The sequence below is a fragment of the Euphorbia lathyris genome, chromosome 2, assembly GCF_963576675.1.
Source record: "Euphorbia lathyris chromosome 2, ddEupLath1.1, whole genome shotgun sequence".
NCBI classification, from domain to species: Eukaryota; Viridiplantae; Streptophyta; class Magnoliopsida; order Malpighiales; family Euphorbiaceae; genus Euphorbia; species Euphorbia lathyris.
In genome coordinates, this window is record NC_088911.1 from 135333119 (window position 1) to 135405207 (window position 72089).

A 72089-nucleotide genomic window follows, 5' to 3' on the forward strand; every position below is an offset into this window, starting at 1 on the left:
TTTAGAAATAATATAAAATTATTCATAAAATCGATCATTATTTAAAATTCGTTTGTTTCATCTGTTTGTTGTTATTGATAGGTTGAAGATATTAATAGAGTTTTTTTTTTATTTATTAAAAGTTGTTGTTTCAAATTTTACCAAATAATTGTATCTCCTGTTTAGAATTAATAAATAATTTTTTTTAACTAGTACCTTATATTATTTTAATAGTTGTGATTATTCTCGAATAGATTACTCCAAACCCAAGCTGTGATTAAAAGAAAAGAAGCTGAAAATTGACTTAAAAACTATTAATAACCGTTTAAAAAAGAATTTTTTCTCTCCGTGTGGAGTGTGTATGTCTTCTCTTTTGAGATGTTAAACCTAATTGCCCAAACCAGTTCCAAATTCTTGCAATTTCGATCGTTCCGTTAGTTGTAGACATCGATATTAAAGATTAGCTGCTCTTCTGATCTTGTGGCATCTGTAATCTCCTTCAACTTTCTTGAATCGCCGCTTTTCCTGGCCCGGCTTATCAAATCCTCGGCGATTCGTTCCCGGTGAGTGGTCGGTTGATTCTTTGGATGATCGACTACTTGGCAATAATCGTCGATTGTCTTTCTTGAATATTGGTTCAGGATTCAGTGTTTTAGTATTGTACTGTATCTTGATATTTGATTCTATATCGTTACTTTTCTTTGGATCTTTACATCAAGGGTTTATTGGTTTGGTGGTTTCTTTGGTTCAGCTGTATCTGCTTTGTCTCTCTTTCTTTAATATGGAAAAGAATAAAGGTCTTGCTGAGGAGTATGCTCTGCTTTGTCTTAACAATGAGGAAGATGGTTTAGAGATCAGTGAGGAGGCACTACAGACCCAAGAACAACAGAAAGTTTTCTTCATTGTAGGGCAATTTCTAACTATCAAAGCGACACATTTTGAGGCCATGAAGACTACTTTAGCGGCTATTTGGCAACCGGTTAAGGGGGTAACTATCTCTGAAACAGATATGGAAGGAAGGTATCTCTTTCAATTCTTTCATGAACTTGATATGCTCCGTGTTCTTAACGATGGTCCGTGGACTTTTAATCAGAATCTTCTGATAATTAAGCAATTAGGGCTTTCTGAACAGCCAATGCTTCCGACCTTGACAGATTTAATTATCTGGATCCAAATTTCTGATTTACCCATTGGTTTTCAAACTGAAGCTGTGTGTAAAGCTATTGGCAATCAGGTGGGAAATTTTGTGGAAGTTGACCCAAAGAATTTCACTGGTTTGAGAAGAAGCTATCTTAGGGTCAAAATTACAATTGATGTCAAGAAGCCTCTGAAGATTGGGCAAAAGCTTAAAAGGAGTGGGGGTGATTGGTTATGGGTAAACATCAGGTATGAAAGGCTTCCCCAGTTTTGTTTCTTCTGTGGTATCATCGGACATGCAGATAAGTTTTGTCCTATTTTATTTGATTGTCCAAAGATTACTGCTGAAAGAAAATATGGAAGCTGGCTCAGGGCAACTACTCGAAAAGTTGGCATTCAACGGGGTAAGGAGTGGCTCCGTGATCCTGTGGCGGAAAAGGATACTATTAAGTTTGAGAACCTAGTCAGTAATGAATTAGCAGATGTTACACCCAGCAAGATGGACTCTGTTTCTACTGGAGTAATATCTGGGAGGCAAATTTTAGGTGGTAAGGTAAGTTTGGGGCCTGGAAAACAGATATCACAGGAAGGAATAAGCCAGACAGTTGACATGGGTGGAGCAACGAAGCCAGTTCAAATTGTTGAGGACATCCTTATTATAGACCCAAAGCGACAACGTGTCTATGAGGAACCGATGATAACTGAACAAAGTTTTCCCGATCATCTAAAAATCGGAGGAGGGGCGAGACCTGGTAGTCAGGTCCGCCTAGGATTATGAGTCTCATTAGTTGGAACTGTCGGGGATTGGGCAACCCCCGTACAGTTAATGTCCTAAGGGACTTGGTTCGTGTCCACAAGCCTTTGATTATTTTTCTTATGGAAACTATGATCAAAGAGGTAAAGGTTCTATCAGTATGTAAGAGGTTGGGGTTTGAAAATCAGTTCATTATGGATGGAAAAGGACATGGTGGTGGGCTGGTTTTAATGTGGCGCAATTGTGTTAACATTTCTATATCTTCAGCTTCTTTAAATTTCATTGATGCTCATGTGTCCATTGTTAATCTCCCGTCTTGGAGGTTAACAGGGTTTTATGGCTATCCGGAAAGGAGTCGAAGGAGAGAATCATGGCAGTTATTGCGTTCTCTGTACAACTCGGATAAGAAAGCTTGGTGCTGTGTTGGTGACTTTAATGATATTGTTAGTTCTGCTGAAAAAAGAGGACGCTTAGTTCGAGCGTATTGGCTGATTGATGGTTTTCAATCAACTTTGGAAGATTGTGAGTTAAGTACAATGTTAATGAAAGGCCATCCTTTTACCTGGGAATATGGTAGGGGAACTATGCGTTGGATTGAGGAACGCTTGGATCGGGTGCTTGTGAATGCTGAGTGGAAACTGGAATTTGGAAACTCCATTCTTATTAGTCAGCCAACGGCTTGTTCTGATTATTCAATGTTAGTTTTACAGTTAAGAGCTTGGGTTCGTGCACCACGTTTAAGGAGGTTCAAATTTGAAAATCAGTGGATTCGGGAAGGGAACTGTCACTCAGTAATTCAAAATGCGTGGGAGGCTTGTGCAGGGAGGTCTATCTCTGAAAAAATCAAGGAATGTTCGTTTGCACTTCAGAATTGGAGTAAGATGCTTGATAATAATTTCAAACGACGGGTCTCTGATCTTCGCCTTCAAATGGAGAGTTATAAGCTTCGGGCTGATCGTTTTGGCATTGATTTGTTTAACAAGGTTAGCGCTGAATATGTGAAGACGCTACAACAGCAGGAGGATTTCTGGAAACAATGTGCTAAATTACACTGGTTGCAAGATGGTGATGCTAATACACGTTATTTCCATTCTTATGCTACCTCGAGAAGGAAAAATAATGCGATCAATGAGTTAAAGGACAACAATGGAATTAAACATGGATGGGGTAATGGCCTTGAAGAGATTCTTATTGAGCATTTTCAAGGAATTTTCACAAGTTCTGGGAGTGAGGCCACTGAAATTGTTAATGCTGTTCAACAAAGTATTACTGCTGATCAGATTACCTTTTTATCTGAGGACTTCAATGCTGATGAGGTTAGAGCTGCGTGCTTTTCAATGCATCCGGATAAAAGCCCGGGACCTGATGGCTTCAATCCGGCTTTTTTTCAGCGGTTTTGGGGAATTATTGGTTCTGATATTGTGGATTGTTGTCTTACAATTCTTTTGAAATCACAGCTTCCTCCTTCATTAAATGAAACTCTTATCATTCTTATTCCAAAAAAGCAGAATGCTGATCGAGTAACGGATCTTCGACCTATTGCTTTGTGCAATGTTCTATTCAAAATTGTTTCTAAAATGCTTGCAACTCGGATCAAAAAGGTTCTCCCATCTGTTATTTCAATTAATCAAAGTGCTTTTATTCAGGAAAGATCAATATCTGACAATGTGATCGTGGCTTATGAGGTAATCCATCATCTGAAAAATAAAAGACAAGGTAAACAAGGTATGGCTGCCCTTAAATTGGACATGAGTAAGGCTTATGATAGAGTGGAATGGCAATTTCTCTGGTCAATGTTGATTAAAATGGGGTTTCCTGCTAAGTGGATTGTGTGGTTAAAATTGTGTGTTGAATCTGTAACTTACAAAATCAGCCAGGAGGGTAGGGAATTAGGCCCTATTATTCCAACGAGGGGGCTCAGACAGGGTGATCCGTTGAGTCCGTTTTTATTCTTGGTTTGTGCTGAGGGTTTGTCAACATTACTGAAGATGAAGGAACGGGCAAAGCTTATCCATGGGTGTCAGGTTGCAAGATCTGCGCCTTCTGTCTCTCACTTGTTTTTTCCAGACGATAGCTATCTATTTTTCATGGCCTCACCGACTGAATCTGAAGTAATTTGACAGTGTCTACAGATCTATGAACGGGCTTCAGGTCAGTGTATTAATTTTGAGAAATCTGTCATTCTATTCAGTGCAAATACCAAATATGTAGATAGGGAGGCTTCTAGCTCTTTATTGGGTGTTAAGGAAACTCATGATCTGGGCTTCTATTTGGGTGCACCGGCGGCTGTTGGGCGGAGTAAAATGCAGACTTTTGGTTTCCTTAGGGAGAGAATTCGATCCAGAATAAACAATTGGAAAGAAAAATTTCTTTCAAAAGCTGGCAAAGAGGTTCTTATAAAGTCAATATTACAATCAATTCCCACTTATATAATGAGCATATTTCTATTACCTTTGCAATTTTGTGAGGAAATTCAGAGATTGCTAAATCGATTCTGGTGGCGATCTGATTTTGATGCTGGTAAAGGAATTCATTGGATGAGCTATGATAGGCTGTGCACTCCAAAGAGTATGGGAGGACTGGGCTTTCGACGACTCCGTGAGTTTAATTTAGCTTTATTGGCAAAGCAGGCATGGCATCTTGTTCAGCAGCCTCAATCCTTGGTTGCACGAGTTCTAAAGGCTAAATATTTTCCATCTTCTGAGTTTATGAAATCTGAAATTGGCCACAATCCGTCCTTTGTTTGGCGGAGTATCTTTGCTAGTAAACCGCTGATTTTACAAGGGTTGCGGAAAAAAGTGGGAAACGGTTGTTTAACTCAGATTTGGGATGTCGCTTGGTTACCTGATGCACAAAATCCTTATATTTCCAGCCCACATGATATTGATTTCTCCACGGCTAAGGTGTGTGACCTGATGTTAGTAGATGGAAAATGGAATAGGCAGATGATTAGTAGGTTGTTTAATCAAAGGGACCAGAAATTAATTTTCTCTATCCCAAGATGCGGTTCTGATGTTGATGATTGCTGGATGTGGGGTCTTGATAAATCGGGTCGGTACTCGGTTAAATCTAGGTATCGTGCACTAAATAGAATTCGGCCCACTATTTTGAACACAAATGAGAGAGTCTGGAAGTCTTTATGGAAGTTGCAAGTTGCTCCAAAATTGAAGAATCTGTTATGGAGGTTAGTTTCGGGGTGTTTACCGGTCATGTGTAATTTACAAGCTCGACATAGTGACTTATCCCCGCTCTGCCCCCTTTGCGATGCTTATAACGAAGATGAGGATCATGCTTTTATCCAGTGTTTGGAAGTCAGACAAACTTGGGAAATTTTCTTTGGCGATGATAGGATGAATTTTGCCCCTGGGATCATTGAATGGGTCGGTTGTATGGTTGTTAGTGGTGATCTGCAACAGGTTTGTAAAGCTTTTTCTCTCATTTGGTGTATATGGAAAAATAGGAATTGTCAGGTCTGGGATAAGAATTGTGTTTCTCCTTGTGTTTTAATTGAAACCGCTGCTAAGGATGCTTCTGAGTGGACGTTAGCAAAGAAACTGCGTCATTCTTGTGTAACGTCGGCGGCTGTGTGGTCGAACAGATGGGCTCGACCTGATGAAGGTAAATTGGCTTGTAATTGTGATGCTGGTGTTTTTAAAGAGGAGGGATATTGCTCCTATGGTTTTTTGATTCGTGACCATAATGGTATATGTTCTTTTGCAAAACATGGAGGGTTGGATGGTTTTTTTGAGCCTGCTGTTGCTGAGGCGTTGGCTGTGAAGGAGGCATTGTCCTGGTTAAAAGGGAGGAATTTTAGTGATATCGAGATTCGAACCGACTGCTTGGTTGTGGCTAATGCTATAAATCAGAAAACTCAATACTGTTCATACTTTTATGATATTATAGGTGATTGTTTAGTTTTAATTCACGAGATGGTTAATGTCTCTGTCTCATTTGTAAAACGTTCAGCGAATTGTGCGGCTCATAGCTTAGCTAGAGCGGTCAATTCTCCGTCTGTTCGTAGTGAGTGGTTGGTCGCTCCTCCTTTTTTGTATTCTTTTATTCATGCTGATATCAGCCAATAAAAAACCTCTTATTTCAAAAAAAAAAAACCAAAGAGAATGATCTGAAATACGTGGATAAATGATTTAATATTTATATAGTTTTATAGATAGTCTTTTAGTCAGCTTTATTTAATTAAAAGCGACTAAACAAACAGAATGAAAAATAGGCAACCATCCTTCCAAAAACAAAAAAGCAACCAAATATTATATCATATGTCATATATCTATTTGATATTATTGAAAAAAAAATAAAAATATTAGGTTTAATATATCAAGAAGGTAATCTAAATTTAGTATCTAAATTTATATGATATCTCGTTAGTTTCTTCAAATTGTTTAAATTAACATATACTAAAACAGTGGTGAAGCTTTTAGCCTAGTGGTTGAGAGCTTACCTATGCCTTGGGAGGTCATGGGTTCGAATCACATCCGGGTTTAGTGGGAATTTTTCTTTCTTCTACCTACTGTTTACTGTTACGATATACATTTCAATTTGTAAAATTCCTCATTTATAAAATAATCCTAAAATACATACTCCCTTATTTATATATAAAAAAAGATCTCCATTTTTTATTTTTTGATCTTAATGGAGGGGACGAAACCCTGTAGCACAAAAAAAAACAAGGTAAGTGATACTAGTCATCCTAAGAAGACAAGTAATCTCCATTTTTTATTATATCATAGGATTGTGCATTATTTGGTTAAAAGAAAACCAAGTCAATTCGGTTTTCTGGTTTTTTTACACTTAGGTTTGACATCGGTTTATAATTTTAGATGTATTTCCATATTTGAATCGGTTTGGAAAAAAATATGAAAAAATCAAATCGAAAACCATATAAAACCGAAAAACCGAACCGAAAAATACTAGGCTGGTCCCATATATTTCCAAGGAGTAAAATAATACAGGATTACTCTAAAAAAAATTCCACAGTAGACTACTAATTAATAATAGAGTTCCAAAAAAACAAAACCTTAAAAATTTCCGTATATAAATAGCACACTTCACTTCACATGCCAATACAAAACACACAATCATGGCTACCAAAACCAAAAACACCCAAATATTTCCACTCCTTCTCTTCTTCTTCTTTTTCTTCTTGGCTACCATTTCAGAAGCTCGGCCGCCATTCGCCTGCGACCCGAGAAACGGAGTGACGAGAAATCTGAGATTCTGCCGAGTGAACTTGCCAATCCATGTCCGAGCCAGGGACTTAATCGGACGGCTGACATTGCAGGAGAAAATAAGATTGCTTGTTAATAATGCAATCTCAGTGCCTAGGCTTGGGATTCAAGGCTATGAATGGTGGTCTGAAGCTCTTCATGGTGTTTCTAATGTGGGCCCTGGTGTTAAGTTTGGTGGGGCCTTTCCTGGGGCCACTAGCTTCCCTCAAGTCATCACTACCGCTGCTTCTTTTAATCAATCTCTTTGGGAACAAATCGGACGGGTCAGTTTTTTTCTTTCTTTTATTTATATTTTAATTAAAAATTAGGCCGGAACCCCTTTACCGGATTCTGAAAAATTTCTATAACAACCGGAACCATTATTGGTTTCATCCATTCAGATGATATCACATTCCAACCGCTGATGTGAGGGATCATTACTGGTTTCATTCATTGTAGAATTTCTCTTTATTTTGAGTTTGAGATTTCAAATTTATTTTTTAAATTCTAAAATTTTATATAAATAATTAATTATATAATTTTAATATATTAATGATTATATTGTGACATGTCATTTTAAATTGTTTAATAACATGATGAGTCAAACATTAGATAGAATCTACTCTAATGAAAAGAGATTTCCACTTTTAATATTCCGTTAAGAAATCAATTTGTAATATAAAATTTAAGCTGATAAGTAAACTCGAGATTTACTTCAACATATAATTTCTCATAAATTTTTACTTGCAAATAAGCTTTGAGCTTCCAGAGTGTATAAGATGAATTAAATGATTAGAATTTGAATTTTTTTGACAATTTAAGTGTCTAATTGATTTCATTTTTTAATTTTGTTTTCTTTGTCGTCCAATTATAAAAGAAAAAAAATGTTTGATAAAAATTAAAAATAATTGTTTTTAATAGAAAAATCAACTAACAATAACAATTTAATTATGCGGGTTTTAAAAGAATTTAATATTATATTATATATAATTATTTAGGTGCATATCTGGTGGAGTGGGTTTGAAAAATTAAGAGAGGAATTTACTATAAATTGGAAAAAAACAGGGAAATAAATAAAAAAAGGTAAAAAAAAAGCTTTTGAATGGAGTAAAGTATGGGTGGGAAAGCTGGTAGTTCCATACCTAGGCGTGCGCCACCATAGCTCCACCGTGGACCACCTACCATATAACATATATTCCATATTTTCTATTAGTCCTATTTCACCATTGTTGTAGGTTTCTTTTTAGTTGGTACACATAGGCCCCACCCTATAAAATATGTAGTGTGTGAGAGGAGGTTTATGTTTTTGGAGTTTATACATATATTGTCGGAATGGTTATATATGCGGTTATATCAAATAAACAATTAAATATATTCTCATAATTTTCAAAAACACAAAAAATACTTCCACATCATCTCCGTCTTACCTTCTACTCCACTTATGTCAAATAAACAATCAAATATGTCATTGTAATTGTTAACGATAAACAAATATACCATTATTTAAACGGTGAGTTTATTTAGCATAATAAATGTATATTTGTTTATCGTTAATAATTACAATAGTATATTTGACTGTTTGTTTAATATATTAGCATTCGTGCCAAAATATATAAACACAATAGCATATATGTGTATTAACTCTTGTTTTTATGATAAAATGACATGTGTCTTAAAATGTATGTGGAGTCGTTGTGAAGACTGTATACTCGTAATAAAATTTTGAGAGTGAGGGGTGTATAGGATTTGTTGCATTACTAGAATCCATCGACTAAACGAGAATATAAAAGTACGACAATAGCACTCTCAAATACTTTTTCCTAGCTCCGCTAATATTCATATATATTAAGTTTTCGTTTTATGTAAATCAAGATCATTATAAAACTTATCGATATATCATTGTTAGAATCTTTTTATAAATTTCATTTATGTAAAATTTTTTAACAAAAAAGAAATGATTTTTTATATGGGAAAAAATAAAATTTCACTTTTAGCTTAATTTATAAAATCTAGTTATTTCTTTTGTAATAATTGATACTAATATATCCTATAAAAAAAAAATTTATACTAATATATATAAATTATAAGTAGGCTAATTTGCAATTGGGTTCAATATTAGTTTTTTAACGGAAAGATTTTGGTTAGACATGTGAAGTTGACGTCTGATTTCACTTTTGGAAGTATATATTTAATGTTTTGAGGGAATTATATATTTAATTAAAAAATCGAAATTCGTATATTGCGTCAAAATATAATTATCCATTAAGCTGGGTAAATTACATCTATAGTCACTGAATGTTATTCATTTTTACAATATAATCACTAACTTCATCGCATAACATAAGAACGGCTAAACTTACGGTTTCTAACATTATGACTAATAAACTTTAATTAACGTTTCAAAATAACTTTTAACGATTTCAAAATGGAAATGTTCAAGAATTAAAATTGTTTATAACGACATTTATCATGAAACCATTTTTTTATTTTAAAAAATCACAAGTTCTTAGGCTTTCCATCTCTAAAAGTCTACTTTATCTCTCTTAATCAAACAATACTAAATGACCTCCAGTTGAAAATTTTGAAGAATTAAAGTTGTTTTAAATATCGTTAATTCTTAAATTTTTTATTTTAATTTTAGGTCGTCAATGGTTATTTTGAGGCGTTAGTTGACCATAATATTAAAAACCGTAAAAGTTAAGTGATTTTTATATTACATCATGAAATTTAGAGGGTATATCGTAAAAATGAATAAAGTTCAATAGCCATGTGTGTAATTTACCCATTAAACTATATTTGTATGGTAAATGTAATTAATTAATTTTTTTTGGCAAAAAGCATCATGAGGCCCCTGATCTTTCATTGTTTGGTGCATTAGCCCTCGATCTTTTATTTAGACACATTGAGCCCCTGATCTTTCATCATTTGGTGCATTAAGTCCTCGATCTTTCATTTAGACACATTGAGCCATTGATCTTTCATATATGGGTGTATTAGGCCCTTTCGTAAATCAATTAATATATAGGTTTATTAAGGGCATGTTTGGTTAGGTTTATATAACTGCAGCGTTTCACATTTTCTCTGGACACTGCAACATTTTGGAGCTTTTCACGAAAAGCTCTTTTCATGAACAGTTGTTTGTAGTTACTTGTTATTGATAAAATTACACTTCTTATTTCCACAAAATGTGCTTCAATTTTAACATTATTTTTATTTTTAGAACATAATTATCGAAAAACAAAGTTTTATTGTGTTCAATAAATTTTTTATTTTTTATTTAAATTATTTTATTAATTTGTATGATATATTTTTTATTTTAGAATTTGTTATTTTTAGAACATCATTTGTTGTCACACCAAACATGCCCTTAATAAACCTATATATTAATTGATTTATGGAAGGACCTAATACACCCATATATGAAAGATTAAGGGCTCAATGTGTCTAAATGAAAGATCGAGGGCTTAATGCACCAAATGGTGAAAGATCAGGGGCTCAATGTGTCTAAATAAAAGATCGAGGGTTTAATGCACCAAACAATGAAAGATCAGGGGCCTCAAAATGCTTTTTGCCATTTTTTTTATCAGAAGTAATAATTAATTAACTGCAACCACCTTGTTGTACATAAAGTTGTTAATCTGAATTGACATTATGATGCTAACATTGAATTAGAATATTAGTTTTGTACGTTTCCTAGCAACACTAACTAATTAATCAATTATCCCTCCTACCTTATTTAATTTTTTATTTTAAGGTTTCCTTTTTTTTTTTTCCTATATAGATTACTAGATCTATTCATGGGCCATCCCGTCCAGACTCGCATTCAATGAATTGAGTTTAGACATACAAAAATAACATTAAGCTATTTCAGTCTAGACTTGTTAGAGTTAGAGCTCGTTTTTTACCTGTTTAGTTTTGTTGTTTGATGTTGGAGAAGCAGAAATTATCTATTATCGGGAAATTATCCCTAACTAAACACTTAAAACTCTCATTTTTAATACGAAAAGACAAACACGAGGAGAAAATTAAGGAAACAAACACTCTTTTCTATGTTGGACTTTTGAATTTATAAAAATTTGATGGAATTGTCCTACCTATTAAAAGGGTGACTTCTTTGGTCCAGGTTCGGAATTCGATTTTCACCGAGCCCAATTCAATTGTTAACGGGTCAAACTGGACTTTAGCTGAGTCTTTTTATACATAAGTTGATGAGATCCAAGTTACCTCGATCCATAAATAAGGTGTAGGGATCCTCTAGAGTTAAAAAGCCTCTAGAGTTGGTGGAGTTGTAATCTCAACCATTAATTGCAAAACTAATGGATGAGATTTAATTGATAAATTTTAATATGTAATTAGTCATTTATTGATCAATCAAATCTCATCCATTCATTTTGCAATTAATGGTTGAGATGATTACAACTCCACCAACTCTAGAGGATTTCAACTTAGATCCCTAGGCATAAATAAGTCTACACATACTAATTACTAATTAACAATCTTAAATCTTTAATTAATATAATCAATTAAGATTGGTTTGAGTGGTTAAAGATCTCAAGTCTCGAATTCAAGACCTAGCGTGCACAAAAAACTTTAATTGATAGAGAATGGATCTAAAAAGTGTCTGACCAGTCTTAAACCGAGTAATATGGCAAAACTATCCTAAAAAATCTTTAATTAAAATATATGTTTTGTTTATTTATTTATTTATTAATGAATGATTCTCCCTACCTTATCTTAATTATGAGAGGTATATTTTAGAATTTTTATACATAGTTTGTGTATGAAAATTGGACTAATGTTGATGTCATTTTCTCAAAAATATTTGGTGGAGATTTCGAAACTCATCTACTCTTACAAATTTATTTTTATTTATATTTTTTCTTTTTTCTGCTTGGAGTTTTCTGATTTTATTGTTTCTTTATGGAAGATAGTGAAATGAAAATTATTAATTTAAATGAGAAAAGATCAAAAAATAATGCTTTCTCAAATTTTCTATCTAATCACGTCAAGTTACATTTATGGAATTATAATTTTCTAATTAATTTTGGGATTATGAAATTTTTACATAGATTAATTACTATACTTTGTTCTAGAAAGTTGTGTTAATTAGCATTGGTAATCTATCACAATATGGATGGATTAACTACCAAAAATTAATAATTCAACCTACTCTATATATAATATTAGGGGAAAAGTAAAAACGGGAGATATTAAGGGTAAATTCGTCTTTTCGATAATTTAATTAATATTTTACTGATTACGGTGAAAATCCTTAAAACAACATTATAGGCCTGTTTGTTTCGGCTGTTTCTATTTGCTATTTGTTGTTGCTGATATGTAGTAGATATTAGTTGTTGCATGATCAAACAAATACATAGTTTTATTCATTTTAAGTACTGGAATATGTTGTTTTTCAGTGTAAAATAGATAACAGTGTAAAATAGATAACGTATTCTACACACTGATAAAACAGTATTGAATTTTGTTGAAATGATGAATTTTTTGATTCCCGATTGATGAACATGAAGGAAAATGGAACTGTAGGATTTTGTGACTCGTCATTAACATGTTATAAACTTAATATATTACGTCAACAAAAATCAATAATTCAAGTACTGACATCAGTAGAAATAAAAATTCGTCTTATCACTAAAAACTAATATCCTTAATATAATTCGTTTTTTGTGAGCAGGTAGTGTCTGATGAAGCAAGAGCAATGTATAATGGAGGAGTGGCAGGATTGACATATTGGAGTCCAAATGTTAACATATTTCGTGATCCCCGTTGGGGAAGAGGCCAAGAAACTCCCGGTGAAGACCCTGTTGTGGCCGGAAGATACGCCGCCAGCTATGTTAAAGGACTTCAAAGTATCACCGGAGGTAACAAATTGAAGGTTGCTGCTTGTTGCAAACATTACACAGCTTATGATCTTGATAATTGGAATGGCGTGGACCGTTACCACTTTAATGCTAAGGTAAGAAATTTCTAGATAAATTTACTTCAACCTCGTCATAATAATTACATAATAATTAAGTTGGTATGTAAGATCTAAAAATAACTAATTACTAAATAAACAAATACTGATTAAAAAAAATATTTATTTCAACCTCGTCATAAATTTTACTGTTGATAAACCTAAAATTTTCAGTTGATTTAATTTTCTAAGTAAACAAACACCTAAAAATTAGAAAAATAATTTTGTGCATAAAATTTTTCAGTATACAAACGGGGCCTTTGTGTCTAATCATTAGATATAGCTATAGTATACATGCATAGTAGAAAAGAATAAAAAGTTAGAATTATTTGGTAATGATAATGATGTATTAGGAATTTGATTAGTGACTCTGACTATACAACTTCCTTTAATTAGTTTAAGAAAAAGAAAGTATAGATATGAAATTCTTTAATTAGTTTAAGAAAAAGAAAGTATAGATATGAAATTGCATGCCCAAACTATATACTAAAAATTATTATTATTATTATTATTATTTTGTGATTGCCTTCACGCAACAAATACAATGACATGTCTAAATAATTATATACTATCATTATTATCATTATTGAGCAATGCAATTTGGGCACCCTTTGTTGATTATTACCATTTTCATTATCAGTCATCAAATGGGTCTGTACCACTATAATTAGGACACCTAATAGTGAGATCAAAACTATAAAAAACGCTCTGTGCTAATCGGGCGGACATGGTTTTGAGGAACTAGTTGAAGCGGACATTGTTAGTGGGAACTAATTGAAGATTAATCACGAATTAATTACATTTTTAATTTTTATTTATTAATGAAAAATTATTATACAAATATAATTAAAAATGTAATATATAGTTGAAAAACAATTCACTAACATCATGCGATAATGTTTAAAAGTGAATTATGATAAAATAAAAATATATATTTTTTCTAATCGGCCTCTAGGAAACCCTATGCAGCTTCTATGTGGGCCCTAGGTGTCCGAAAATGGCTAGAGGGTAAAAAGAATGCTCAAGAGGTCTAAGTAGGGAAAATTAAAACGGATTCTTAATTTTGAGCAGTTAGGCGGATTTAGGTGATTCAGACAGTGTTTTTATTGACCACTGATTGAGATTAACTAGTAATGTTTCAAATGTTTTAAAACAAATATAAGGCAAATACTTTTTATTAATTCCAAATTTGATGTTTTGATTATTTATAATGTGTATAAATAAGAGGGGATTTTATAGATATCCGCTTGGGTTCATGTCTAATGGGCCGGATTTAAATTAGGCCCTACTATTTTTAGAGGTTAGAAAATTTGTGTTTTATATATAAATGTCATAAAAATAATAATTATATCAAACGAGTCATTTTAAGCAAATTATTTCTGTAAATCGTATTCTCGTATACAGGTAAGCAAACAAGACTTAGAGGATACATATGATGTGCCATTCAAGGCTTGTGTGGTGGACGGAAATGTTGCTAGTGTTATGTGTTCTTACAATCAAGTCAACGGAAAACCAACTTGTGCTGACTCTAATCTTTTAAAAAACACAATCAGAGGTCAATGGCATCTTAATGGGTAAGTTTCATCTTACTAATATGAATCTGAACCTACCGAATTAAAACTCCAATTAATTATTTTAATTGGTGTATTGTATACATACATATATGGCAGATATATTGTTTCAGATTGTGACTCCGTTGGGGTTTTATTTGATAATCAACACTACACTTCAACACCAGAAGAGGCTGCTGCTGCCACCATCAAAGCAGGTAAAAAAAAAAATACTTAGAACTATAGTGTTATTAATATTATAATTTTTAATACTTCATCTTTAGCAAAAAGAAAATTTGAATTATGCATTACTGTAACATTAAAATTCAAATTAACAAAATTTTGGTATTAAATAAAAAATGAAGCTCTTTGGGGATTATTCTCAATTTGGTAATGACTAGAAAATGATTTATTGAAAGGGGTTGTTTTTAACTGGTTGGTTAAAATAGACTCATTACAGTGCCTAAGGTGCCATTATGAAACAATTGCGGCAATAGGACCGTCGTAATGGGTCTTGCAACTCTTTGGAACCCACAACATCCATTTTAGTAGTCCAATCATAATAATGGTTCCATTACAGTGCCTTAAAAACATTTTCTCAAAAATTATTTCCAAACCATTACTAAATTGGTTATAATTCCCGCAAAGAACCCCATTTTGATGTTGTTAAATAACTAATGAAATAATAATCTAAACAAGTTTGAGTACATCATTAACTTTTTTTTTTATTAGTATCATCCTAAATTATAGTTAAATATCTATTTTATCCTCGTATAATTCTTCCTTTACATTTTACTTTTAAATTTTGTTTCTTTAATATATCCATATAAAGTATTTATTCATAATTTATTTTGATATAAATAAAAAAAAGTGAATTATATAGTCAAACTTACACTCAGATCATCATTTTTTATTACATTTTTAACTATTTTTTTGTTAATTAAACTTAATGTTACAATGATATAAAGTTGAAGGATTTTTAGGTTAAAAAAATGAAATTAAAAAATTATAATATTACCAATTAAGACTGGTTTAAATGGTTAAGGACCTCAAATCACTTAAGCTAGATTTGGAGTTCGAGTCTCAGCATACGTAGAAGCTTTTATTGGAAGAATATTCATCTAAAAGGTGTCTGGCGATTCTCGAATCGAGAAACCGGACAAACGATAAAACAACTATAATGTTAATAACGGTATATTTTAAAAATTATGAGTGTAATTTAGCCTATGTATTTATATATTTCCAAATAAAACTAAATAGACCACTAACCCCAATTTATTTTTGTGTAATAATGCAGGCTTAGATTTGGATTGTGGGCCATTTTTGGCAATCCACACAGAGAATGCAATAAGGAAAAAGCTACTAGTTGAAGAAGATGTAAACAACGCCTTAGTTAATACGATAACAGTTCAAATGAGATTAGGCATGTTTGATGGTGAGCCCTCGGCCCATCCTTATGGAAACTTGGGCCCAAGGGATGTTTGCACTCCGGCCCATCAGCAATTGGCCCTCGAGGCAGCCCGTCAAGGTATTGTTCTCCTCGAAAACCGCGGTCGAGCCCTTCCTTTATCCAGAACCCGTCACCGTGTTGTTGCAGTCATCGGGCCCAACTCTGATGTTACCGAAACCATGATTGGAAATTATGCTGGTACGTTTGGTTACACCTAGCTCTGCTTTTTCAATATTGTTAGAAAATAGTGATTTTGGGCCTGTTTGGTTTAATTTAACAGTTTTTGTTTGTTTGTTGTTAATTGTTTGTTCTTTGACGGGGTAGTTGATAGATCTTTACTGATTTTCCTTCTAAAATTAGCTATTAGCAGTTGTTTTTCAATCCTAACTAACTAGATATGTTCATAGGCTCGGGCACCCATCTAATCCATATCTAATGATCAGGCTGTACAAAAGAAAATATTAAGCTTGATTACTTAAACTCACCTATTTTAGTGTGGATTTTGTTAAATACTATAAATACTTATATTTATTGGTAAGTATAAATTTTAATTTTTATATTAAAATATATATTTATTTTTATTAAGGTGAACTTATGCACACAATTTCAAACCCTAACTTAACCTTTCCGGATCTGCCTAAATTTATAGTGGGTTGTAAGGTTGTAATCAAGTCGAGTTGAGACGAGTTTTGGCCTGTTTATGCTCGGCTCATTAAAAAATTAATGAGCTCAAACTGAAGTTAAACATCATATTCATGAGCTGTTCACAAGCTTATTCAAGAACAACTCATTAATTATTTTTATTTGAAATTTTTTCAATACAAAACTATGTTATTTTATATCTCTCTTTATAGAAAAACTATTATTAAAGAAAATCGAACCAAGCTTGTTAACGAACGTGTTCATTAACATTATAATCGAACTTGTCCATAACCGAGCCTACTCGAGAACTTTCAAACCGAGTTTCGCCATGTTCAACCTTGGCTTGTTTGTAAATCGAGTCAAACACGATTGACTTTTTATTGAGTTGAAAGCCAAGTCGCTCATGAGCGGCTTGGCTTAGTTCATTTATAGCTCTAGTGGGTTGGGCTTAGACTGAGCATTTTTAGATATAAATCCGTTAAATCCGGCCAACCCGATCCACAAACATATCTCATTCTAAACTAACACTTTATAACAATAAAAATGAGCTACAAAAACGAGAATCAAATTGACACTTACCACCAGTAAAATGATTTCGAATATAACTAAATATTCAGAATAAGAATAAATACCGAAATGATTCTCTATATTCAAAACATAAAAGTTCACCGTATTTATACACAAAGCTAACCCTTCGCTCCTTCTAACTAATTTTCCCGCAAAGCACATTAACATCACGTGTCATTTTACAACTTAAACTACTACATCTTAGTTTCACACACTTTCACTTACTTTCACACACTTTCACACACTTTCACTTACTTTCAAACATCGTTTCGATGCAGGAATTGCATGCGGATACACAACTCCTCTACAAGGAATAAGCAGATATGCAAAAACAAGTCATCATCCAGGGTGTTCAAATGTGGGTTGTGATCTGAACAACCAATTTGGGACAGCAGAAATAGCAGCAAGGAATGCTGATGCAACTGTCCTAATAATGGGACTTGATCAATCAATAGAGGCAGAATTTAGGGACAGAGTAGGGCTATTTTTACCTGGACATCAACAAGAACTTGTTACAAGGGTAGCTAGGGCATCTAGAGGTCCTACAATATTGGTCTTAATGAGTGGTGGTCCTATTGATGTTTCATTTGCTCAAAATGATCCTCGTATTGGTGCTATTTTGTGGGTTGGGTATCCTGGTCAAGCTGGTGGTGCTGCTATTGCTGATGTTCTTTTTGGAACTACTAATCCAGGTAAAAAGAATTTAGATTTTGATTAAATGATTGATGTTTTTGTTAGTTAAGGTTGGTTTGAGTGGAAAGGATCGGGTTTAGGGGGTCAAGTTCGGTCGGTTTTTGAGTTTGATTAGCTCCTGAAGTTGGCATGTAGAGCCAGTTTAGCCTCAATGGAAGTTTAGGTATCAACTCATTTCCGAAATTGGCAAAACTTGATAAATTAGTCTAAATTTGACCCATTGTAGATATTAAAACCTATTGGTTTTGAGCAAATTTGTCAATTTTTGTCAATTCGGAGCTGAATTGATACCTACACTTTGTTTTGAGTTAGATTAACCTTCCTGCCAACTTCTGGGACCATTTTGACCTCAAATGAACTTTTAGGTATCAACTCAACTCTCAAGTTGTTAAATTTAGACAAAGTAGCCTAAAATTTACAAATTTTAGATATTAAAATTGATTTAATTTAAGTTAATTTGTCAAAATTTATCAAATTGAGGGTAGAATTGATAACTAAATTTCGATTTAAATTAAACTAATCCTGACTAGCAACTTTAGAAATCATTTCGCCATTAATTCGAAAGATTTCAAAGGTAATTGTGTCGCGTTCACAATGAGTTTTTCTGCACAAAATCGTCGGAGTGACTCAAGTATCAAGTTTAATGATTTCATTAAAAGAAATGAAGTCCACTTAGTATATCTTTATCCCCTTGTAGTTATCTAAAAAAGCTAAATGTCTCCCATACTTTGAAAACGTCTTATTTATCTCTTGAACTCGTTTAATTTGATCTATTAAATCTCTCAACTTTCTTAAGTAACCTTTTTGCCCCTAAAATTTCTTACAATAATATATTGACCTTTTGAACTTGGTTAAAGTGTACGAAAATCAACTTGTTCAAAATCTCCCCTTACTCAACCACGTTGATCTTAGGATGTGAATAGATCACTTTCATCAAGTTCAGGAGGTAAATACGATGTTTTTAAAGAATAAAATGACATTTGATTTTTCTAAACAATTACATAGAGCTAAAGATGTATTAGAACAATGAAGTTCAAGACTAAACCCCAAAAATTGGTATTTTAAGGAAATTATTCTCAACCTGATAATAATTAAGAAATAATTTCTTTGATGGACTTGTTTTTCATCCCGAAGTTAAAAACAACCCATTATGGTGGTGGATCCGCTGTAATAGTCCAAGAGTTGCTTTTGAATTTCGGACCATTACAGCGGGTCACCACCATAATAGTCACATTATGGCAGATGCATCGCTGTAATCGTCTCATTACGGCACCTTAAGCGCAATACAGTTTCAGAATTAAAAACACTCACTCTAAAGAAATTATTTCTCAACCATTGTCAGATAATGAATAATTCCGTTTAAGAACTCTTTTTGGAGATTTAACCTGAAATCCAATAATCTTCATAAAACCGACTCCAAACTTCAATAACGGTCGGTACATTCTAACCAAATTTCAAACCTAACTTTATGTTTTATTTTCCCAGGTGGAAAGCTACCAATGACATGGTATCCAGAAAGCTACCTAGCCAAGGTACCAATGACAGAAATGGGCCTAAGACCCGACCCATCAAAAGACTACCCAGGTAGAACCTACAGATTCTACAAAGGTGATGTAATTTACCAATTTGGCCATGGTTTATCCTACACCACCTTCACCCACTCCCTATCTCTCCCACCTAAATCACTCTCTCTCTCCAATTTCTACACCCTAAAACACACAAATTCCACTTCTACCCTTTCAACAAAATCAATTAGGGTTTCCCACACAAATTGCCATTCAAATTCCATGTCTCTCCCTATTCACATTGATGTGAAAAACACTGGCTCCTTTGATGGTACTCATACCCTTTTGGTCTTTTCTAGCCCACCTCCAGGGGCAAAATGGTCAACAAATAAACAATTAATTGGGTTTGAGAAAATTCATTTGGTTGCTGGGTCTAAACAAAGGGTGAAAGTTGATGTTAATGTTTGTAAACATTTAAGTGTGGTGGATCAATTTGGAATTAGAAGAATTCCATTTGGTGATCATGATATTTATTTTGGTGATCTTAAACATTCTATTTCACTTCAATCCAATTTAGAGGAGATTAAGGTTTAATTAGTTAATTAATTGGACACTTTTTTTTATTTTAATTTTGTAGAAATTGAAGCATAAAAAATAATTGTGATATACAATTGCATACTTAGAGAAAAAATGATTGATAAATCTAAGGGTTGTTTAGATTATATGTAATACAAAAAAGGGTATTCACTTAATTCAAAAAAGGGGAAATTGAGTGAATGAAATTTGTATTTTTTTTTTTTTTTGCAAATGTAATTGTGTATTATGATTGTAACTTTTGTATGTTCTTATAAATAAATTAATAAAAGAAAGAAAGAATAGGGCTTGAATTATTTTCAGTGTTCATTTTATTTAATGTTTCTTTTTAGTTCTTTTGAGTTTTTTTTTTTCGCTCCAAACAATAGAATATGAATATTTAGTTAAAATTAAAAAACAACTGTTGATAGCCATTTCAAACGTAAAATCAATTAACTTTTATCGGAGTACCAATAATAGCAAATAGTAAACAATGAATATTACTACAATAGTAAATAGTAAATATAAACCGTTAAACCAAACAGATTTATAAGTGTTTTAATTAGAAGGGAAAACAATTTATGATAATTATTTTGAAGGAAAAAGCAACTAATATCTATTAATAAACGATTAACATCATGAGACAATAATAGTTGAACTGAAAAAATTGCAACTCATAAAAGTTCGTGAATAGATTTTCCAAATTGCTCGAGAACAAATAAATGAGCTACTCGAGACAAATAGTTTTTTTTAATGAACCGATTTCGAACATGATTTTGAGCTCATCCATTTTTTACTGAATGGAGCATGAGCAGTTAAAAACTCGACTCGATTAGAACCATGTGAAAAAGTTTACTTTTATATCAAGTAAACATCAAGCCGAACCGAACCGAGCTTTGGTCTGCTCAAACTCGACTTACTATAAATTTAACGAGCTTGAGCTCGAGCTCGAGCCGAGTTTTGGCTTGGTCAAGCTCGGCTCAGCTTATTAGAAAATAAACGAGCTTGAGCCGAACTTCGAGCTTGTTTCGAGCCCAAAATTCTCTTTAAATTTGGTTCATTAAGAAAATTATTTAACCATGAATTATTTGTGAGTAAATCGTTAATTATATTTCTCAAATTTGCTCGCAACTAGCTATTTAATTGTACATATAAACAAGCTCATAAGTAAAGTTCGTGAATAAATAAACAAGATGCTTACAAATAGTTCGTCTATTACTCATTTATTATGTTAGTGATCTAATAGCAAATGAAATATCATTAAGTTTAGATATTTATAAAAAAACTAACACAAAACTATATAATTTTCTACAAAACTAAAATTTGTTCGTAAATATTTTAATCGACCCTGCTCGCGAGCTTTCAAACCGAGCTTTGGTTTGCTCAAACTCAGCTTGTTTAGGAACCGAACTAATAAATCGTGCTCACAAGCAGATTTTTACAAATCGAACCGTGCTTTTATCGAGTCACTCATGAGTGGCTTAGCTCATTTACAGTCCTAGACATAATGTTAATAAATACAAGTTGAGTTGCCAATAATGTAATTTACCATTTTATCCTTCAACAAAACGCTAAATTTTACGTCGTTTTCATTATATTCCGTCATTTGAATGAAAAAGTCGTTTACTCTTCCGATTTCCTGCAACTCAACCTTCTCCTCTGTTGAAATTCATTAGCATAAACATTCTCAGTAACAGGTTCCTGCATTCCGCAGGTGAACATAATGAGAGGCCTTGCTATAGCTTCTTCTACTTCTAGGGCAACATCATCAGCACTCAAGCATCTTCCCCGATCACCGGATTCCTTCAATCCGACGTCGTTTCTTCCAGAGCCAGAATCTGAACGGAATCATTTCACCAACGCTGAACCTTCTGTAAGAGGTAACACTCCCTATTCACTCCATTCTCGGCCCAATTCAGTTTCAATCTCAAACACTCCCAAATCAGTTGATCATCCTTACTTTTCCCGTATTCTCTCGAGAAAATTTGACTGGTTTTTGTTGCTGAACCATGAGCTGAAGGCAAATAGGGTAATTTTAAATTCCCAATTTGTAATTAGTATACTGCAAAATCAAGAAAATCCTTTGAACTCCTTGAAATTTTATATCTGGGTCTCGAATATTGACCCCTTATTCACAAAGAATCAATCCGTTAAGGGTGTTTTAGCGAATTGCCTTTTCAGGAAAGGGCCTGTTGTGTTGTCTGTTGAATTGCTTAAAGATATTAAGGGTTCTGGTTATAGAGTAGATGAGGATTTGCTTTGTGTTTTGATTGGTAGTTGGGGAAGATTGGGATTAGCTAGGTATTGTGATGAAATTTTTGGGCAGATTTCGTTTTTGGGTATGAATCCAAGTACTAGATTGTATAATGCAGTGATTGATGCGTTAGTTAAATCTAATTCTCTTGATTTAGCTTATTTGAAGTTCCAACAAATGCCGGCGGATAACTGTAAGCCGGATAGGTTTACTTATAATATACTTATTCATGGAGTTTGTAAGACTGGTTTAGTCGATGAGGCACTCCGGTTAGTCAAGCAGATGGAGGGTTTCGGTTATTCGCCTAACGTGTTCACGTATACCATCTTAATTGATGGGTTTTTCAATGCAAATAGGGTTGATGAAGCTTTTAGGATTTTAGAGACAATGAAGACTCAGAAGGTGAGTCCTAACGAAGCTACAATTCGATCGTTCATCCATGGGGTATTTAGATGTGTGGAATCAAGTAAAGCATTTGAGCTAGCGACAGATTTCATCGAAAGGCAGCCTGTATTCCGGAAATTATCTTTCGATACTTTACTCTATTGTTTGTCTGATAAAAATATGGCTAGGGAGTCTGGTTTGTTACTGAGGAAGCTTGGGAGACTCGGTTACTCACCGGACAATTCGACATTTAACATGACCATGAATTGTTTGATCAATAGTTTTGATCTAAACGAGACATGTAGTATATTAGACATATTTGCTGGCCAAGGCATCAAGTTGAGCCTCTGCAATTATCTCGCTCTAATCGAGGCTTTATTCAAGGCGGGAAGAACTATAGAGGGTGACCGGTATTTCAATCAGATGGTCAAGGACGGACATCTATCAAATGTCTTTTCGTATAACATGGTCATAGATTGTTTATGCAAAGTCGGTATGATTGATAAAGCAGAAAGTTTTTTCGAAGAGATGCATCGTAAAGGCATCAAACCTAGCCTGGTTACTTTCAATACCCTTATTAGTGGACATTGCAAGCGGGGAGAAGTAAGCAAATCGCGGGAACTACTGATAATGCTTTTGGAACATGGATTGAGACCGGATATCTTCACTTTCAGTACAATAATCGACGGTCTTTGTCGAGCAAAACAGGTCGAGGATGCTTTCGGTTGTTTCACTGAAATGGTTGAGTGGGGTGTCTCTCCCAATACCTTTACATACAATATATTGATCCGTTGTCTGTGTGTCATAGGGGATGTTTCGAGATCGATGAAACTGTTAAGGAAGATGCAAATGGATGGTATAAGTCCGGATACTTTCTCGTTCAATGCTCTCATCCAAAGTTTTTGTAGGGTAGGGAAGGTGGAGAATGCAGAAAAGCTTTTCGTTTCGATGTTATCTTTGGGTTTGAGTCCTGATAATTATACTTATAGTGCTTTTATCAAGTTATTTTGTGAGTCAGATAGATTTAGTGAAGCTAAGAAGATGTTTTTCTCAATGGAAGCAAATGGTTGTGCACCGGATTCCTTTATATGCAATTTGATTTTCGGCACTCTGGTTAAACAAGGTCAACATGAAGACGCCCGAGAAGTTGCGAAATTGTGCAGTGAGAAAGGCATTTTGTTAGATTCTGTTGGTACATTAGAAGACACTGCTAATTTTGGTTCATAAGTTCCAGCTTCATGTTAGCCGACCCCGAATCATTTCAGGACTAAGGCTTTGTTGTTGTTGTTGCTGCTGCCTGGCATAGCCACAAAACATCATACTGGTTAATGGATTGCATTAACAAACTACTATTGTCCCGGATGTTCTTATCACGTCTCTAGAGAGAACAAAGATTAAACCTTTTCCTGCTGGGTTATGCACTTTCAGTTGTTAGACTTGGATTGAAGAAAGAAACGGAGAGCTTGTCGTGTTCAGTTGCTGTTGTTTACTGTTTGTTGTTGCTATTAGCTGGTTGCGGCTAGATTTAGCCGATTTTCCTTCCAAAATAGCTATCAACAGCTGTTACTCGACCCTAACCAAACATCTTACATCTACTGTTTGGAGTAAACAGCAAAAAATAACTACAAAAAGAACTAAACGGCACGAACTCTTGAAGAATGACCTTTGGGGCTTGGAAGCATAAAGAATTGAAAGTTTTCTTGCTGAGTATTTCTGCTTTTCAGCTCAAATGGTGAGCAGTAACATGCCACCTTGCCAGACCAGTTTTGTTTCAACTTAGGCAGTGAAGCAGATTTGCATCAGAAGGTGTTTCGACAGATCCAGGATTTACTGACAAGGGAAGGAGGTGTTTGGGGTGCTCCCTAGTAATACGATGGATGCTCAATTGATATTTTTTGGTGTTTTTGCAGAAAAAGTTTAAGAGCTTTGTACACAGCTTCTATAGAGAGTTTTCCGGTGATCAGTAGGTGCTCAAACCACCCCTAGCCCCCTTGGATCCATAACTGTCGACATCCAACCGGACTGTATCTCTCTCCATTTTTGCTTAAAAAGTTTACATGTTTTCGTGTACCGCAATGTACATTTCCATCTTTGTGATTCAAGGAAAACATATAGTTGCATCTAATGGAAGTTTTTGGGGTAGAATAACATTGCTTCTAGACAATTCAGAGGCTGTACTGTTGAATTACTTAGGATAGTTTATAGTTTTTGTCACATTTACAACTCAGTTTCTTTTAATAAAAGTGTCCTCTGTATCCTGATTTGCAGACATTGTTTGAACCTGCTGATGTCATGCCTTGTATTATGATCAATTGTTAACCCAATATTACATTTCTTTGACTGCATTTTTTGTTGAGAAAGATTGTGCTGCCATTTGGAGAAAAATTACTGTTGTCACTTTTTGGTTTATAATGAACTTGCTTGTAAGTTTGGATTACTTAGGCTGCCAACTAAACACTAATTTCCTCTGCAATAGGAAATTGACAAGTAGGGTTGCTCATGAGCTGAGTTTGGTTATAGGTTCATGAGCAAATGAGCTGAGTTTGAGCACGGCGAAACTCGATTCAAAATCGTATGAGCAGGCTCGGCTATAGGTTCATGAACAAGCTCAATTACAATGTTTATGAACATGCTCGTGAACAAGTTTGGTTCGATTATTTTTTAATAATAGTAATGTTATAAAGGGGGAAATGTAAAACTTTGTAGTTTTTTTTGTGTGAAACTTTAATTTTATAGGTTTTAAACTACGTAGAATGAGATGTTCACGAGTAAAGTTCATGAACAAAACAAAATTAATAAGTTGCTCGTGCGTAAAGCTCATGAGCAAGTAAACGAGCAGCTCACAAGTAGAATGTTGAGCTTGAGCTCAAGCTCGTCCACTTTGTGCCAACCCGAGCATGAACAGGTCAAAGTTCAGTTTGGCTCGGGTCCTATTGACAAGTAAATGTGTTCACGGGCTTAGTATCCACCCGATCTGCGTTTATTAGGAGAAAATGACATTTATCTCGGGTTGGCTAGGTTCGTCTAGCCCGTCTATTTCTAGTCGGACTTGTGCAATAAAAATTATCACCAACGTTTAAGAAGTTCTGGCTACAGAGAGAGTTTCAATTATTTACAATTAGAGTTGCATTGTGTTACCGATGGAAACAGTTTCCTATTTTCAATATGTACAGAAACGTGTCGGACTAGTTTTTAGGAGTTTCCGTTTTCAAAACAAAGAGAAAGCCCCGAAATGCCACTGAAGAATTTCTGAGCAACATAGCTAAACCCAGCTGAGCTGTCTAAATTAATAGCGGATCAAGCCGGGTTTAAATTGAATATTTTTAAGTGTAAGCCTATTAACCTGGCTCAACCTATCTTATGAAGAGGTCAAAAAGAGTAGTAAAAGTAACTTTATTTCTTTCTACGTTTGATTTGTAGCAGATAGAAATAAATTCTTGTGAAGATAAAAGTTGTTGGCTTGCACTTCAACTGCTCTTTCTTTTTTAAATTGCCCAAAAATTAGAACAAAGCTCTCTTGATTTATTTTTTCCTAACAAATTCACCAAACTGCTTTCTTTACTTGTTCTGATCAATTTTATACTGTAAAATATTCAAAAGTATTGTTTAGAACATTCTGTTGTGCCATATAAAATTAGGCTTCTCTTATATCAGTTGTATTCTCTACAATGGCATTTCCTCTCACCATTAAACTATTGCTTTTACCTTTAGTTTTTGTCTACATCTCTATTCCAGGGAATGCGTATGAGGAAGAGGTGCCTCGGGTAGGCACCGGTCTTGCAGGTACGATACAACTGTCAATTTCTGAAACGACAATACAATCTGTTTGACATGATTATACTTTTGTTGTATTTATATTGTGTATAATCATGTGGAAAATATAAGATGAGATAACGCGATAACTCATTTTGACACTCCTGCTTGTAGGATATGATCCTTTTACGGGAAGTGTTGCAGGCGATGAGCCTAATGTTGGCACGGGCATTGTAGGTGGTGGCACATTTGGGGACGATCCGGCTCAAATTGTTGCCAAAGCGTTGCTATGTTTCAATGATAAACAAGTAAGTCACAGATTTCTGTTATGCAAGGATCATTTTAGAACTCTAGAAACATGAATAAAAGAGTGAGAAAATGCGAAAATTTGGTCACCGAACATGTTAGAGACGGACATCCAATGCTTAATTCAGTCTACTGAGTAATATGTAAAGAGTTACTCATATCAATGGTGCATACCTGGGATATGAAGCCGGAGCGAACCTAGCTGGGAGGCTGAAGCCCCTCCAGTCTTCGGCACGACTCATGAGGGATGATCAGCCCCCTAGCAGGCTTCCCAATCTTTGCATCCCCAGCAGAAAATAAAGGTGTCCAGTCCTTATGGGTTGAACACCTTTAGTTTTTATTTAACGTCCAACACCAAAACGACGGTGTTTTGGCGCTCTCCTAGCACATCAAAATGAGGCCAAAAAAATTTAGCGTGTTGAGTAGACCTGTTTATGTGTCAGGATGAGCTGGGTCTCACTGTTTCTATCTAAAAACATTTAGCCCATGTCCAATCCGAACCCGCTATCAATTTAAGTGAGCTCTGGTTGGACCAGGTTAGGCTTGAAAATCAAATCTCAAGCCCAAATAGGCCCATCTCCTTATATATTAGTAAGTCGAATTGGGTCAGACTGTCCTATTTTTATAAATCTCACACCTAATATAAAAATAGATTGACCTAGATCCGGCCGGGTCTAATATTGTGTTTTTCTTCTCTAAACCTGGCCTCATTAGGCACGGGCTGAGTGAATATCTGGACCTGTGAACAAGTCTAGTGTTGGCGAACTTAGAAAACAAAGCTGAAAGATCAAATTATATGCAAAGTTGTTTGTCGTAATCGCGTCCTTTAACTAATGATGTTAATTTTATGTAAAAAATGACAGATTTACAGCAGCTGTGAAGAATCCTATAGATTAACAGAAGCTGGAAATCTGAATGTGCCAAGTGAATATGTTGATCAATACTGCAATGGAGCTTGTCTTTCAGAGACTCATTTGGTACTAAACTGTTTAGAAAATGTTATGAAACATTTCTTGTTCTACAATAAGGCCACTGTTCATGATATTAAAGACACAATCAAGGCGGGTTGTAGCTATGGCCCCGAAAGAGGTAAAGTTCTTTATTATTTTCCATTTAACTATTAGAAATAAAACGGAAATATTATAAATCTTAAATTCGTAATGAGAAAGTCATCGCTATTTAACTTTGATTTTGCCCATGGTTAGTGTCAGGGGTCAGAGTTTTCGCGCGAGCGGCACCCCTGCATTCTGACACTCCCAAGGATCAGTTTTTTTCGCGCCTGGTGCTTATTGGTTTTTGCCCTTCCATGGGCTCATCAGGAGAGCTGAGAGTAGCTGTAGAACCAGTTTAGTGCCTAGATGCACGCTCTAAGGCGGCATCTAAATAGCACGTACTCTTAATAGTAGTCGTTCTGTATCCCAGATTCAAGCTCAACCACCAAGCATCCGCCTTGTCTACGTGTCACGACATTTGATCTGTGACATTTTCCCCCACTCAATTAATGCAACGACCTTGTGCATGACTTCTTCGTTAGTCCAGATCAGTGCATGATTCCCTACCTACTTGTGCCCGTCCCTATCTCCCTATCTATTTTTCTAGAGCACCCGCTTGTAGACTTCCTTCTTTGGATACACCATCGTGGTGAAGAGTGCTCGACGAATTTTTCACTGCAAGTCACTGCCTACTCATGCTTGTCTCAATCTGTTCTAGAGCCCCACTTGCGCGATCCATATCCTCGGATTTAAACGCTACTACGACAAGAGAGTTTGGAGTATGCATGCAGCTAGCACAATATCGGTTTTGATACCATTTGTCATAGAAGCAACACCCGTGCGACACCCCAACATTTCAACACTACCGAGGTTCATCATTTTCCGTCTCCGATGCTTACTGGTTTTCACCCTCCCATGAGCTAACCAGGGAAGCGAGAACAACTCCTGAACCAGTTTAATGCTTAGATGCACACCTTAAAACGGCACCTAAATAACACGTACTCTTAATTATAGTTGTCCCACATCCCACATTCAAGCTTAACCAGCAAGCATCCACCTTGTCTGCTTGTCAAAATATTTGGTCCGTGACATTAGTGCCGGGTGGCACCCCATTTCCCCCTCTGACTCTACCTATGCCATGATCTATTCGAAGCAAACATATGTATCAGATGTCACGTGGATGACTTGTCATAAAAAAATTCACCCTGTGGAAAATAAAAGAAAAAAAAAAATCTGCTTGGAAATTTTTTTATGAGCTATCCACGTGATGTTTTATTAGTTTCTAGACAAATGGATCATGAATGAAGTTAAAGTTAAATGGTGATACCGGTGACTTTGTTAAGAATTTAAAGATTTATGATTTTTTTTGTTTCATTACTATAATTGGAGGACTATAAATATAATTAATTTGCTTAAATTTTTTAAAATCTAGTAATTCCTTGAATGTAACAAATTCCAATTTTGATGTGATTTAGGTAATTTTGATGTCGCCGAGCACATTCAAGCTGAAGAAAACAGTGGATACAAGACCGTCATGCAGATTCTTACTGTGATGGCCATCGGAATCATTGCAAATGCTTTAATTTTTCATTGATTCTTAATGTATTATGCTTTAAATTAAGATAATTATGTTCGGAATTTAGTCATAGTTAAACTTTTAAATTAATAATGAACTTGATTTTTATTTTTATTTTCATATTTCTTTACTGTTACAGTTAGTTATAATTAGTAGTATTTTGTAAAATTATGATGAACTTTCATTATTGGCGTGTAAACTATTTAATATTAATATTTTTAAATTAATTAACTGACAAATTATAAAAATAAAAAAATATACAAATTAATAAAAATGACCACAATAACTAAAACAAATTTGAAAATAATAATTTATTAAATTGAACCAAATCTAATAATATTATCTCTATAATATAGATAGAAAAAATATTTAAAAAAATGAAAATAGATTTTCATGAAAATTTTAAAAATTGAGTTTTTTTTTAAACGCTCCAAAATTGAGGTTAAAAACTGATATTTTATAAATCCAATCAAATATTATATTTATTTGCCATTTTGAGTTAGAAGTACAATCCAACCTACTAATGTTTCTTATTATATATACATATATGAAAATTTATATTAAGATATTATATTATACATAACTTTTTCTATAATGTAATTTAGAAATGAAAATATATAGGGTAATTTATAAAACTAGATCTTAAGAGAAGTTTCATTTATATTTTTAGATTTATTTCAATAGATGTTTTTTTTTGAATGAAACTAGATGGGGCGAATCAGAGCCGTAAATCCCAACTAGGTTGGTACCTACCGCAAACTGAAACACCCGAGCCTGCTTTATTAAAAATAGAAGAATAAAAAGTTGTATACAATGAAAATAAACCACAACAAACACTAATTGAACCTGTAAACAGTTCTGCTATTCAAGTTTTCGCTAATAAATTCCAGGCAGGAGGCAGGCGGCCGATCCCACCAAACGGCTTCCAAGCTCAGGCGACCCAAACTGGCTAAACAATCCGCAACCTTATTTCCTTCTCTGTAAATGTGCGTAATTAGGACCTGTATTTCATTCATTTGAACCAAGCAATCCTCGCAATCCCATCTTAACTCCCATGGAACCTGTTTCGAACGGGTTCGCATCATTCCTACCACGAAAGCAGAGTCGCTTTCCAGCCACAACCGATTCCAGCCCTTCTCGTGAGCATATTCAATTGCTATCATTGCTGCTTTAAGCTCCGCGAGGTGAGCTAATGGCAGAGTCACCGGCGACGCGAAAGCACCCACCATCCGGCCCGTGTGATTGCGGAAGATACCACCGTAACCCGCAGAACCATTCATTACCGACGCGTCAGTATTACATTTAATCCATCCTTCCGTCGGGCGTTGCCATATAACTGGGATTATTTTCGGCGCTTTGGAGCGACGCGGGGTAATCGCCAAGTTGGAGAGAATCTGTTGCTCTACCATAGAGTTCCAAATATAACCTTTGCTTAAACTATCTGTCTGATACACTTGCTTCCATAGGTAACGTAAAGCAATGAAGATGGAGGGGGTGATTTCATCATGAACGCATTCATTTCTCATCCTCCAAATCACCCAAATAACATGAACCACTGCACTCTGCCACAGTGCGGAAATTTGAGGACTGAACCTCATATCTAAGGCCTGAATTAATCTTTCCTGTAAAGCTCCCGTCGGCGGCATTCTCCTCCCAAAAAAATTCCCGATCGCCTCCCACAACGAGTCCGCAAAACCACAACTCACAAAAATGTGATCGGCACTTTCCGAGTATACCTTGCAAAAATAACATTGTGAGGTTAAGACGATCCCTCGTTTCTGTAGTTCTTCATGAGTCGGAAGCCGATGATGAAAGGCCCGCCAAGTTACCAACGAGTGAGAGGGGGGAATATAAGGCCTCCATATTCGACTAATTATGTGCTTTCTCGGAGGAGACGATAGCCATTGATAAAAAAACTTGACCGAGAATGTCCCGTCCGCGGACGGCTTCCAGATGCAAACATCCGGCCCCTGCCTTAGAAAACGAGTTTTCTTGATTGCTTCTCTGATCTCCGGAGGGAGCGGTGGTATCTCAATCCAGTCAAAATGATTACGGAACTGCTGAACTGAATCATGCCTCTTCAAACGATCTGCGGTTTGTAAACCAATACTATCTGCCACAGTGGGAGATATCCAATCCGAGTTCCAGAAGTTCAGTTCCGAGTTCTCCCCAATCAGCCATTGACAGTTACTGCGTAGCTTCGCGTAAGCCAGTCTGATCGAACACCAAATAGAAGAACAAGTTATTGGCCTAACCATATCCGCTTTATTAATGAATCTCGATCTTAATAGCTTGAATCATAATGATGAGTCCGCTAACAGGCCCTAAGCAAGCTTGCCATTTAGAGCCATGTTCATAGTCTCTAGATTTTTCATTCCCAGCTCTCCTTTTGATAATAATTTCGTACAGAGCTCCCAAGGAGGTGTCACCAGCTTCCGAGTAGCAGTTGAACCCGACCAGATGAAGTTTTTCATCTTACGAGTGAGGTCTTTCAAAAGGGCACGTGGCCATCTGTAAGCGATGAAAGAGTGAATAAGGGAGCTGGTAATTACCGTCTTTACCAAGGTCATTCTACCCGCCATAGAGAGAGTCGTACCCTTCCAACGCGCAAACGCATCCGAGGCTTTGTCTGCTAGCCTTTTAAGGTGCTTTGATCTCGGAGCTCCCCAGAATAGCGGTATCCCCAGATAGTTGAAAGGTAGTTGGCCCAGCCGAATACCAGTACTCTCCGCCAGCTTCACACTTCTACGATGTGTGATGTGCTTTCCCACAAACAACTCAGATTTACTCCAATTCACCCGCTGACCTGATAAGCAGCCATAATTGTCGAACACAGTGGTTATACTCTTGACATTTGCCAGTGTAGCTCTGCAGAATAATAGAATATCATCTGCATACAGGAGATGGGTAGGCAAATGGTGAGTTGGCGAATAGGTGATGGGCATGATTTTCCCATCCTCCTGCAGCTTAGTCAATGAACGACTCAGGTAGTCTTCAGCAATACTGAATAGCAGCGGAGATAGCGGGTCTCCTTGTCTAACTCCATGTGAGCACCTAAAATACCCCGAGATTCCAACCGGTGTCATAATAGAGATGCGCGCTGAGGACAGGATATTCAGTATCCAATCACGAAATTGGATTGAGAAACCAAAAGACTCAAGAACCTCCAGTAAGAAATTCCAGTCCATTGTATCAAAAGCTTTTGTCATATCTATTTTCATGCTCATATTACCTCCGTAGCACTTTTTCTGAAGAGAGTTCACCCCTTCTGACGCAACTGCTATACATTGGTGGATGCTACGGCCTTTAATGAATCCGAATTGATTAGGAGAGACAATTTCCCTGGCTACCAAAGACAGTCTATCAGCAAGGATTTTGGATATGATTTTGAATACAAAATTACTCATTATAATCGGTCTGTATTGCTCAATTTTATCTGCCCCCTCCACTTTTGGAATTAGAGCCATAATGCTTGAGTTCAATCCCGTGGATATCTGACCCGAATGAAAGAAGCTCAGTACTGCTCTACTGACGTCGTCACCTACCACATCCCAGAATGTTTGGAAGAAAATGCCCGTGAAGCCGTCTGGCCCCGGAGCACTTGTAGGGCTCATACCCATCACCACATCTTTAATCTCAATCAAATTTGGGACTCGGGTCAGCGCGCTGTTCATCTCCTCTGTCACCAAATTCGGAATTATTCTGTGTATCTCTGATAGGTCCGCCGGAACTGTGGTGGGGTTTATGAATAGGTTCTCATAGTAAGAAGTTATATGATTCGCCATCTCCGTCTCTTTCGTGCAGAGAATATCGTCTATGATCAAAGCCTTAATTCCCGCTATTGATTTTCTCTGGTTTGCCATTCGGTGAAAGAAGTTGGAATTCCTATCACCAAGAGCCAACCAGTTCACCCTACTTTTCTCTTTCAGAAACATCTCCTTCTTATTCAAATGCGCTTCCAGATTAGCGTGAGACTGCAATTCCTGCTCATGCCGCTCTTTGGTAATACCATTCAGCGAGATATCCAACTGAATCCCTGCCAACATTGATTCACTTGCTGCAATATTCTTGTCCAAATGACCAAATACATCTTTATTCCACGTTCTTAACACTGACCGCAGCCCTTTGAGCTTGTAGCCGAGTGTCTGCGTAGCCCCTAAGTCCGGATGTGTGCCTGACCAGTACTGCCAAATTACCTCCTTAAGATCACGGTGCGGGATCCACATCGACTGAAAACGAAACCTGCCTCCTACTGCGTTATTCTGATTAAATCGCACCAACAGCGGATGATGATCTGATTTGTGTCTGCTTAGAACCAAATAACTAAGTGACCAGCATTCCTCAAACTCCCCGGATACCAGAGCTCTGTCAAGCCTACTCTCGATCCTAGCCTGCGCTTGTCTACCATTAGTCCAAGTGTAGAAAGGTCCCGTTGTCTGTATCTCTCTCCACTCTCCCGTATCATAAAAATTCCGAAACTCTCTGCACGGACGAGTGGACGGCGGGTTACCAGTTTTTTCATGTGCCCCAAGAATGGCATTGAAATCTCCAACAATCAGCCAGCTGCCTGGATTAGCCAATTGAATCTGATTGATCTCCTCATATAAAGCTACTCTTTTGTTCGCCCATATACTTCCGTAAACGAAACATAAAAATTGCATTCTATTCTTGATTAAACAGGTGATAAGAATGAATTGCTCATGGAAGGAATGAATAGATACAGGATATGTGACCGTTACTGCCTTGAATAACCATAGCGTTTTCCTCTCTCGCAGGTTAGCCCCAATGAAAACCATACCCAAGCTATCCCAAAATCTCTGGTTTATCGCTTCTATCTCAATCATGGGTTCCGCTAAGCATAAGAAATCCGGTTTATGTGTCTTACATAAATTAAATAAATAGCTTTGGGTACCTGTATTCGAGATACCTCTGCAGTTCCAAAAAATCACAGTCATTTAAAACGAACTGGAATTTTACTGACCCTCTTCAAGCGGGATTTTTGGCTCGGTGTTGGACTCGTGCGAGTACCCCCCTTCTTCTTTGAGGTCACTGTTTCCCAATTTTCTGATTCCGTTTCATCTGCCCAACTGGTATGTTTCTCACTGGCGGATTGCTCAGTCGTGTCCGGGTCACTGATATGCTGGTTTCCAGGCGAAAGCCTTCTCTCAAGATCTTTCTCTTCATCGTGCTGATCGGGGCTACTGCCGGATTCATCCTCAGTATTCTTCGGAATGTTAATTCCTTTGTTTTCGCCTACTTCCGCTTCCATAACCACTATGTCTGCGTTAATTCCTTCCTGTTCCATATCAGTATTTTCTTCAATCTCCGCATTTATGTTTGCAGCTTCCCCATTCTTTTCCACTTGTTTTAACGGGCTTGTCAGATCCTGTATTAGTCTGGCCGTAATGGTCTTTACAGGCACCCAAGCTTTATTCAACTCGACCTCAATATTACCCGCGACCTGTTTCAACTTCTGAGGATCAGTATGCTTCCTAACCTGCGCTGCCTGGGGTTTAGTATTCCTTTTGCATTCATAGGCCAAATGCCCTATGTTTGAGCAGATCTTACAGAAACTTGGGAGCTTCTCGTAAATCACATCGACCCAAAATTGCCTTCCCTCCCTCTCTATTCCTAGAGTCGTAGGCAGCTCAGTCGCCAGATCCACATCCACCAACATACGAGCATAGTGACCAAAATCTCCTTCTAATGTGGCTCTGTCCAGTCTAATAAGGCCCCCGAGGCCCCTGGCAATGTCTGACAGGATCTGGGGATCCCAGTATTCCCAAGGTAAGGCATAAAGACGAATCCATACCTGAGCTTGGGTTGTTTTTTCTGCAAACGGGTCAAAATCTGCCTTCCATGGCTGTAACCGGAATGTTCCTGGCTTAACGTTAATGATTCCTTTGCTGATAGCTGCAGCCTTAGCCATTCCGGAATTTAATATTACCTGGTAGAAGCCTCTTCCAATGGAGATAAGCCTCCAATTCTCGGTCAAACCCCAATATGCCGTGAGTGTCTGTTTGAGCTCCCCTACCTTCCTCGGGGCATCCCCTTTGGAGAGGATTAGACGGCCAATAAGAGCATGCTCACATAGTGCTAATCTCCTTTCATATGCATCTTGCGAGATTTTAACCGATCGAATGCCCCCAAAATCGGAAACCGTCGCGGTGGATTCCGAAACAGGGGTAATCTTTTTTGCCACCACCTCCGAAAACGAGGGTTTGTTTTTGGGCGGCGCGCATCCTTACTGAGGATTAAAGCGAAGCTTTGGATTGAAGAGAACTCTGATGCCGACGTGATCATCGTGAGGGGAGAAAAGGATAGTCATAACGAACAGAGATCCCTGGCCGGAGCAAGAATCGGCGAAGTCGCACTAGGCTTTCAGCGGCGGCGGCGGCACATCGTTTTGCTTTGTTTCATCTTTCAATATATGTTATCAAACTAGACACTTTCAATCCTTATACACTTAGACTCTTCAACTTCCTATCTACCAAATCGTTGAATTCGGTAAGAAAATTCTCCAACTTTCAACCCGTGTACCCATGTGTTAAACTAATTCTGGTGGACGGTAACTTTGACTTTAGTCATCTGTAACTCAAATAATAGATTTGAGATAGAGAAAGTAAGAATCTTTTTATTATTTGCAAATTATCATTTTGGTTTGCATTTTATGAAATTAGAACCCATTTGATAAGCTCAAATTATACCTAATTTAGCATACATAAATCTGTTTGATTTCATGTAAATTATATGTTAAATACTTTATTTTGTAAAGATTTCACGTGGGTAATTTGATGTTTGTGTGCAAGGTGTTAATTATTTGGACAAAGCTAAATAGGAGTAAAAATGGATTAAAATTGAGTGAGAAATCAAGCTTTCAACATAAATCACGTTCGAGAATTGAAAGTCACGTACGAGAAGCTGAATCACATTGCCAAGGAAGAAAAGGAAGTTTTTATCACTGACGATATTCTCAGAATCTCGACAGGGACACGCGCCCCTCTCCCCCTTCTCCCTTCTTCCTCCTTGTCTCGGTCGAGGTTCCTGAATCTCGACAATGACAACAAGCAGTTTATGTATATTTCCTCCCTTATCTTCATCCAAACGACGCATCCTTTCATCCGGATCGAGACAACTCTTCACCAACGGACATGTCTCTCCAGCATACCTTTTGGAATATTATAAATAGAGGAAAAATTCTGTAGAACAAACTTACTTTGTGTTACACAACACACAAAGAGTCACTACAAGATACAGATTTTATTATTTACATTAAGGCTTACCCAAGTTGAGTTTATGCTTCGAAGTTGATCGAGAGATTGCTATTTTCGAAGACTCAACGAGAAGATCCAGAATTGAAGGCGAACCACGGTGTGACGAACCAACGAAGTTGAGTAAAGGATTGAGAACCCGGAATTCATGTTTCGGTCAAATGTTTTTCAAACTTCTTCTTCTCTGTTAAACTTGTGATGTTTATAACTCACATTAATAAAATATCTTTTAATTCAATTCCATTTTCACTATTGTTTTATTTAAAGTTTGATTTAACGATATTCTTTAAGTAATTTTAATTGGTGTTTTCATGTAAAAATATTTGGAAAGCAATTTGGTATTTTCTCATGCAAACTTTATTGAACACTTAAGCAAATTCGGATTTACATTTGGTCATTGCGATAATTCGAATAATCGGATTTAGATTCCAAATTTGATTAAGATTTTTAGTCTAAGATCGAAAGTAAAGATTGGTAACAGTTCAATTCCTTTAAATTGAATCAATTGGTAATTTATTATATTTATTTTAAACAAACCAAAGTTTAAAGTTGTGTTTTTGCTTAGTATAAATTAATCTTGGAATAAGTCATAATCTAGATTTAATCTCTGTAATTGTAATTGTAATCATAATTATAATTAGAAACCATTTAACCATTAACGATTTTCTATAAACCTCGAGAAAACGAATTTAATCAAAACAGTAATTTTTAATCAAATTATCAGACCTTTCCTGTTGGATCAATATCTTTTATTACTACAAGCGAAACCGTGCACTTGCGGAATTCGCCCAACACCATTTGAGGTTCTCATTTTATGATATGTGTTCGCATTTTATAAAATGAAAACTCATAAAATGCGAACTCATATCATATTTATGAACCATTCAATTTAACTTAAACATTCAAAATTACGTAGAAAATGGGAAGAAATTTATTCTAAACATTCAAAATTTACTTATACTTGTTCTTCATTGTTCGTAGTTTCTGTTTTCTTCGTTGTTTTTAAATTGAAACATGATCATTTAGAGTATTGTTTGTCATTCTTTAGTTTAAATTGCCTATTAGATTAGGAAGAGAATGAGTTGGAGAAGAAGATGGGGTTGAAAAAAACAAGTTGAAGAAGATGAGAAGTTTATAAAAGTATTTTTGAAAAAATGTATTGAAAGAGTTTAGTTTAGTAGCATATGTTTAAACCAGTCTAAAAATATAAATGAAAAATGAATTTCTTCAGAGATCTAGTTTTTTCGTAAATTACCATATAAGGAGTTGGGCCTCTTTAGATCCAACAATATTAATTAGCTGGATGGGCTAATCATAAGCTAAGTATTTTTAAGGGTCAATTACATTACATGAATATGTACAAAATTACAACTAAGTGATATCACCAAATTTAATCCTTAATACGTCATTATTCTATATATTATGATTTTATATCATAATTTAAAAATTCTAGACTCCAATTTATAAATCATAAACCCTATAAAATATATTCTAGACTTTTAATTTATAAATTCTAATCCTTAAATATATTAAAAGTACTGGTTTTAACTAGTTTGACATAATTCAAAATTATGACTTGACATAGTTATAAATAATTTCTAAAACATAAATTTCTGTGTAAATTTCTCTATTTTAAGCATAATTCCATGAGTTACGACCCCAACAGACTCCTGAATAACTCTAAAATCACTAATAAATTGCAAAAGAAAAAACATTTTGAGAGAATTGATCATTCAAATTTCGGTGCATTTAACTTTTGATATTTTATTTTAATATATTGATCTCTTATTATTTTATCATATTAATTCCTTGATAATTAGAAAAGTCGGTTTTTAACATAAAATTTGGTTAACCGAACGTTATTTATTTAATTACTGTTCGAAATTTACATTTTTAACGGTTCAAAAGTAATTTTTTTTTGTGTGATTTGGTTATCTGTTGGTCTACAGTCTAACTAGTCATGTCCTTTCTCACTCTTCCACGAAATGGCGTTTCCAAAGAGCAGGAAGACGTATTCCTTATATCGATTTTCCTTTGTTTGGGCACCCAGCGTAATCAGAGTTCGAATATTCAACGATCTCTAGTATATCAGATCGTCGTTATATGATCATTTAGGAGTATGCTTGTTTACTTCATTTTCTCCTCTTGTTTTTCGTTTCACATTAAAAAGGAGAGTTTTATATGTTTGGTTAGATAACTATTCTTTGTTTTTTATACATAAAAAAAAAAGTAGATTTTGAGAATTTATGTTTTTCCAACAGCAAACATCAAATAATAACAACAACCAGAAGATAAAGATAAATGAAACGAGCACTTAGTCTCTAGTTCCCTAAAAATACATCATGACTTTGAAGGCAGTTTTCTAATACTCCATCTCTATACTTGACTTACTTTCTCTTATTTCGAAATGCAAAAAAATAAAATAATTAGATACAAATGAGATGCTATCAATTAAACTAGATTGATATCATGTAAAAAAAAGCACCACCCCCTTCTAAATCGAATATCACGTGCAAAGGATCCTCCCAAGAGCTTCGATAAAGGTTTCGGGCTCCTCATACGGAAAAGTTTTCGAGAATCCTACATGATAAAAGATTCCTCCCACGACTTAGATTATTTGAGGGACACGAATATCCTAGATTCATAAGGATTCCCAATTAGGTCTACTGCTATCTCACAACTTGTCCATATCCTGCAATTCGGTCTAAATCACATACCGACTTAGGTATCAAAGCGGGTTTGTCGGATTTCAGCTCCGTCTGATCTCCATTTCTGTTTTAATGATTAATATGACGACAGATTAAGAGAATTTTACACATAGACAAGATCAGATACTCAATTATCAATGTTTAAAAGTAAATAATTTAATAATAATAAACTTAATGTGATAACAAAAATAAAAGATTAGGAACTCATTGTACAAAATCGTAACGATTAGGAACTAGTATTTCTTTTTACCATAAGAAAAAGGCCTAATACACAAATAACCCATGAACTTGTCCAAATGTTACAACTGTCCCCCCGAACTTTCAATTGTAACAACTTACCCCTCAAACTTGTCCAATTGTAAAACATAACCCCTCAAACTTGTCCAATTGTAAAACATAACCCCAAATTGCTGACATGGACTGCAATTTAAGAAACACGTGAAATACAAAAACTGCAACGCTCGTGGAGTGTGATAATCAGATCTTTGGCGTGATACGAATCCGGAGAAACGTTTTTACGATTGCTTCAAGTACGAGGTAAAAAAATTCTCAATTTAGGATTATGTTTTACAATTTGACAAATTTAAGGGATAAGTTGTTACAATTGAAAGTTGGAGGGTGCAGTTGCAATATTTGAACAAGTTCGGCGGTTATTTGTACATTAGGCCTAATAAAAATAATAGTAGTACTAAAACACAAATTTAACTTTCCCTCCAAAGTTTCCTTTTTTTCCTTTCTTCTCCGAGGGAAAGAAACGGCTATATCCATATACTAAACAAGGAATCCTTTCTTTTCCTTGAATCCTACAATGGCAGCTTTCAAGAATCTTTTCGCTGCTTTCTTAAACATCTTAACGCATGTTTCATGCCCTAATTCCATATCAATAACTCATCTTTTAGCCACTTCTTTTCTCCTTCTCTCCCTTCTTTTCCTTTCCACTTCACTAACCAATCACTCTCCATCTTTCACCGCCTCCGCTCTCGCTTCGCGCCTTCTCTTCGCGGCTAATTACATCTCCCCTTTCTCTTCAATCAAATCGTCCGACACCTGTCTCGTCTCCGAAATTCGCGACAATTGCACCCTCTCCTCTGTCACTGCAATGGAAAGAAGTCGCCGTAATTCAAGAAAAGAACCCCCCGATATGATCTCCGACCTCAGTTCTTGCCATATCTTTAATGGAAAATGGGTCGCTGATGATTCGGGTCCACTTTATCAACCTGGATCCTGCCCGTTTGTTGATGATTCCTTCAATTGCTTCAGTAATGGAAGACCTGATTTCGATTATCTCAGATTCAGATGGAAGCCACACGGCTGCCAAATTCCAAGGTATGAATTTGAATTTTGAATTTAAAAAATGAAAATTCCCAAATTGAAATTCCCGCCTTAAATTGATTTGGGGCTTTTTCCAAGTTTCAACCTACATAATGTGTTGTTTGAATTTTTTGCAGATTTGATGGGAGCAAAATGTTGGAGATGTTGAGAGGGAAAAGAATGGTGTTTGTTGGAGATTCACTGAACAGGAATATGTGGGAATCTTTGGTTTGTGCATTGAGAGAATCATTGAAGAACAAGAGCAGAATCTATGAAGTTTCTAGCAGGAGAGAATTCAGGACTCGGACATTGTACTCTTTCAAATTCATTGTGAGTACTTCTCTTAATGTCTTGCTCCAATTCGGGTGGGCGAGTATCATGTTTTTGTGTTAGAAATTGATAAGCGGACTCAAATTGATTCAGGATTACGGGTGTTCAATAGATTTTGTGAAATCACCATTCCTTGTTCAAGAATGGAAACAATCCGATAAGACCGGAATTCGAAGAGAAACGTTGAGACTCGACATGGTTCCGACCACTTATTCTAAGTACCATGATGCTGATATAATCATCTTCAACACAGGTCACTGGTGGACTCACCAGAAAACCTTTAAAGGGTAATGGAATTCTAAGTTCTAACCCTTTTTTTAGGGTTTGTTATTTCGGGTTATCGTGCTATGTTTCATATAATTATTATTTCGAATCATCGTGTCAATTGTGTCGTGTTTGTTGGAATAACCTTGGGTAGCTAATTTTTTAGGACTCACTCAAAGACCTTCAAAGGGTAATGAAATTCTACGTTCTAACCCCTTTTTATAGAGGTTTGTTATTTCGGGTTATCGTGCTATGTTTCATATGATTATTATTTCGAGTTATCGTGCCAATTGTGTTGTGTTTGCCGGAATAACCTTGGATAGCTAATTTATTAGGATCACTCAAAGACCTTCAAAGGGTAATGGAATTCTAAGTTCTAACCCATTTTTTAGGGGTTTGTTATTTCGGGTTATCATGTTATGTTTCATATGATTATTATTTGAGTTATTTTATTAATTGTGTCCTGTTAGTCGGAATAATGAAATTGGCTATCTAATTTATTAGGACTCACTAAAAGACCTTCAAAGGGTAATGGAATTCTAAGTTCTAACCCCTTTTTTTAGGGGTTCGTTATTTCGGGATATCATGTTATGTTTCATATGATTATTATTTCGTGTCAATTGTGTCGTGTTTGTCGGGATAACCTTGGATAGTTAATTTATTAGGACGCACTAAAAGACTTTCAAAGGGTAATGGAATTCTAAGTTCTAACTCCTTGGAGTTTGTTATTTCGGGTTATCGTATTATGTTTCCTATGATTATTATTTCGAGTTATCGTGTCAATAGTGTCGTGTTAGTTGGAATAACCTTGACTAGCTAATTTATTGCACTAATTTCAGAAAAGATTACTTCCAAGAAGGCAACCATGTGTATCCAAGGCTAGAAGTCACTGAAGCCTATACAAAAGCTCTATTAACATGGGCACAATGGGTTGATTCCAATATCAACACTAGTCGAACCAGAGTCTTCTTCAGGGGATACTCAGCTTCTCATTTCAGGTCCGTTTGTTGTTTGTTTGTTTTCGGGTTTGATCAAACACCAATAGGCGTGACCATTCGTATAAGTGGGTCGTGTTCGTGTTGAGACAATTAACGAGTTATTATTATTATCAAATGAGTCAACTTTAATTCAATCTAAAATTTTTGTTTTATAATTATGTTAATCTAATCGGGTGAGTGTCGTTTTCGTGTAGTGCTTGCGGATCATACGAACTTTTACTACCTCTATAATTGCGACATTTAAAAATATAAGAACATGTAATATATTTCTAGATACCTCTGTTATTTTAGATAGCTGGTCAACATTTGCTGTCCAAAAATTTGCTCCGAATCTATTTAGCAAACTCTTAATTCGCTTATATTATATTGAGTTTGGTTAATGTGTTAGTAGGATTTGTGTAGTTTTACTATCTCTATTAAAGATGACGCGTAAGAAAGTTGTGTTCGGGCTTGAAAATTACAATTTTGACTTAATACATCTTTAGCCCCTTGTATTTGTAAAAAAAAAAGTCAACTGCTCCTGTACTTTTAAAAAAATTCTATTTACCCCTAAACTTGCTTAAAGGACCAATTGACTATCCGATAGGTACCTATTAATCCCATGAACTTTCTTAAGTGATCTATTAGCTCCTAAACTTGCTTAAAGTATATACATTTCAACTTTTCCAAAATCTCTACGTGGATTTTAGGCGGTTAAAATACATATTTAAACAAGTTCAGGGATAAATTGAACATTTTAAAAGTATAGCGTAGACAATTGACTTTTTTTTAGAAAAATACAAGAAGCTGGAGATGTATTAAGCCTACAATTTTAGTACTTCTATTAAACTGATGGACCGGTACCAATATTGTTCTTGTCCACTCAAATGATCTCACGTCAATTCCATTACTGATGTGGCGTTATCTAAGTGGAGGGCGGCCCGGTCGCATTACGCGTCCCCGCTGAGCGAGGGTCCGGGGAGGGGTCCCACCACAAGGGTGTATTGGGGGCAAGCCTTCCCTTGCCAATTTAATTGGCAAGAGGCCGCTCCTAAGACTCGAACCCGTGACCTCTGGTCACACGACAACAACGTTTTACAGTACTGGTTCTGGTCCACAGTAAAATTTCTCTAAAGTGACATGTAAAAATATACATATTATTTTCAAATTAACCTGGATCAATCTCATCCAAAATTTTACGTATTACTTCGTGTCAACCTAAAAATGTCTCGTTACTCGTCTAATAAAAACACTAACCAACTAACTTTATATTAGATTCGTGTCGTATACTCAAGTCGTGTGTCTCTACTTCACATTTACAGCAGTGTTCATTTTTGTTTATGGAATTCAGGAAAGAGCAATGGAATTCAAGTGGGAGTTGTGAAGATGAGAAGGAACCAATAAGCAATGAAAAAGAGGTAGCAGGATATCCATGGATGATGAGAATACTTGAAAGAGTAATATCAGAAATGAAAGTAGAAGTGTTATACTTAAACATAACTAGAATGACAGATTATAGAAAAGATGGACATCCTTCAATTTACAGACAGAAAAACAAGAATGATGATATGATTCAAGATTGCAGCCATTGGTGTCTTCCTGGTATTCCTGACTCCTGGAATGAACTTCTCTATACTACTCTCCTTTTATCACACCATGATTTGCTGCCTCTCAAATCATAACCCATTTTGGGATTTTGTATTTTTTTGTTGTATATATACTATTCTTTTACTTTTATTTCTTTTTTTTCCGATTAAATGTCCGTTCGGTTCTTCTTTTTGTAGTTCTATTTTTTTTTGTTTGTTGTTACTTTAGTTCAAAGGTAAATATACGAGGAGTATTTGTTTAGACTCGGAAACAACTAACAACCTTTGTTGTCTGGACACGGATACTGATACGGACATGGAAAATGTCATTTGGAAACGTTTAAATATTAAAAATGTGATACGCAGACACGTTGATGTTTCCGTGCTTCACAGCTAACAACAATCAACGGTCAATACAAAAAGAGGTTATTTGATTACGGCCCTGTTTGGTAAAAAGCGTTTTGGATAAAAAGAGCGGTTTTGACCAACTTTAGAGGTTTGACCACTGAAACTGCAAATTGGAGTGTTTGGTGGAGAGAGTTTTGGGATGAAAACGCTAATTTAGAAAAAGCTCATTTTAAGAGCTTTTTCAATTAGCGTTTTGCAATATTAAAATTAATGGACTTCTTTAACCCTAGTAGATAGATTCCCTCTTCTCCTGCGCCAAAATTAATGTCCTTATTCATCTTTTTGCACAAACCGCTATTATCAATCAGCTAATTTTTATCAAACAGGTCTAGTCAAATCAGCTAATGTAATCAGTTAACAGCTAATGTAATTAGCCAACGGCTAATTCCCAAACAGGGCCTACATTGATAAAATTGATTTTAGTTGAGTGACACCTTATCTAGAAGAAAATAAATAACCATTATTCTCAATTTAGGAAATTGGGTTGAACTTATTTTCACCAATTAAGATTAATTTAACCAGTAAGCTTGAATTCTAGTATGCAAAGTGTATTTTATTTAGGAGAGGAATCACCAATTAATGAGAGTTAATTAAAAATAAATGAATAGATAATGATTTTGGTAACTCTTCAATTCAACAAATACTCGACCAATGAGGCTGTGCCACCACATTGAATTAACTAGCATTGACCATAGACAATCAGAGCTCTTCCTGTATTCAATTATGTCGACATAGAAGAAATTAACATAAGCTTTCTCAAAACGACAGCCTTTCCTTCCCTTTTCTCCCTCCGTTTCCTTAGCTCGCACGTTGAGACATTGATACCTCCTCCTCCTCCGTCGAACTTCCGTTCACCGGCTACTGGCTTAACCGAGCAACAGCATCGCAGTTGTACCATCACCTATCAGCGCCGGTGAAGAAGCCAGAAATGAAGATCGACGTCAACAAAGTCGCTCGAAAAGTAGAAGTTGATAATGCGATTTCTCTTGGTTACTATTATAGAATCGCCGATAATCTCCTCAGACAGGTTCGCTTTAATCCTTGTAATTCCCCGCCTAATTGCATTCGTTATTTCGTCTAATCCTGTAGATTTTCTCTAATTGAATTGATCAAGTTTATGTTTCTCAGTAAGTAAGGAATTCAAATTTCCTTGTGTAATGTTAGTTCCTAATAGAGGTTGAGCTGGGGTTTTAATCGTACTGCAGCGTTCGTTTCTGCACTTTTCCTATTGTAGATTTGAGTTTTAGTTTTCTTTCTCGTGTGCAGGCGAATATACACAGGGAGGAGAAGAATATAGTGGATTTGTATATAATACTACTTAGATTTTCAAGGTAATTGAATGATCTTTTGCTTCCTACTTATGTCCATGTCTCTGTATTTATGTTGCCCTGTTGATTTTGGAGTTTTTCTTTCCCCCTTTCTCAGTTTGGTGTCTGAGACTATTCCATTTCACCGAGATTATCAGTTTCTGTTTCAAAAGGAAAAGAATACTTGTAAGAAGGTAGGAGTTCAATCTTTCTTTTAGTTATTCCATGTTTTATGTTCCAAATTAGCTGATACTTGGTATTTGGCTGTCACTTTGTTGTTACAGAGATTGCTTTCTGTATTAGGTGAACTTGAAGCTTTAAAGCCAGAATTCCAACGTCTAGTTGACGAGCTAAACAAGGACTATGCAAGAACTCAACCGTGTAGTCTTGATTCAGGGCCATCTTCTTCACAATCCTCGTCTGTTAATAATTTTACTTACTCCAGCATTAATGTTAAGCGGGTACTAACTTAAACCAAGGCCTCATAACTCAAGCATAGCATTTCAATCATCATTTGGTCTCAGAATGTCCTTTCTCCTGGTTTATTTATGATGTTTTTTGGGAGGTTTATCTATATTTAATTTTCATTTTTCTTATTTTCTTAAGAAGGTTTATTTTATGTAACTTTTTTTTTTTTGTTTCTGTGGTTTTAGCCCTTTGGTGTGTCAGCTCAGCCATCATGGAAGTATGATTATAATCATAATCAAGTTTCATCTTCTAATTCCCCACAACTTGATAAGCAGTTGCAAAACCTGTGAGTATACTATTGCAAGAAACCATTAGCATTCAGAAATATGACGCTTGTGCATAATTTCTTATTTGTGGGTGTGAATCAGTTCATGGTGGATGCTAAAATGAGGATTTTTTTTCTATTCATTTGAGAAGGCCAGTAGGCAATAAATGTGAATTAGTTTCATGCTTAGGCATCTGATTAAATCTGAGCTTAATTTTCTTACTTTAAACAGTTAATTAAGTGATTAGACTTCTAAAGTTTAAGAACTGCATAAATATTATACTTGCCACTTGTATAGGGTTCCTAATCATTCAAAGTAGTCTTCTTATTTTTATCAAGTTGGATATTTGTCTTCATATTAATGGTTGAACTTTTTTACTGTTTATGCACTGCATAGAAGACTTAAAAAATTAACATTTGATCATTGATTGAATTATTTGCCTACTCTAGTCTTGTTTGGTTCCTTTGAAAACTGATCTCAACTTATACATCAAGCTTTACACAACTATGTTTCTGATGCTTCTTCTATTTATTTTTTTTATCAGCAAACAGACTTTTATTGCACAAAACTTGAAAAAACCAACAAGAACCACGGTCCAAATCACAGACCTTCAACCCAGAACAACCACAAAGCCTCAAGAAAACCAAACCCAAACCCAAAACAACAACAAAACAAACAGCAAAAAGATACAACTCTAAACCCAACGATCCCACTGATATTGATTCTTATTAGTATCATTACACATTTTAAGCCTAGAAAGCAGAGTCATCTGCTTAATCATGCTAGACTCATCCACAATAACACCTTGAAAGATCTTCTTGTTCCTTGTCAACCAAATCACATACACCGTAGTAGCAAGGGCAAATGCTTGTTCTATTGAATTCTTATAAAATGGCTCTTATATTATCCAATGTGTTGTGCTCATTTATTATGCTTGGCTCATGTCTTGTTTTTATTTTGTTCCATTTCTTCCTATTCTTTTGCATGCATTTATACAAATTTTGTATATATCATATACAATTTATGCTGTATACTATTGTTGTTGACAGGAGCTGTGGTATCATTTTATTTTAGGGTGATTGGAGTATATTTTCCTGTCATACTAGGTTAGATAAGAAACACACCTTAAGTTTTAAATGCTTACAGGTCTATTGGTATTCCACTGCCAAAGCAGGAGACCTTGTCTAGACACTCATTCTTAGGCCCTAATGGTCTTCGGAGCCAGTGGCAAGGACCTACTGCAGAAGTTAAGGTAAACCTTCTACCTATTTTTGTTCTTATGCCTTTTCTCTTTCTTTTATCCCTTGTTTTTTGTGTGTGTGGATTTATGCCTCAGTGACATAACATTGAAATTGCAAAAATTGATCACAGTATATTGTTTCATACAGGTCCAATATCCAAGCTATACTGAACTAACATCTGATGAAAATTTAAGGTGGGTACTCCTATAACTTTTTCTCTTGGTTGAGAAAACTCATTTTTTGTTTTCTTTTGCCTTTTCCTTTTGACCTGCATCTCCTATCTATATATTTACTGATGAAATTAAACAATTTCGAAGTTTCTCCAATTAAATATTGCTCACTGTTTTCCTCTCCATGTCACTATAGCGTGGAGCAGGCTGGAAAATATGGTAGTTTGGCTGTGAAGGATAGTGATACTGCTGGTATTGGATCTACAATGGAGTCAGTGCTCTCCTTAGATGATGGAAGATGGTCGCATCCTGCAGAAGAGTCCAGTTATGCTTTAATTAATGAGGCAAGTCAAGATCCTTTCGGGTTTGTTGGTATAAGGCAGCCATCCCCTCCCCCTGTTCTTGCTCATGTGCAACAGAGCTTTTCTCCAATTCCTCCATCCCAAGTTGCAGACCCAAGACCTGGACCAGCGAAGCCTCAGGATGGGATTCCGAGCTCAAATTCATATCAACATTTACATGTTGTAGGTGTCCTTGCTTTTCTCCATACTTCTAAGATTGGATGTATTTTATTTTGTTGTGTTCTATTTGATGGTAATTGGACGTCAAGTTTTTGAGTAGCCATATGCTCTAATTATTGACCATTTTGATGCTATCTTTTGTAACCCTCTTTTAATCATCATGCAGCCTGTAAGTTTGATGGAAGACTTCTTGAGATTAGCTCGTGCGAACACAAAGAAAAATTTGGAAACTTGTGGTGTTCTTGCTGGTTCATTGGTGAGAAACAAAATTTCTATTAGGATTTTTCCCCCCTTCTTTTCCAAGTAATCTCACATACTTGGTTTGTCATACTTATCAGTTCCATTTGTGCAGAAAAAAAAGGTTTTCCACATTACTACACTTATAATCCCAAAGCAAGAGGCAACTTCAGATTCGGTATTTATTACAGTTTTTTGTCTTATGATATGCTTTTTTATATTTTATGTTTCATTCTTTATTATAATTTTTTGCAGCTTCCCCATGTTCATAGGCTTCAAGTCTATCACTCCAGAGTCTAAATAGTTGTTTAAAAGTAATTTGGACAGTTTTAGTTTTTGAGCTATAAGTTGCATTGGTGCTAGTTAGGGATTAAGCTATGTTGCACAGAAATAACCTTTCGGAATATAGAACTCTTGGAAACTAGTAGGAAACATTTCAAGACGCATTTCTGTAATTTATGAAAACTGAAAACTCATTTCTTAGAAGAATACATTTTCTAACAAATTGCTCAATACTCAATCTCTTAATCAGTAGTCACATTGCATTAAAAATCATCACTGATTGTTTCCAGATCACCGTTGAAGCTTTCAAAATGACAATCCTTTTTCTTTCCTCTTAGCTTGTATTAACTTTTCTAATGTCATATAAAAAGACTTTAGGAGCATCTTTATAATTGCAAAATAATTATACCACCATGTTTCTTATAATTTTACAGATATTCTTTCCCAGTTTTGGTTTTCATTCCCATTTCCGATAGGATTTGAAGTGGTTAATGTGGATTCAGTTCCATGTGAAAATTCAATGGAAGATAGTTTTTCCTGTAGTTATATAACAAAATTTATGTAAAGATATATTTTGAAGTTGGCTTATATAGAGGCAAGCCAATCGTGAGGATTGCAGTTATTTTTACACTTATACCTCACAACACAATATTTCTGAATGCATGTTAACCATAACTTGTTTTGATGAATTGAGTAAACGGAGCAAAAAGCTTCATGGTTCTTGTTCTTTTAATTTTCACGTTGTTCTTTTTATGCTGGCCTTTTTTCCACTCCATTTAGTTTCCACTCTATTTAACTCATGTGTTGTTAATTCTATATTATTGAAATAATCTATGAACGTTCAGTGTTCGACATTGAATGAGGAAGAAATATTTGAAGTTCAAGACAAGATGGGGCTTTTTCCTCTTGGATGGATTCATGTAAGTGTCTCAATAGCGTCTACAATTATGAAATTCTAGAAACTTGTTGTATTGTTTTGCTATTATGTTGTGATTTTTATCCCTGCATGCAAATCCATATTTCAATGTTATATTCCCCTTGGATATACTTAGCTATTGTTTATAATCTATTCTCATATACGTAGCTCATATCAGTATCTTTTGTATGTATTTTCAGACACACCCATCACAGACATGTTTTATGTCGTCTGTTGATCTGCATACTCATTACTCGTATCAGGTAACTATATCCTACAGATTCCACTTTAATTGCTTAGAAGATATACTGCAATTTTCTGCTGTTCTAGAGTTCGTCATAATCTAGTTCTAGTTTTATTCGCAACATAATTTTGATTTTATCTGATCTACCAATATATGCAACGTAAGCATGCCCATGTCTAATAGTTGTTTGGAAACATGAAGTTCCATTGATATGTTGTTTGTCTGTATAATACTTGACCTTATATTCCTACTGATTTGAAAATTGTAATATATCTGTTTTCTGAACCTACTCTTTCGTTTCTAGTTCTTCATGTATTTTTGATATATAATGTCAACATGGTAGCAAACTGACCTATAAATGTGCATTACTAGTTTATTCGGCTCTAAACAAAGCCCTCATTTATGTTACGTTCTTTTCTTTGTTTGTTTTATTTATTTATTTATTTATTTATTTTGTATTGCAATATTATGTATACCTTTTTCCATGTCTTGCTATCAGATCATGTTACCTGAAGCAGTTGCAATTGTAATGGCCCCAACTGACACCTCAAGGTACTGTTTTTTATACTCCCTAGGTGGTCACTTGAAATGACATCAATTAATAGAAAATGGTAAAAAAGAATCAAAGGGACAAATGAATTTGTTTTTTTTCCTGTCATTTTGAAACTTTGGTTCTGGTTGACTAGTCATGACTTGAATCGCATGGTACATGCTGGTTATGTCAAGAAGACAGGATCAAAATATGAATTTAGAATTTTGTGGATTAATTGCATTATCCATGAGCCTCCAAGTGTCAGAATTTATGGAATAGAAATGCCACAAGTCTTAAATTCTTAACAAAGCCATTGCCGTTTAACTTTGGTTTCATTTTGTTTTTTCTTGTTTAACAGCAAACGTATTCTCCGGAGATGCCACATGGATGAGATGTCATTAAAAAATTTCCACCTGGATTTTCCACATGGTAAAATTTTGATGACGTTGTCATCCGCGTGGTATTTCTGTCGAATGCGTTTGCCGGTTTATGGATAAAAGGACAATAGGTGAAACCAAAGTTAACCGTCATGGCCTTCTCGTTAAAAATATGGTACTTCTGTTCTTTTTTTGATAGTTGGAGGACCATGGGTTTAATTATCTTTCTGTATAAAAGTTCAGCAAATTTGCAATCATGGAAATATAACCCAATTTCAGGAAACTGGGAATATAATTATCCTAACAACTATCCTATTTCAATACTTTGATTGTGCTTATTGAGAAACTGACATAAAAATTCAACTGGCACAGTCCTCATGGTATATTTCACCTGTCTGATCCGGGTGGTCTGTCGGTGATTAGAAATTGCGAGCAGAGGGGATTTCATCCCCATGAGGAAGCATTGGATGGAAGCTCAATATATGAGCATTGTTCTCATGTTTATATGAATTCGAAAACAAAATTCGATGTTGTTGATCTTCGGTGAACTTGCCATTCTTCAGGCTTTAAACAATACAATTTTCACTAATCAGGAAGCTGTGTATCTTACCATATTGTAAATCCACCAGATTGTCAAATAGGAAATTTGAGAAAAATACAGCACTTCTTTTTTGTGTGTAATTGCCAGAACGTCTTCAACCTTTCTAAAAGTTGTATCCCATGTTGAGAATTATTAAGGTTAAAATGGCCTCAGAGATTATAAATTTAGCCCAAATGAACATCAGATATTAAGTTAGTTCTCAGGTCAGTAATATTTGATAAAATAGTCCAAAACTAGTCAGTTTTAATATGTAAAATTTGTAAAATAATTTGAATTAATTTATTAGCTATTGTTAATTTGAGGATTGAATTAATATTTAAATTTTGATTTGAACTGAGATGAATTTGTGTGCCAGCTCTGATCCTTAATTCCTCATGTTTAAATAAGATCGGATATCATTATTGTTGTTTTGTGCATTGGAGGGATGGCATTTTTTGAGAAATAATGATGTTATGTTATGTGATAGCAAGTTTGTCGGTCATCCTGATTTAGCTCTGGGGTTGTAATAGAGCTTTGACCTATTTATACTTTGACTACTTGGCTCAACAAAAAGTGAACTCGTTTGAGCCGAGTTTTGAGCTTAAAAGTTTGTTTGAGTTTGGCTCATTAAAAAAAAAATTATATGTTTGTTGCTTACGAGTAATTCTTTTATTTTGTTTATGAGTTTTACTCGTGAGTAATTCATTAATTTTGTTAGTGAATTTTGATGAGAGATACTCGTTAATTTTGTTTATAAATTTTGCTTGCGAACGTTTCATTAATTATGTTCATAAGCAAGCTTGCGAGTAAACTTGTGAATAAATAAATAAGTTGCTTGGAACAATTTGTTTATTGCGTTAGCTAACGAGGTCACCTAAATAGCAAATGAAAATAAGTCAAAAGAAAATAAGTGGTGAGTCAATGGATAATGAAGGAAATAAGAGAAAATGTTTTACCCTTTTCAAAAGGGTAAAACATTTTTCCCAAAACATACACGTTTAGAGAAAAATGGGAAAAACAATAAAAATGTAAAAATATGAAACACAAAAAACATGAATAACGTGAAAATGTTACAAAGCACGAAAATATGAAACAAAACCCGTAAAAACATGAAAAGGTGAACAAACGCGAAAAACACAAAAACGCAAAAAAGAAGCAAACACTTGAAAAAGCACAAAACATGAACAACGCGAAAAAGTGACAAACACGAAATATACAAAAACATGAAAAATACAAAAAAACACGAAAACATGAAAAATACAAAAAACACGAAAACGCGAAAAATGCTAAAACACAAAAACGTGACAATACGTGAAAAACACGATAAACATGAAAAGATGAAAAATGCAAACAAAACATGAAAACGTAAAAAACACAAAAACGTGAAAAATACAAAAAAAAAAACGTGAATAAAACGAAAAAGTAACAAAATGCGGAAAAAAAGAAAAAGAAAAAAACCGAAAAACCGAAAAACTGAAAAACTAAACGTGAAAACACGAAAAAATGAAAAAAGAAATGCAAAAAACACAATAACGTTAATAACATGAGAAAACGTACAATTTATAGTAGTTGATTTGAGGGTAATATTGTCTTTTGAATGAAAAATTATATAATCTATTCTATTTCATTCCACCAACCAAACATATGAATAATTATTTCTAAAGGAATTTTCCATTCTTTGTTATTCTATTCCTTTGAATAGCAATTCCATTCCATTTCGCAAACCAAACGATACCTTACAGTTTATGTGTATTTTTTGTGCTTAATTTGTACTTAATACATGTGAATCTTTTTTTTATGTGTTATATATACAACTGAAAATAAAAAAATTCAGAAAATCTATATTTAGTGCTTGGAAAATATTTTCCAGTGTTGTAGCTAAACACCGGAAAATATTTTTCAGTGTTGTTGCCAAACACAAGAAAATATTTTATTTTCCTGCACAATATTTTTCGTGCAAATTTTTTTTCAGAACACAATATTTTCCCTCAAACAAACAGGGCCCAAGTTTAACCAATGGAATCAAATCGAGTTTGTTCATGAGGCTGCTTAGGGATGACAATGGGTACTGTACCCATGAGTATCCAGCACTATCCAATACTAATGAGACTATCTACATCTTGTATAAAAGGTTTTAGATGTTTAATACAAAAAAAAACATAAATTCTTTAATTAATCAATGGTTAAAAATATAACCAAATCGAGTTTGTTCACGAGGCTGCTTAGGGATGGTAACGGGCACTGTACCCGTGGGTATCCGACACTACCCGACACTAATGAGACTATTTGTACCATGGGTAAAAGGTTTTAGATGTTTAATACAAAAAAAACATAAATGCTTTAATTCATCAATGATAAAAAAAAATATAATCAAATCGAGTTTGTTCACGAGACTGCTTATGGATGGCAACATGTACTGTATCCGTGGGTATCCGACAGTAATAAGACTATCTGCACCATGTATAAAAGGGTATGGGATATGTATGAGATCAAAACCATTACCCATGACGGGTATGTGAACACCCCTAGGGTACCTGGTACCCGTTATAATTCTTGTATATATTAAATTTTTTTATTGTTTTTTAAATGTGAGATTCAAACCTCTATCTTTTTTTCTTCAACCATTGAGTGATACCATTAAACTATTTTATTCTTATTAATTAAGGTTCAATCTGTTCAATTTTTAGATGGATGATTTATTAAATTTATACTTTGTTAAATTTGTAATTTTTTTTAATGTATTGATTCTTAACGGGTAAGGTACTCGTGGGTACCCGTGAATTAAATGGAACGGGTATGTGATGCAAAAAGTATACCCGTTAGGATAATGAGACGGGTACGGGTAATTAAAAAACAAACGGGTAAGGGTTTGGGATTGACACCATCCACGGGTACCCTACTTGTTGCCATCCCTAAGGATGCTCATGAATATTATAATCGAGTCTGTTCATGGCTTGTTTATAAACCTATACCGAGCTCGCTTGCGAGATTTCGAGTCATGTTATGTCGTGCTCAAACTCGGCTTTATGTTTCGATCTTCAAAATCATGCTCAAACTTGACTCATTTATAAATCGAACTAAGCATGATCGAGCTTTTGTCAAGCTGAACGAGTTGTTCATGAGCGATTCGACTTATTTACATCCCTAATTGTATGAGTGTGCGAATGACCATGTAAAACAAGAGATCATAATCTCTCCTTACATTTAGGGCATGTTTGATACTATTTTTGTTAGCTGTTTGTTGTTGTTAGTAGATATTAATCTATTTTTCTCCAAAGATAAGGGAGGCTCCGGGGGAGCCGACCTAGGCACCCGCATAGGGCCTCCCATTTAGACTCTCTGATTAATTATTTTTTTTGTTGAAATTTTAAAACATATTTCAATTATAATACAATAATAATTGAAATCACAATAAATTAATGATTCTTCCATACATGAATTTAATAATAATCATATATAAAAACAAAAATTTAACCTCGTAAAATTCAAAATTTAATTCGCAACATGTCTCTCAACTATAATAAAGATAAATTACAAAATTGTCATATGGGTATTAGAGGAGAGCAGATTTAGCCTTTACATACAAAATAGTACAATTTTAAGTGTAACATTTATTAGATGGTGCAATTTCAAATGCCATTAACGACAAATAACCCTATTAACGGAATATGAGTTTTTCTCATTAATTAACTGAAGATATGCAATTTCAAGGCTTATATGTGGTTAGAACCCTAGAGATTGGAGGATAGACATAATATGCAGTTGCACATGAAAAAAAAACTCAGCTTTCATTAACGAGACTTGAATTTGTAATGTGTGATAAATGTTAGGCCTTTTTTTCATAATGATCCTAATATTTCATTAAATAAGGATATTGAGAGTACAACATGAAGCAGTAAGATATACAGTAATTTTCACCTGGTCAGTGACTGACCAAGTGAATTTGATCAATCACCATTAGATGTAAGCTTATTAAAATCATGTGGTGGAGATTGAAATCATCGTAAGACTTAGATTCATACATGCTAGATCTAATGGTGATTGACCAAACTCACTTGGTCAGTCAGTGACCAAGTGAAAACCACCGGTAAGAATTAAAACCTCACATAAGTATAAGCTATGTCTAACATATGATCCAATAAGGCAATATAAAATTACTACAAAAAGCAGAAAAAGCCATTAACAGTACGACTAACATAAACAACAACAAATAAATCATATATTTCTGGTAACTCCAAATTCGCAGAAGAGCAATTGTAGTCTAATGTTCAATATTAGAACCATTTTGAACCTTAGGATCTGAGTCATTTCTTTCGCAATCCCATAAATCTAGTGATGTACGGATAAAATCTACCTTTTTCGCTCTTACTAAATCAGAAAAAGTTACAAATGAAAGGATAAAGAACAACAGATGCAATTCAAACGAATTAAAAGATTCGGTAAAATATATGAAACCCAACTAGACTAAAACTTAACAAAAAAAAAAAAAAACTCGAACAACATAAATGTGGAAGGAGAAAGAAGGACTTCCTCCTCAAGGGTTTAGTTGCAAACTGATCTGCAAAAACGTCATCAATTTCACCAATCTCTGTTGTGGATTTTAAAACTTTGAGAAAAGGGTGAGCACCTCCGGATCTCTGATGCATAAAAATGAAGAAAAAAGAAGAAAAAAGACAACCGACAGATAAGAGGATATAGCCGGAAGAAAGTGGATAGGAACTAGGGAAAAAGCAACAAAGAAGGAAAGAAAGGAATGGAAGGGAGGCGGCAGACGATTCTTCTAAGAGGAAGAAAACCTAAAGAGAAGGCGACCCTTCTCTTACTAATATAGAAAAAATGTGTATTAGTTGGTAAATGTTAAACTTAAGATTGTAGTATTTTGTAAGTGGTTGTTAAATTTGTCATTCTTAAGGACCCCTTACCAATTCTACCCAGAATAAAGAGGTTCAACTCGTTGGGTGGTGTAGGCCGAAGGATGGGGTGGTTAAGTTGAACACGGATGACTCCTGTCTCAACAATGGAAAGATCGCGGCTGGAGGCATGCTCAGGGACGCGGGAGGTGCCTGGTTGTCTGGATTCACCCATAACCTGGGTTTGGGCTCATCCTTTTCAGCGGAACTTTGGGGTATTCTTTCTGGAGTCAAGCTTGCCAGAAATCTGGGTATTAAAAGGCTTGCTGTGGAGTCTGATAATATGGAGGCTATTAGTATGATCTCTAATAATCATGCTTTTTGTCTTAGTAGCCAGAACCTTATCAAAGCAATAAGAAGTCTTGGCTCCTCCTTTGAGTCCTTAGAGTTCAGCCACATCTACAGAGAACAAAATCGAATTGCGGATCGCTTGGCGGCGGCTGGGCACGAGGGGATGTTAGGTGTTTCCACCCTTTCTGATCCTCCTATCTATCTTTCTTCTCTCCTTTTAGAGGACAGAGTTGGGGTTAGCTTTCCTAGGCTGATCCCAGGTTAGCTTTTGTCTCGGTGTTGGTTTGTTTTCTTTCCTGTTTCTACAAAAAAAAAAAAATTTGTCATTCTTAGTATTAAAATTGTACTTTATCCTATAATAATATAAGTGTTAACTAGTTCGTTTTCTGAAAATTTCCTTAAAAGTTTGATTTTTATTTGATTTTTTTTGGTTCAGTCAAGAATTAATTAAGTTATATTTATTAAATTTAAATTTATATATATAAAAAAGAAAATAAAACTGATTAGGACCTGTTTGTTTTACCTACTATTTACTGTTGCTGTTGCTGTTTGCTGTTACGGCTTGCTGTTGTTGTTTGCTGTTGTTGTTACAGTTTGATGTTTGCTGTTGGAAAAAACTGATTTTCTAGAAAGCAGAGATTCTCTGCTTTTATAAAATGCTGATTTTCGGGTGTAAAAGGCAAACGGTAGATCACTAACCAAACACCCAATGCTGCTTTTCAGATGTAAAAGGCAAAGAGGAGGTCACTAACCAAACACCTAAAACTCCCCCTTTTAAAGCGAAAAGGCAAAAAGAAGTATGAAAAGGAGCAACCACACACCCTTAAGGCTTTAAAAATGACGGAGCAGCCTTTTTCAAAAATAATTGTTGGAAGTTGTTTCTTAATTCTAAACATAAAATAACCAACCATATCTATGGTGATTTTATTGATATCATGATTAAAAAGGCTTAATGCATATTTACACCCTTAAACGTGGTAAGTTTTGGCTATTGGCACCCTTAGCTTTTTAAATAACCTATCACACACTTATAGTTGCTTTAAAAATCTATCACACACCTATAGTTAACGTTAAAAACCTACCACACACTTAAAGTTGGTTCATTCGGACCTCCTGCACATAAAATTGTTGATATGTCATCATTGACATATGAGATGACATACAGAACGGACTAATACGCTTTTTTTCTTTTCTATAGCACGCACAACGACCTCATCTGTCAAAAATGACATATCAACAATTTTGTGTGCAAGATGTCTGAATGAGCAAACTTTAGGTGTGTGATAGGTTTTTAAAACCAAATATAAGTGTGTGATAGGTTTTTAAAACCAACTATAAGTATGTGATAGGTTATTTAAAAAGTTCAGGATGCCAATAACCAAAATTTGCCAAGTTTAAGGGTGTAAATATGTATTAAGCCGGATTAAAAATATAGGAACCATTGTACATGTCCGGTTCTGCACTTAGGTAATAGAGACGGCCGCCTAAGGCCTCAAAAAATATGGACCCATATAATAATTTTCCCTTAATATATCATTTTATGGAATAGTTATAAAAAAATTAAAAGGACATTGAATATTTTTTTGTTACAATGGAGGGGCTAACCCCGAGGAAATACCAAAAAACAGATCGACCCTTGAAGACGGGTCATTCTGGGAAGCCCAGACCCACAAAAATCAGAAAAAGAATGTCTTGGATGCCTGCAGGAGGCGCATCACACTCGTGAAGACCTAAACGCAAACTCTCTGTGTAGTTTGTCATCCAATCAGTTGTCCTGTCTCCTTACCGTAGGTTATGAATGAGCCGCACCTCCCAATGAGTGGTTTTAGGTATAACAGGAACATATCGGTTTTTAGATAATAATATTTTTATGTTATATGAATATTTTTTTTCTTTTTTTACAAATTCTAAAGTTATAACGTTTTTTTTTCATCATTTTTTAAATAAAAATGTTTATATCATTCGTACAACTACAGTAAGAAATGGTAAAACATCACATAAGTACAGACTAAGCCAATATAAAATTTAAGAAAGAAATAAAAAGATTATAAAGACTAAAAAAAAGCTATAAAAATACATTTTTTATCAAATTAAAATTATATAAATGTACGTGGTTTAAAAATTTTATTTATATATAAAGAATCTACAATTTATATCTCGTCTAGGGCTTCAAACGATCATGAGCGGGTCCTGTCACTAAAAAAAAGAATTAACTATAGGAACCAGTTATGGGTCCATAGAGGTGGTGAATTTTTTGTTAGACCTAATACATCACCAGTTCCTTAAACTTGTCCAGTAGATGGGCTACCTGATTTTTGTAAGTGTTTCATCAATTTCCTAAATTTACTTATTTCATATTACTAACTCCCTAAATTTGTCCATAAAAATTTATTAGGTCCCTGAACTTTGCAAATGTCTCACCAGCTCTCTAAACTTGCTTATTCCGTAACAACTAAATACAAAAACTTATTAAACCTAAATTCTAAAAATACATCTTCATGGTGCAATTTTACCCCTAACGTCTAAAATTACTCCTGGCTACTAGCGTTAGGGGTAAAATTACTCCTAACCAAAAACATTAGACGTATTTTTGTACCTTAATCCTACTAACTCTCGATCCTCATCATTTCGATCTCTCAATCCTACAACACTAACTCTTATAATAGGTTGAAAGGTAGGGGAAGATAAAAAAAATTACCTCACAAATAGATGAAGATGTATTTTTAGAATTTAGGTTTAATAAGTTTTTGTATTTAGTTGTTACGGAATAAGCAAGTTTAGAGAGCTGATGAGATATTTGCAAAGTTGAGGAAGCTAATAAATTTTTACGGACAAGTTTAGGGAGCCGATGATACGAAATAAGTAAATTTAGAGACCTGGTAAGATAATTATAAAATTTAGAGAACCAATCTGCTATTATGGACAAATTCAGAGAGCTGATAGCTGATAATGTAGTAGATTTTTTTAAGGGCTAATTACAAATCTAGCCCAATTAAGAGGGGCCTTTTACATATCTAACCCACTTTACTTCCATCTTACCAAATTAGACACCTTCAACCATTTTGGACAAAATTACCCTTAGTTCTATTCAATCATTGATCTTCTTCTTCTTCTTCTTCTTCTTCTTCTTCTTCTTCTTCTTCTTCTTCTTCGTTTCAACTTCTTCTTCGGTTCATCTTCTTCAATTTCTGATACCAATCATTATCGATTTTTGAGATTATTGACGTATTATGTTCAATTTCCCATAGAAATGGTATGTTTTTAGCTTATACGCTTGCTTTTCTCGTTGGTCTTGCCTCTTTCTTCATCTGTAATGGTATCGTTTCAATTTCCTCTATTTTCCAAAATTTTTCTCAATTTTCCTCCATTTCTGTCGCATTTCGTCACAAATGCGACAAGAGTTGTCGCATTTTGTCACAAATGCGACAAGAGTTGTCACATTCGTCGCAAATGTCGACAGCTCTTGTCGCATTTGTGACAAAATGCGACAACTCTTGTCGCATTTGTGACGAAATGCGATAAATTTCGTCACAAATGCGACAACAATGGAGGAAAATTGAGAAAATTTGTAGAAATAGAGGAAATTGAAACGATACCATTACAGATGAAGAAAGAGGCAAGACCAACGAGAAAAGCAAGCGTATAAGCTAAAAACATATCATTTTTACGGGAAATTGAACATAATACGTCAATAATCTCAAAAATCGATAATGATTGGTATCAGAAATTGAAGAAGAAGAAGAAGAAGAAGAAGTAGATCGATGATTGAATAAAACTAAGGGTAATTTTGTCCAAAATGGTTGAAAGTATCTAATTTGGTAAGATAGAAACAAAGTGAGTTAGATATGTAAAAGGCTCCTCTTAATTGGGCTAGATTTGTAATTAGCCTTTTTTTTTATTTATTTTTATTTTTACAGTGGTTGAATTAAGTTTCCTGGTGTGATTTTGGACCACTTAACTTTCATAAATACGATGTGAGGAATATTATGATTCCGACCATTAGGTGTTGCCAATTTGTCTTCCTTCAACTTGCTAAAAACAAGGTCTACAAACATTAATTAGATGTGATAACAGCCTTGAAAAACATATTTTTATGGGAAAAAAAACATTATTAGATTCCGATTTTATTTGGATACATTAAATTTAATTATTTATGTTTCATTAAGCCTTTGATGACTATAAAAAGTAAATTTGAATATAAAAGTTGGTTAACAGATTGTTATTCATTGTACATCCATTTTAAAATTTGTATTTTTTCCCTGTTTGAAAGCAGTTTTAGATGTGTCATGTGGCTATAGGAAAACTATAAAAATCTTAATCCAAACTGTAAAAAATATTTTTTTAATAAGGGATAATTACTAATCTGACCCAATCAAGGACCCCAATTTACATATCTAACCCTTCTCTTCTTCTTCTTCTTCTTCTTCTTCTTTTTCTTCTCCGTTTCAACTTCTTCTTCGGTTCATCTTCTTCAATTTCTGATACCAATCGATAGCGATTTTTGAGATTTTTGACATATTATGTTCAATTTCCCGTACAAATGGTATATTTTTAGCTTATACGCTTGCTTTTCTCGTTGGTTTTGACTCTTTCTTCATCTGTAATGGTATTGTTTCAATTTCCTCAATTTTCCATAATTTTTTTCCATTTTCCTCCATTGTTGTCGCATTTGTGACGAAATTGTCGCATTTCGTCACAAATGCGACAAGAATTGTCGCATTTCGTCGCAAATGCGACAAGAATTATCGCATTTGCTACGAAATGCGACGACTCTTGTCGCATTTGTGACGAAATGCGATAATTTCGTCACAAATGCGACAATAATGGAGAAAAATGGAAAAAAATTATGGAAAATAGAGGAAATTGAAACGATACCATTACTGATGAAGAAAGAGGCAAACCCAACGAGAAAAGCAAGCGTATAAGCTAAAAATATACCATTTGTACGGGAAATTGAACATAATATGTCAAAAATCGCTAACGATTGGTATCAAAAATTGAAGAAGATGAACCGAAGAAGAAGTTGAAATGGAGAAGAAGAAGAACAAGAAGAAGAAGAAGAAGATCGATCGATTGATCGAATAGACCTAAGGTTAGTTTTGTCCAAAATGGGTGAAAGTGTCTAATTTGGTAACTTTGAGGCAAGGTGGGCTAGATATGTAAATTGGGGTCCTTGATTGGGTCAGATTAGTAATTATCCCTTTTAATAATTTCAAATAAAAATGAAGTCAATAACGTATTTTTAACAGAATTAGATTATTACAACTTACTAATTTGGTCATCAAGGGCTTAATAAAACCAAAAATAAATGATCAGGGGCTTAATGTATCGAAATAAAGGATCAAGAGTTTAATGAACAAAAAAATGAAAGATCAGAGACCTAATGATGTTTTTTTTGCCTATTTTTACCTATAACATGACTATCATCGATCACTCGATATCTAAAGAGATAAAATTACATTTTTTTGCCACGTGATAATTTCAAGCAGTGGATTGATTCTAACGTTTAAAAAAAATGCAGATTTAACCATAACATATGAAATTATGTAAATTTAATCCTAACGTTTCCAAACTTACGTTATCAAAAATTTTAAAAAAAAAAAAACTGGTTTGACTGTTATTCCAAACAAATTGTCGATAAACTTAAACAGTTTCATACATATTTTGTTGATTATTTGTAACTGTATTAGTAACGCAGTAAATATTTAAGACATATTGATGAAATTTTTTGTGATTAACTTGTATATAGCAGACTTAGTTGTTAGCATTTTAACAAGCTTTTTATAACCGTGTTAGTGGCACATTAAATATCTTAGACGTAATTGATGTTTGAAATGTCCGATGTAATAGTTAAATAACAGTGAAACCGGTTTTTTCAAATTTTCAGTAATGTAGGGATAAAATTGACACTGCTTGGAAACGTTATTGGATTCGAACTATTTCGTATATTAGAGCCAAATTTGAACTTTAATTTTTTTTACAGTTATGTGGCTATTATGTCATATGTAAGAGTTGATTATTTTCAAAGTGGCTTTTACATTCGAATGCGAAATGACTTTATTGTAGTAAAATAAAAGTTCAATTCTTTTATTAAAACAAAATAATAAGTCTGTAAATTTTTTAAAATAAATTTCAAAATTTTAATGACTATTAATAGATACGCTTTCAAAAGTGTTACGAGATTGTCCAACGAGCACCAAAATTTGGAAAGAAATCATCCCGAGGCAGTGGTGGAGTGCCTTTTTCGCGGTTGATCAGGTAAATTGGTTTCGGAATTGTTTTGAGAGGCCGGACGGAGCCTTTGGCCTTAGCAACTGGAAGGAAGTGTTCTTGGTAGCTACGGCTACGCTGTGGGAGTGGCGGAACAAAAGGCTCTTTCAACCTGATTTTTCTATTCCTACGATGTGGGGGGGGGGGGGGGGGGGGGGGGGGCGAACTGATTTACAGGAAAATAATGGAAAACGAAAGGTGTTGGCACGCTCTCAACGTTAACAAAGGTAGTAGACCCTTGTATGAGCGATGGCTCTGCTGGCGCAGACCCCGGGGTAGTTTTGGAAATTAAACACCGATGGTTCGCGACAGGGAGAAGCGAGTCTTATTTCTGCTGGTGGTATTCTTACCGGCCTCCGTGTAGCTCTTGAGAAAGGCGCGCGTCTGCTCGAAGTTGAGTCGGATTGTGCGGAAGTTGTGTGTTTTATAAATAACCCTTGTCCCCCTCATCATCCTGCTTGTGCGCTGATACGGCAAGTCCAGTGTCTTTTGGACAAATTTGAGGTGGTGAAGATCTCCCACGTCTTTCGCGAGATGAATAGATGCGCTGATTTCCTTGCTAATAGGGCTGCTAGTTACGAGATTGGTGTTACTAGTATTCTTCATCCCCTGTCGGACATGGCTCAGTTACTTTCTGAAGATTATCAGGGAATTGCGTTCCTCCGTTTATTAGCTATCTAGTGTAGCCTTTCTGGTTTTTTTTGTGTTGTTTTTCTGTTCCTTTCTAACCCAAAAAAAAAGTGTTAGCTGATTGAAACATTTTGTAATTAAAAATTTATGATATTTCTGTACACACGTTTAATTAGTTTTATTAGCTGTCTCTTATTATTGCATTGAAAACAATGTAATGATGTGTTCATCCATTTGCATAGATTTAAAGGGACAACCTGACCGAAATAGTATTAATAGAAACACAAAACAATACTATTATTTCCAACTATTCTAAAAACATACTTGGCCGAAATAGTATATTTTTCATAATAGGGTTAATTACAAATAGACCAGTCTATAGGCCGAGTTGGGCAGGATTCGAGCCGGACCAGACGGCTTTTGTGTAAAAGTGCTCGTCCCAAGCCAAGCCCAGCTCAGTATTAATTTAGGCGAGCTCGGGTCGGGCTGGGCTCGGTCTTAAAAATCAAATCCCAAGCCCAACCCATATAAGCCCACCTAAAAAAATATATAATTTTTAATTATAAAAAATCAAATTTATACTTAAAATAAATATTTAATTATAAATATGTAAATTTTTTAATTAATATTAATAAGGCGGGTCGGGCTGGGCCGGCCCATGATATTTTCATATGTCCCAAGCCCGCCCAAAAAATAGGCGGGTTTAGCGGACCTAGGCTGGGTTGAGCCTAAGAGTAAATTTCATTGTCCAAGCCCGGCCCAGGGGACACGGGCCTGGGCGGGCCGGTCGGGTACCCGGACCCGTGGACAGATCTAATTATAAATAACTACATTGTGGTTTGATGGATACCTATAATAAATTTTTTACAGACACGATTTTATGGTTCTCACCCTTATCAAAATCAAAGTAAATGGATGGAATCTGTTAACTAGGTGATGTGATATGTGAGTATTTTGGAAAAAAACGATTTTTTGACCTTTTTTTTTTTTACTTTTCTTTCTCTCTCTCATTCTTCTTCTTCCTTTTTTCTTCTTTAGATAAATATACACTTCTTGAAAAATTATAGAGACAAATTTTGATCTTATCTCTTATATTATCTCGTTAGGTACAATATGCAAATACAAAGCAACACATCTATTTACCGTTAATTAAACTAATTAAACATGGACATGTCTGACTCCAGGGGGAGCTGACATAGGAGACCGCCTAAGGCCTCCTATTTAAGAGTCCTCCAATCTAAAAATTATTTCAATTACAATGCAATAATTATTTAAATCAAAATTATTTAAAAAATATCTCTATAAATAATTAGTATTTTGTAACTGTAAGCAAATATTTCTCAATCATAACCAATTACATTTGTATATATTATTGGAGTAAATTTCAGAAAGAAACTATATGAATGAGAATCAAACAGACACTAAAAAAACTCAATTCAGTGCGGTAACCAATGCAATGATTGGTGATATTCCAAAGTTGTGTTCTATATATTAAGAAATAGTTTAATGGAATATTAATTCAGGCTTATGATTATTGAGGAGAAAGGATTTAGTCTCCATATACAAAACAACACAATTTTAAGGTTTAATACCTTCTGAGTTCCCCAAGTTGTTTCAATACTGCAACCAACCTTCTGAATTTAGACTTGTGATAACTAACCCATTCAACTTGTTTATTTGGAACAAATAACCCCTTACGTTGTTCAATTGGAACAAATAAATCCTCAAGTTGCTTATTTGGAACAAATAACCCCTAAACCCAAAAAACATTCACCATAATATTATATCAGAAATAAAAGATTTCCAAAATATCGGTTGTTACATCTAACTAATATATTGATACATTAACTAAAGGGGAAAAACTCTCGAAATCACAAATATTAACCTATTTGAGTGGTTATTTGTTCTAAATAAGCAAGTTTAGGAGGTTAGTTATCACAAGTCTAAGTTCAGAAGGTCAGTTGCAGTATTGGAACAACTTGGGAGGGTTGAGAAGGTATTAAGCCTTTTTTTAGCAACTACATGATTACCATTTGACATATTGACTTTTATATCCGACACATGAATAACATTGATAGCGATATGATCTGTTGCTTATAAATCCACCACTCAATCAGTAGCACACATAGTTGTACAATTAAAAACATAGTGATTTCGTAAAATCTATGAATTATCCGCATTACCAAAGTCACACCGTAATATCGGACCAACCTGAATAGAAAAAGAATTAATAAAAGACTCATGTTGTCGTGCTTTTTTGTTGCAATTGATGTTGTTTCATATGTCCAATCTCAAAATGTTGTAAGATACGCATCGATTTGTTATACTACTTCGTGGATATAAGAACTTTGGAATCTTACAATGGTATATCAAGATTTCCTTGTTTATAAACCACATTAGCATCAAATTTTTTTTTTATTGTTCGATGGACTTGAAATTGGGTGAAAACCCATGTCTCTTGTAACACTGATTCACGGTATGTGAATCTTTTCCACAATAACTACACTTCTTGAGATGTGAATTGCTAGAATTCTTGTTTGGTTGACTAGATTGAGTAAAATCAATAGTACGTAGTACCAATGGGACAAAAAAGATTTAACTCAATTCGTTCACGAATATGCTTTTTATGTTGAACAACCATGTTAAAAACCTTATATACACTCGGCAGTGAATCCATCATAAGGATTTGTGTTTTGATCGTGCCAAAATTCTCATTCAAACCGCGCAAGAATTTGATCATGCTAATATTCTCCTTAACTCTCTTAATGGCAGAGCATGTATTAGAACTATTGGGAGTACAATTGCAACTCTTTATAGGCTTGAAATTAACTAACTCGAACTTGTAATTTAGTAAAGTAATCAGTAATAGTTATACGACATTGCATCAAACAAGCAATTTCATCTTGCAATTCGACTATATGTAAATGATATGATTGAGAAAAACATGATCTTTCAAATTATGCCAAACTTGAGAAGCACTCTCGAAAGGTGATACTCTATGAAATTGAAGGTGATACAAAGTGATTCGACCAAGATAAAACAAGTTGATTGCAGTGATTCAAAGCTAATTGATTTGATTTTTCTATGCTAGATTGCTACAAAGAACCATCAACAAACCTCAACTTGTTCTTCACAATTAAAGATTACTTGATTTCTCTTACCCATAAATGATAATCCTTGCTTCCGGTTAAGACTTATGAAACCAAAAATTGACTAGTATTCTCACTTGGATATACATAGTAGAACCTAGCTGAATTTGTTGATTGATCAATATATGGTTGGAGCATTCAGAGTCACTATTGATAAAAAGAATCGAACTAGAACTTTCTGATTGAAGAAAAAAAATATGAAATTGGACCTTTAATAAAGAAAGAATAATTGAAAATAAGAAATCAAAATGAATCTTGAATGATCATCGAAAGCTCTGTTTCTGCTCTCATACCATATCTAACTTGTTCAAGAACATAGATTTCCATTAGACTTAAGATTACACTATTTTTTATATAGAGAGGCTAAAATTCGCCCCCTAGTAACCACAAAGCTAAATTTGCACCTTATCTCTAATGTAAGAGAAATGTATAAAACTAAACCATGTGATTTGACCGATTTGCAAAAATAGCCGTCGTGGTCCTTTGTGAAATTTGCAGTTAACGGATACGTGAGTCAATTTTTTGGCCAAACAATACTTATAGTTTAGTTAATTTGTAAAGTCAGCCATTGTATTTTGGGTAATTTGCAAAGTCAGTATTTTTAATTGCTCCAAATTGCTCCATTTTGGAAGAAATAGTCACGATAATAATTTTTAACAGGATGATTGAATTTATAAATGGCACACAAAGTTATTTTGTACTTTTTTTCTAATTTAAATAGATATTAATTTCTGAATTTGATGTTTGTCCTTGATCTAAAATTAAGGTCCTAAAACCGCAAGGTATATTCTTATATTGCCGCAAGAATATGAAATAGGTGATGGGCAAGTTCATTAAATTGGATTTGGAAAGACATATTATTAGAAAAGACAAAATAATTAAGAAAATAGTGGATTTAAATAAATAAAAAATCCTTTTATATATACTTTCATTCCACGTACATAAAAGGAAAAAAAACATTGTTGCATGTTAAGGATCCGTTTGGTTGCTCATTTTCATATTCATGTTTACCTTTCATCTTAAAAGAGAGAGTTTTAGGTATTTGGTTAGTGACATCCTGTTTGCCTTTTAAATCTGAAAAGCAGTATAAGGTGTGATGCGGACATCCTAACTGAGATCACTGATCACAGGCGCTCTGGCGAATCCCCAGACATCAGACCCACGGAGGTTATACCTAGGAGGGCGGATCCCCAAGACAAGCAAGTTGGGCGAATCTAGGAGTACGCAAGGAGGCGTATCAACATCTACCCTGGGCGGATCTCTAGGCTTACTTCCTCCCGAAGTAATTCACCAACAACCCTGACAATCCGTACCTGTACCAATGTACTATTTGTCGGGGCGTATCACCTATTTTACCCTTTTAGGGATAGCCTTATTGTAACCCTAGTAGGGGTAATCCTTGTCTTTGTTATCATTAAGGTGAAGTATTTAAACCCTCATTTTGTAAGAATGACGGCAACTTTATCAATCAAACATTATTCTCTTTGAGAACCGAGGTTTACACCTTGTTATTGGGATTCACTCCTTCTAGTTTAGCTAGAGAAGAAACTCTTTGTTGGTTTACGATTAAAACCTCCATTTATCGCTTTCAATCTGTATCAGTTGGTATCAGAGCCGATCGTTTCCTGACCCGAAACTTCTTTTGGCAATGGTTCAACCCCGACAACCGCAAGATTCCATGGAAACCAGTGACCGGAGGTATGAGGAGCTGAGGGAGCACCTCACGGAGCAGATCCAGGCCAGCCATGAGCGGCAGAGGCAAACCGACCAACGGTTCCTGGAGCTGGCTACCTCCCTAGAAAACTTCAAACTGGAGGTTCGGGCTCTAATCCGAACAAACGCGGGAGGATCAACCCAGAGAAAGGAAGGAGTCCCTGAACAACAGCTTCCACAAATGGATCCTAGGGATCCTGAGGTAAGAAGACCCAACTTTGTCCTTGTGCATAACGCTGATAGTGATAGTGATGACTTTGAGGGTATCGGGAATGATGATACCGTTAGAACTATGAGGGATGTTGGGCCTGTTGATAACCGACGTGTGGAGGTTGCTAGAATATATCCAGGTCTAGGAAACTTTGATAGAGATGATGCCTTTAAGCTAAAAATAGACTTACCGTCTTTTGGAGCCGAACTGGATATAGAGGGATTCTTAGACTGGTTATCGGAGGTGGAACGTTTCTTTGAGTATGCTGGGATTCCTGATGAGAGGAAGGTGAGGCTGGTGGCGTATCGCCTGAAGGGTGGTGCATCGGTTTGGTGGGATCAGATGAGGGAAGAACGAAGAAGAGGGGGCAGAGATCCGATTAGATCTTGGCTACGGATGAAGGCGATGTTGAGGGAGCGGTTCTTACCGCCAGATTATGAGCAGTATATTTACAGCTCCTACAGGGGATGCTCTCAAGGGACCCGAAGTGTCCATGAGTATACCTCCGAGTTCTTGAGACTTTCGGCAAGGGCCAACTTGTCTAAAACTGAGAGCCAAAAGACCTTTAGGTATCTAGAAGGGTTGAGATACAACATCCAGGATCGTATTGGCACACAAATGGTGGTTCGGGTACAAGATGCCAGGAATTTAGCCCTCAAGGCTGAATCGCAACTAACCGGGAGATCCAGGAGATCCGCCACTACTGAGTATACGCCTGGAGGAAGAGATAACGTGAAGTCTTACGACAAAGGCAAGCAGGTGGCGAGTGCCAGTGGGGCCAAGGTTAACAGTGTGGGAAGAGGATCTGTCGGAGATACTAGGCCATACAAGGAAGCACCTATACCACCTAAAAGCAACAATCCGTATGCGAGGCCAGCACCTTTCAAATGTTTTCGGTGCAATGAGCCAGGCCATAGATCCAATGAATGTCCTAGGAGGAAGAGCGCCAACATGGTGGAGAGGTATGAGGATGACTATGACGAAGGGGATGAAGTATTTTGCGAACCCTTAGGAGAAGATGATAATGAGGCGGATGAAGAGAGATACGCCATTCATGTGGTACGGCGTTTGTTAGTCTCCAGCCGGATAGAGGGAGATCAGAGGCACCGACTATTCAGGACCCGCTGTCTTGTGAAAGGTGGGCGATGCAACGTGATAATAGATAGTGGGAGCCAAGAGAACATTATGAGCAGCAGCGCCGTTCAGAAGTTCGGGTTGCTGGCGGAGGCGCATCCCGACCCCTATAGAGTGGGGTGGATCAAAAACGTGGGTGAGCTTAGGGTGATCCAGAGATGCAGGGTACCTATTGTGATTGGTGATTACAGTGATGAAGTTTGTTGTGATGTGGTTGATATGGATGCCTGCTGTAGACACCGAGTCGGAGGACCTGTGACGAAAACCTGAAACAAGACGGTTGAAGCGGTTGGTTCCGGGAGTTTTAACGCGAAAAAATGTATAATAAAAAAAACGAAAACGAGAGATCAGTAGGAGGCGCGATCGCCGAGTGGACGGCTCGCGAGTACTCAGCAACGTGGTGCGAGCGTCTAGCGGCAGTCGTCGCGTGCCCGATGACAGTTGGACGCACGCCCGACAGCGCGGGGTACACGCCCGACGGCCGCTGGGCACGCGCGCCCGACAGCGCGGAGCGTACGCTCGACGGCCGCTGGGCGCACGCGCCAGGCAGCCTCTGGACGAGCGCCCCACAATGTTGGGCGAGCGCCCAACGGGCGTTGGACGAACGCCCAACAGCAGTGGGCGAACGCCCAACCTTCGTTGGGCGGACGCCCAACTATGTTGGGCGTTCTCCCAACTAAGTTGGGCGTTCGCCCAACATAGGTTGGGCGTTCGCCCAACTAGTGTTGGGTGATAGCCCAACCTACTTCGGGCGACGCCCAATTTTAATCGGGCGTCACCCAAAGTTTCCGGGGATCCATGCCTATATAAGGCACGGATCCCCATGCATTTAGGGGAGTAATTTTTGGAGAGCTTTCTCACTCTAGACAATTTTAGAGAGAGAAAGTGAATTTTTTTGAGAAAAATATTTTTTTTCTCAAAAAGTCCGAATTTCCCAAAAGTTAAATTTTTTACTAAACAGACGAAAAACACAAAAAAATCGGAAAATCACAACTCGTGGAATCGACCGACTTCGACTGTCAGATACCGATCTTAAGGTATTATCCGAGGACTAGACTCGTTTTATTTTATTTAATTTATTTCCTTTATTTATTTATTTTTATGTTATAATTTTATTTATTTAGTTATTTATTTATTTATCACGTTTTACTTAATTTTTCGTATTTATTTAATTTTTGTCTCGTATTAGATAAACGTTCGGTTTTGTTTTAAAATAAAAACCTCGTTTTAATATCCCAATATGAACCGTGATCCGATTCGAAGGTAGTTCGGGTATTACAAACGTTGTAATTATAAGTTTTAAAAATATTTCAAAATAACGTTTAAAATAAAAACGTCGTTTTAGGAACTTCCGTTATAGACTATGATCCATTTTTGGTAGTTCGGAAGTCCAAAACGATAGAATATATCTAATCTAAAGCTTTTGAATAAATCTGAAAAGTTGTGGACTGTTTCTGTAATTTTACGTTTTGTCACTAAAGGCTGTTTACCGACGGATTTTCCGTCGGTAAAGCTGCTGGAACCTTAAATACCCATTTTTTGAGTTTTTTCTTATCTTTTTGGCATTTCTTTTTAAGTATATCTCTATTTAATTATGTAAAATACTTGATAAATATATTTTTGGTTTATATAATTATTATCTATATATTATATGTATATTTATGTTATGTTAGAAACTTAATTTATATTGATTTGGTTTTGCAAATTATATAAATATATATGTATAGTTTTCGTGACTTTTTGGGATGATTAATTGGTTTTTGGGTCACGATGTAAATATCGTTTTTGAATCAAAGGTTATTTTCTTATCTGTGAACTCACCTCATTATTTTTACATGTTTTGATTATAATATATCATACTTAGTGTTATTTTCATTATTATACATATACTTAGTTATATTATATGGTATTCTTTACTTAGTTTTCGAAGTTATATGTATATCATTATTTTTATCTAAAAATATATATATATGTATATATGTACATATTCTTTTCCTTATTCTTTTGGCATTTGGGGACATGTGTTTTAAATTGGGTTTCAATTGATGAATTTTGGTTTAGTTGGTTTATTGTTGTAATTATATTCAAGTAAGGATTAATTGAGTGAAAAAAGGGGAAAATAAATCACAAAAAAGAGAGTTTAATTTGCTTATTTAAACTTAAAGTTTTCTAGATATTCCTAAAAGTGTAAATAACGTTTTCTTGACATTTTTAAACCATTTCTTAAAACATCACGTTTTAAAACCTTAATTCGTTCCAACGACGGATTAAGCGATCTTTGTAATTAAAATTGCTTTTAATCGTAAATAATAGAGTTTTTGAATTGTTTTCCTAACTAAATGGTTTTTGAACAAAATAAATTGACTTGTATGCTTAATCACGTTTTCTTGTTAAAACTTTTATCTCAACATTTTTCAAACGCTCGAATCGTTCCAACGGCGATTCGAGTGAACGTCATTAAACGGCGTTTTGAA

At 35.2% G+C, this 72089-nt stretch overlaps 4 protein-coding genes across 6 annotated transcripts; all 4 read left to right on the forward strand.

Annotated features, from left to right (window-relative positions):
• The first annotated feature begins 6944 nt into the window (after positions 1 to 6944).
• Positions 6945 to 20363, forward strand: LOC136220024 (beta-D-xylosidase 1). Its single transcript, XM_066007678.1, has 7 exons — positions 6945 to 7376; positions 12785 to 13066; positions 14471 to 14640; positions 14737 to 14834; positions 15914 to 16264; positions 17554 to 17967; positions 19454 to 20363. Exons 1-7 carry the CDS (start codon positions 6966 to 6968, stop codon positions 20065 to 20067), a joined length of 2340 nt encoding a protein of 779 aa, XP_065863750.1. The 5' UTR covers positions 6945 to 6965; the 3' UTR covers positions 20068 to 20363.
• Positions 20364 to 21657: 1294 nt separating this feature from the next.
• On the forward strand, positions 21658 to 29429 carry LOC136220027 (putative pentatricopeptide repeat-containing protein At3g16890, mitochondrial). Of its 3 annotated transcripts, none has more exons than XM_066007680.1 (5): positions 21668 to 21926; positions 26396 to 26467; positions 26612 to 26745; positions 27607 to 27832; positions 29211 to 29429. In XM_066007680.1, exons 1-5 carry the CDS (start codon positions 21770 to 21772, stop codon positions 29327 to 29329), a joined length of 708 nt encoding a protein of 235 aa, XP_065863752.1. In that variant the 5' UTR covers positions 21668 to 21769; the 3' UTR covers positions 29330 to 29429. The 3 variants fall into 3 exon arrangements, with proteins under 3 accessions (XP_065863751.1, XP_065863752.1, XP_065863753.1); XM_066007681.1 differs by having other exon boundaries at positions 26420 to 26467; XM_066007679.1 differs by lacking the exons at positions 26396 to 26467; positions 26612 to 26745; positions 27607 to 27832; positions 29211 to 29429 and having other exon boundaries at positions 21658 to 26385.
• A 10622-nt stretch (positions 29430 to 40051) lies between these two features.
• LOC136220029 (protein trichome birefringence-like 4) lies at positions 40052 to 43913 on the forward strand. The gene is made up of 5 exons (XM_066007684.1): positions 40052 to 40616; positions 40739 to 40931; positions 41025 to 41218; positions 42035 to 42193; positions 43524 to 43913. The coding sequence occupies exons 1-5, from the start codon at positions 40099 to 40101 to the stop codon at positions 43852 to 43854; spliced, it is 1395 nt and encodes a 464-aa protein (XP_065863756.1). The 5' UTR covers positions 40052 to 40098; the 3' UTR covers positions 43855 to 43913.
• A 998-nt stretch (positions 43914 to 44911) lies between these two features.
• On the forward strand, positions 44912 to 51665 carry LOC136220028 (AMSH-like ubiquitin thioesterase 3). Its single transcript, XM_066007682.1, has 14 exons — positions 44912 to 45193; positions 45433 to 45497; positions 45592 to 45667; positions 45758 to 45934; positions 46127 to 46227; positions 47354 to 47459; positions 47596 to 47642; positions 47815 to 48142; positions 48306 to 48395; positions 48492 to 48554; positions 49504 to 49578; positions 49775 to 49837; positions 50318 to 50370; positions 51100 to 51665. The coding sequence occupies exons 1-14, from the start codon at positions 45095 to 45097 to the stop codon at positions 51272 to 51274; spliced, it is 1518 nt and encodes a 505-aa protein (XP_065863754.1). The 5' UTR covers positions 44912 to 45094; the 3' UTR covers positions 51275 to 51665.
• The last annotated feature ends 20424 nt before the right edge of the window (positions 51666 to 72089 follow it).

Bases quoted from the DNA above. Each gene is read 5' to 3' on its own strand.
- LOC136220024 (XM_066007678.1), top strand. From the start codon at position 6,966: ATGGCTACCAAAACCAAAAACACCCAAATATTTCCACTCCTTCTCTTC. The intron at 7,377-12,784 runs GTCAGTTTTTTT...TTTTGTGAGCAG, and splicing joins TTTGGGAACAAATCGGACGG to GTAGTGTCTGATGAAGCAAG. The intron at 14,835-15,913 runs GTAAAAAAAAAA...GTAATAATGCAG, and splicing joins TGCTGCCACCATCAAAGCAG to GCTTAGATTTGGATTGTGGG.
- LOC136220027 (XM_066007679.1), top strand. From the start codon at position 21,770: ATGAGAGGCCTTGCTATAGCTTCTTCTACTTCTAGGGCAACATCATCA.
- LOC136220029 (XM_066007684.1), top strand. From the start codon at position 40,099: ATGGCAGCTTTCAAGAATCTTTTCGCTGCTTTCTTAAACATCTTAACG. The intron at 40,617-40,738 runs GTATGAATTTGA...AATTTTTTGCAG, and splicing joins CACGGCTGCCAAATTCCAAG to ATTTGATGGGAGCAAAATGT. The intron at 42,194-43,523 runs GTCCGTTTGTTG...TATGGAATTCAG, and splicing joins TACTCAGCTTCTCATTTCAG to GAAAGAGCAATGGAATTCAA.
- LOC136220028 (XM_066007682.1), top strand. From the start codon at position 45,095: ATGAAGATCGACGTCAACAAAGTCGCTCGAAAAGTAGAAGTTGATAAT. The intron at 48,396-48,491 runs GTGAGAAACAAA...CCATTTGTGCAG, and splicing joins GTGTTCTTGCTGGTTCATTG to AAAAAAAAGGTTTTCCACAT. The intron at 50,371-51,099 runs GTACTGTTTTTT...CAACTGGCACAG, and splicing joins GCCCCAACTGACACCTCAAG to TCCTCATGGTATATTTCACC.